This window comes from Scomber japonicus, chromosome 11 (assembly GCF_027409825.1).
Source record: "Scomber japonicus isolate fScoJap1 chromosome 11, fScoJap1.pri, whole genome shotgun sequence".
Lineage (NCBI taxonomy): Eukaryota > Metazoa > Chordata > Actinopteri > Scombriformes > Scombridae > Scomber > Scomber japonicus.
The window spans coordinates 26,702,277-26,774,365 of NC_070588.1; the positions used below are offsets into that span (position 1 = coordinate 26,702,277).

Consider the following 72,089-nt stretch of genomic DNA (forward strand, 5'->3'; position numbering starts at 1 on the left):
TTCCAACAACTTTTTTTTAATAGGACAAAATCAGAGCCTTTAATTAAAAAACAAACTGAACAATAAAACACATTTACAGAGGAAAATCATTTTAATCAGTGTGTAAAAAAACAAGAATTCAAGAAATCCAACAGTGACATCACTGGTGTTTACACTTCCTGTACTTAGACTGTAAATCTTATGCACAACCAACTTCAATTCACCAATTTGAAATAATAAAAAAGTTAATATACATTTCAAAGAAGTCAAAATTTGGCTCATTGTTTATATACATTCTGACATGATCACAGTTGTGACAGTTAAGTGTATGCTAATGATTTCACTGATCTGAAGCTGCTCTTCTGGTTTCTTCTTCATAAATAGCTGAAGGGAGAACAGTAAGTGGCATTTCATAGCAATAATTATGACATTTTAAACAACTCTGTTATGTGTCTATCTTCAAATCCTTTTCTAAAAGCAGGTTGAGAAATTTGGTCAGTTAAATTGGGAAAACTCTCGTTTCATTCATGCAATTTTGCTTTGAGTTATCTCACCCCACTACATGTTTTTCTTCCATTTGTTTTTTAGAAAAAAAGATATAAAGACATTAGAAGTTGATTACAGGGGTCAACATCTATTTGACTGCATTTTACTTACAGGGTGATTGATTGTTTATTGATTTAAAATGTACAGGAGTACAGCAATCTCTAGAGAAGTCTTTAAGTAACGACACAGCACATTTCTCCTTTTGATTATACAAACTCCAACAACATGTATGCCTCAGGTTTCTATTTGAATTCTGTATGATAGTGTCACGTGACTTGTCTGACCAGGACAGGATTTTTTAATCACTGATACAGTATCTATTCTGAGTGAGCACTTGAAATTATTTAAAGATGTCAAGTTTCCTGACGGTGTGTGGAAGCCCAGCCAATTGGAGAAGACATGGTCAAGACAGAAGAACACGCAGGTGAAATTTCTTCCAACGGTGATGGATTTGAGCTAAACAGAATCTACTTTTACTTTGATAGTGTTACTTCTCTGTGTACCAGACAGATGGAGTTTGCTACATCATAACTGCTTCGAAAGTGTGGACAATTACAGGAATGTTTTCAAAGTTTAGTTCAGTACATTTGATTTAGATAAGGTAAACCCCCCAGTCTGGATGTCCAAGTTAAATTAAACTACTTGTGCATTTTGAAAACACCAAATGAAATGGAGCCAACTGTGCAAATAAAAAGCAAAATTAGTGACTGAGGAACAAAATGCTCATTTTAACAAACAGGCACAAAAAAAGTTAAACTCTTTTGGCAAGGGCAAAAGAAAAGTCAGCTAAATGTACTTTTCTTCCTCATGTGAGGATGCCAACTGCTGTAAGGAAGTGATTTTCATCCTTTTTTTGGCATTTGAACTGTTCAAGCAAAGAAAAAACAGAGGAAGCAACGCAGCTGAAGTTTCACAAGACATAAATTACAATTGTGGATGCAATTACACGATAATAAGTTAGTGCGGAAAGAGAATGTTGCTTATAGCCTCCTTCATCACGACCGGACCTCCTGGTTGAGAACTGTTGGCTTAAAGCTATAAAATGCATCCTGCAGACAGCAAGGACCTAAAGGCTGATAAGCAGGTTGTATTTTACAAAGGCTAGCCTTGCTCAAGCAGGCAGTACCATTGAAGAAGAGAACTTCATGTCTGACCTTACCAGTAGGGCCACAACCTACAGTTATATTCATAATCAACTATTGTATTCATTTTTAAATTGAATAAACTACAGTGAAAAACGGCCAGCAGAAGTTCCTGTGACGTACAGTCCAAAACCCAAAAAGTATTCTGTCTACAATATTGTAATACAGAAAAAATTGAAAATTCTCACGTGAGAAACTGTGATTTGGTATTTTTGCCTTTTAAATAACTTCAACCATTAACTGATTCTTGAAAATGCAGCTGAATTTGTATTGATGAAATTATTTAGTATTAGTAGTTATTTAGTATTTCAGTGCTGGTATCCTTGATTAGGTTCACCAGCCTAGCAAAAACATATCCGCTGTGTTCCAGATGAGTGCGAAATTACAAACTTCGTGCAATGGAAAAATCCTGTGAAGACAGGACTCCAAGAAAGATGCAGATATCTGACATCAACTCTTAAAAAACATTTTCAGTGTGCCACCTTCCACACATACGCTTTGTGTGAATTTAAAGATACACACATGTTTCAGATGTACAGTTAATGCTCTATTCTACCTAGGTAGCTAACATAGAGTAACATGTTAGATGTCGCACAAGGACCATTGTTTTTGTCTATCAAAGACAACCTCCCAGATATCCTCTTTTCTGCCCTGGGCTTTTCAGAGTGTGACTGCATGAAACTAGTTATTTTTACAACCGACCAGGTGGGAATTTCCAACTTTCAACAGAGTGCAATGCAGCATTAGTATTTTCTTGATCCAGAGTTTCTGCAGTGCAGCGCAGTACAATATAGACAGAAATGTTGTGAAAATCCAGACAGACGTCATCTTCCCAAGTCTTACTGCGGCGTTTGAAAAAGTCTTGCAGTGTTGTGAGACATGGGGAAGGACGTCTGATATGACCGCACAATGGAAACGGCTTTGAGCAACTGTCAGGCTTGACATTACACTTCATATTTAAGGGTTGTTTAAGGAAACTGCTGAATAAGAACTCTAGGTGTAAGGCATAATCCAGAAACCATATGAGATCCACAAATAGCTTGTGGTGAGTGAGATACAACCGCCTGCCACGTAACATGCTTCTAAATGTGGGCTGTGTCTGTTAATTTTGTCCTTTTGGAAGAATCCCCACTATGGATCAGATCCTGTAGAAGATGTAAGCAGTTCAGACCACACTGGCAACATAATGTCCATGAATGGCTTCCATTTGACAGGCTGCCACCACCTTGATACCCCGACAGAGATGTTTGATCGGTCTCCTGTCACAGACTGGAAGACTGGGAGTGATGGTACGGTCCATTCACCTGTGGTAGAGAAGAAGATAAAAATCACAAGAGGCAAAATTGCCTGGATTGGATATAATCCACAGGGCATACGCCTGTATGCCAGCACTTTTTATGTGAAACAAAAGTGTTGAGTTTCATTGACGGTAACTTAACCATGCTAAAAAAACAGCTAAATGAAAGCAGTTGGATTCATTTAGTGAATAAAAACAGTATTTCTGTTAACAAAAATAAACTCAAAGCATGGTGAGTGTTACATGACTCTGTAGTTGTAGGGATGGAATTAGTGCTGCTAAAATGACATTATGCTGAATTGATCAAGATAGCACAGAAGTGTTGAGTTTGCAGGAACAGCAAACAGCATTAACAGCAAATTTACGATGGAAAAGATCAGGAAACAGGGAGTCTTACTAAAATATAATATACAATATAATAAAAGAAAAAATAAAATAAAACAAGGTACATTACAAATCAAGGCTTGTCTCTTAAAAAGTACAGAGGTCTAGTTCTCTCTGCAGTCGAGGCATACAAAGACCCTGTTCAATATTTGAGTCTTTTAGCAAATTGAGTAAACTGTTGAAGAATTTGTTGTCTCACTGACAAGGACTCAGCCACCTTCAGGCCAATCAGTGGCAAAAATGTCACAGCAGTGACATCATTTGTCTCCCACAGGTTGACTTATTGGTGGTGGTCGACCCTGAGGGCAGAGGGGCCGCAAATAGTGCTGAGCATCAAGAGTGGACATCCAATTCAAAACAAAGGACTGCCCATGAATGCATCATTCTGGCAGACTTACTGTACAACTGCTATATTACAATTGTGGCACTGTGCCATCGACTGTAACCATGACAACCAAATTGACAGGAGGCAAAAGGATTACGAAAGAAACTAAATATTTAACAAACAAAAAGAAAAGGTGGGCATGGGTAGCTTTTACTTTTCTTCTGTTTGATGAAACATCATCTCTCTTGGTGGTTTGTGCCTTTGAATGGGAGGCCTTCAGGAAGCTGATTGTGCTCTTTATCTCTTCAATACACTTTCCAGGAAAGCTACAATTATCCGAACTCAGTGGAAATTCAAGCTGTCCTGTCATTCTCTCACGCTGCTTATCAGGGTTACAGGTGTCACTATATCACAGTGAAATAGCATGGGACTCTGTGTGTGTGTGTGTGTGTGTGTGTGTGTGTGTGTGTGTGTGTGTGTGTGTGTTATAGAGGACTGTTATATGCAGCAGCTTTTCCTTTAAGAAGCTTTAAGGTTGTTAAAATCATTGTATTACACTATCTGGCAGTATCATATATAGTCTAAACCTTATGTAAGATATGGTGTGTGTTCTGGGAGACTGCAGACCAAGAGGCTGGTCGATGACTGTGGTACACTATTTTTTCTCCAATATGGATACATTGCAATAGACTATGTAGGCTAACTTTCCTAAATGGAGTATGTGGTTCCAGTAGTATAGATTTCACTGCTTTTGAACTGTTGTCATTATCGAATGAAGTCCCTGACATTGAGTCGTCAAGTCGACCAAATGCCTGACAATCTGCATCCAACAAAAAGTACATATCACCGCAAAGTCAAAATACGGAGTCAGATACCAGCCAATCACAGAGTACATGAGAAATCCAAATGTGGAGACGTGGGCATGGAAAGCAGACTTTCTGATGTCCTTATTTGACATATTTCTTTTGAAACAGCTGGCTTGAATTCAGAACAGTCACAGCTCTACGCCCTGTGGTCTAAATATTTCTTCAATCCTCCTTCTTCTCACAGGTCAGTGCACAAGAATAAAGCTGCTGTAAGAACTGCAGCTCTGTTGGAATATCTTAACATGATTTACAGTTTAAAAAAACAAACAATTCCTCCTTACTTAAACTCATACTGACCCTTAATGCAGCCCATCAGTTCAGCCTCTGTCTGAAACAAGCTGTTTTAGCTCCTGCCTCTTTAAAAAGGTCCCCATCCTGATGAGACCACTCTATTCTGATTGGTTACCTTCCAAAATAAGTTTTCCACAAATCAACTGAATATTAAATACGATCAATATATTGAGCTTAACTGTATGCATCACCACCAAATGTAAGAAAAAAAGCATTGAGCAGAACCCTGAAAATGCTTCCCCTCGTCTCAGTGACCTACAGAAAGCAGTATGTGTCTTTTGCAGCTTTCAACAGAACTTCAAGCACTGTTTACAGATAGACAGTCAGGGGTCAAAGGTCTGGTCTGAACCAGACTTATCTGGTCTAGTTGATTTAGTAAAACACACACTGTCAAGAAAATACAGGTGGTTCATCTTAAGCTCTTCCCAAACTGGAACAGCACTACAGAAAAACATCAACTGCTTATAAAAAAAGTGAATCGTATCATAATTTATAGTGTTTCTGTTTACAAGGGATTTGAAAGGATCAAGCCCTGACAATTAGCAGATACAGCTTTAACTTCCATCTGGCATAAACACATCTGAAAATGATTAAATCTTAAAGGTGAGGGACTGAATCAAGATGAGGAAATGCTGAGAGTTGAATTAGAGGAGAATTAAACCTCCGTCCTTGTAATGTTCATTTCAGATCAGTAACTTTCTGCTTCGAAATGACAACTTTTAGGATTTTTGAATTGAATTGATAGATTTGAAAGAAAAACACAGATAAGCATTGAAAGCTTGATACAAAGTAAAACATGAAAAAAGAAGTGTTACAATTACACGTCTGTGTGTTATGGATCTATGTGTGTGTGTGTTTTGCTGCTTACCCGTGCGTCGTACTCCAAGACGAACGGAGGGATGTCGATCTGCTCAGGTTTGATCCAGGTGAAGAGCTGCGGCAGGTTGTCCAGGTAGCGGACCTTGTCCTTCATCCCTGACACACTGAAGGTGGTGAAGAACCATGTCGAGACCTAGTATGTTTCAGAAAAAAGAAGAAGAAAGAAAGCGTGAGCAAATAAGAAAGGAACCCTTCACTGGCTATGGATGGTGTATAAATGATATCAAGATATCAACAAAAGAAGGATTAAACGTCCTTTTCTGAGAAAACAACAGAGCTAGATGAGGTCTAATGAAATTTTAATGATCACAGAGGGATTTGGCCGCAGAAAAAGTAAGTGCTGAAATTCCAGTAAACAACAATACAAAAAGACATAAACCAGAACACACTGTGAGAGCTCACTCCTCCACCAAGACTGTACAGTCCTCTGGATTTGTTACTTTAACAACGGAAAAATATTTAGAAGTTGCATCTAAATACACACAGTGTTGGGACATCACATAATGCAGATTTTCAGTGGAACATTCCTTTAAATGGTTTAGACTTGCTGTTGAACTCTTACATCAGTGTCACTACCGGACCATCACATCTTTCGTGTCTGAGTTTTTGGAACTCAAATGTATTATCATTTAACTCACTCTTACTAGACCTTTGATATGTGGAAATGTGGGTTGTCTACATCCAAGACTTGTATTTAAGTACTCTTGACATAAAGCCATAAATGAAGCAAAAATGTATGAATGAAAATGTGCAATCATCTACTACCACTACTACTTCTTCTTATTGCCTGAATATACAGTAAGCAAATATATGTTTCTATATATATATATACACATACATACATAGGTCAGAATCTTACCTTTGAGCGAAATGTTGGATGTACAAAGTAGAAGGCCTTCAGATTCTTTTTAAACCTGTAATACATAAAACAGAAGACCTGAGGAAGAATACTTTAAAGCTATTATGACAATGACTCACCAATTTGATAGTACACAGGCAAAAAGCTGAAGAGTGAGGAATTTTGCGAAACTGACGATGGGACTAAGATGAAGAGAAAATGATGAATTTTCTGAAATAAAAGACAACTGTGAGGTCACTGTAGTTGAGTCCAATGGTGTGAAGTGTTCTCCCAAAAAAAACAATACTTCAGCATGGAAACATTTACAACACACACACACACACACACACACACACACACACACACACACACACACACACACACACACACACACACACACACACACACACACAAGCAAACATTATCCTTTCCTTCAACTTCTCACGCAGCACACCAACCTGTAGTGAGTGCCACCTGCTTGAGGCCAATGTACTTGGCAAGAACATATGCAAAGACAGATGTAAATGCTTTATCAGGTTGACTTTTAGTATGTGTATTCACGTTTTCTCTTGTCCATTCAACACTGATGATCACTATTCATTAATATTAACTATCAACGTCTTATCTTTGTTCAAAACTAAACAGAAGTGCAAAAACATACTAATTTGCATTCAAAAGATACCGAAGTTTAAAAAAAAGTTTGAGAACTCCAATGAACTGTATACAAGTTGAATCATTACTGCGTAACATGACTCATTGCTTAAGATATTCATTTATATTAAAATGTCACTGAATACTATTTAAGGATTTGTAAACTGCAAAAACTTAGAACTCAAAAACGGTTCCAAACAATACATAGGTGGCAAATTAGTGAGACCAGCCGGTTGTCTCCCGGTTGGAGTCCAGGATCACTTAACAATGTTTTCTACTTCTGCATAAATGTGACCTAAAATGTGATTTGATGAAATCTAACAAATATAGCTGCCACGTCAGTTTGTCTGCATGTAAAGTGAAGTTTAATTTTTCAACAGCACAGCTTCTGAGGCTGTACATGTACAGATGTCATCACATTTACACCACATTTTTCCATTTTAAGACCACCTGTCACATCTGCATTTGATCAAACTATTCTATTCTGGGGCTTTAATGCAACATGTCAGTGGATCTAGCAATCAGCTAACAGTGCCATTAATCATCTCCCTAAAGAAGAGTCAATCTGTCTGTAGGTTCGTCCAGAATTACAAAATTCTGGCAACTATTGGTTGTCCCGTTAATCGGTAAAGACATTCATGGTCCCCACAGAATCATTTGAGGTATTGAGGTTACCCTTTAACCCTTCAGCATCACCATGACATCACAATTACCAACATTTGTCCAACATTTATTTCTTGATGCTATTGAAAGAAATAAGATGGATGACCTCCTGGCTTTTCCTCCAGCACCATTCCCAGATCAGATAGTCCAGATTAGTAAAAAAGGTACCCAGGAATATAAGATTATACAATTCATATAATGTTGATCCCCAGATTTTTTGGGCTGTCAATCCATGCATGAACACACCTGTTGCTTAGTTTACCTCCTCTTGTACCAATGCCCCAAGCTAGCATCCAACCACTGGAAGATGTGGCTTACTCACAGGCTCTCGATAATACATTAATTGAACTGAAGAGTTTGTTTACCTCCAGTCTAAGAAGAAATCAATAAATCACTTGTCTCCATGATCTCATACCCAGAGGTGAGGATTAGCATAGACTGGTAAATTGAGAGCCTCACCTTCACATCAAGCTTTTTTCTTTTTTTTTTCCACAACAGACTGGTTCAAATGAGGCCAAAACTACAGATGGTACCACAATCCGCCTGTCAATCTCGTAAATCTCACTGATGAAAAGGACCCGAAGACACTTGAACTTCTTCACTTGGGGCAGTAACTCAGTCGCAACCAGCAGAGAGCAATCCAAGGTTTTCTGGCGAAGTCAGACAACCTCAGAGTTATAGGTGCTGACCCTCATCCCAACCACTTTACCCTTGGTTGCAAACCACCCCAGTGTGTGCTGAAGGCCCAATGAAGCAACAAAACCACACCACTGGCAAAAAACACAGATGCAATCCTGAGGTCACCAAACCAGTATGAACCAGTTAAGCAGATGATTCCCTAATAATTGGAGTCACCCGTTCAGCCTCCCTGTTTTAAAGCTGGGAGGCACCGACCTGAACTCAACTATGGCAGCGTCAGAATATCCAGAGCTTCAGGGTGAATCTTATCCACTCCTGACGCCAATGAACCTGAAGTAACCTAAACTGTTATTACAAACCGATCACAACACAAATATCAGCAGTTATTTTTAAATATCAGTAACTGGCAAGCTTTTATAAACAGGTCATAATTCCCTCAGCACTGGCAGTGCAGACTTGGCTGTCCATATCATGGCAGTACATTGTGTTGACAATAATCCGCCACATTTACAACAATTTGCGTTGTCATGCCACACACACATAGTGGTGGTCTGGCTAGGGCAGGATGCATCTGTTCATATAATACAAAATGTCAGCCAAGAGTGAAGACTATCTTTTAGTGGGCAAACTAACTCAGGGGGAGGGGGATCAGGAGTACTAAGGCATGACGTACGGCTGCTCGTTTGGTCCAACGCCGGTCCCTATGGGGCCAAAAATATTAATCAATCTCACAAGCTCGTCTGTCTCCTGGACAAAGTAATCAAAGTTTCTCAACACAGCCAGACAGAACTGGAAACTTTTTGTTTTTATGTTTGGCTCCAGTCTGCTGGTTAAGTCGTCTGGAGCCAAGATGCATCTGTAGCAAATCAATAGCTTGATGGGTTGAACATGCTGGACATGCCAGGCCAGGGTTAGTGGTTCCAGTGCCTGTGTAGATCAACACTGCCTGGCTAAAAGTGACTACTTCAGAGGGCAAAGTGAGAAAAATTGCTTCAGAATTTCTCACACTTCCTGACAAATGAGTTGGGGTAACGTATAAAACTGTAAGCCTTTAATAACATTACCGATGGAAGATGTATTTCTATGAAATGTGAACATGAACTAAAACAGACATTTGCGTAGTTTGCCCTGTTGGACAGAATAAGCTCAACAATTACCAGAGGAAATGGTTTGTTTCCTACTGGAGCTGCCTGTGGCCCCATAATACTGTATGGAGTCTTATATACTTTATATAACCATCCACTAAAGTTGTGTTAAAAATGAATCATGGAATAAAGAAGCAGACTGCTCACCAAAACATGGAGCACTACCAAGTCTAGGTCTTTTTTCTCTCTACATTTTCAAATGGATGCAGAAAAAAGGTATTAAAAAAATCTTTAAAAAGTTTTACAAATAAACAAAAACATTTAATTTGGTTGGTTGCTGTGTTTCAAACCAGTCCAAACTGCAGTCTTACCAGTCCATCTTCTCATTAGTAAGGTTTTATATGCCAAGTCTCAAAGTTTGCAGAGAGTTTGTGGAACTTTAAATAACCTTGACATTTTAAAAGTAGTTGGCATTATGCCCTGAGCTACAACTTTCTGTTGTGAATCAGCAAAATGCTCTTAAACAGTCATAGTTATCGTTCATGACTGAATGGGGTTTCATGTTCCGATGAAAAGGGAAAATGAATGAAGCTGTCCTCATTCATTTTCAACATTGATTGTATGAATGGGGATTTTTTGTGTTTTTACCACACACACACACACACACACACACACACACACACACACACACACACACACACACACACACACACACACACACACACACACACACACACACACACACACACACACACACACACACACACACACACACACACACACACACGATTTTGGCAACCTTTGGATGACATTTTCTTCTAAAATAAACAGGAAACATTGTGAAAATGTGCCTACATTTCTAAGTTTAAGTGTACCACTATTGAATACTAATTTAACGCTTGACTGGACTTTCCAGATAGAAAAGGGTTAAGTGAGGTGTGGCAAGACCAACTGAATGAGCAGTCTCAGAAAGTGATGAATAAAGGAACATGAGGGTTGAAAGCATAGAGGTTGAAAGGTGCAAAATGACTTCATGGAGTTCCCCACGAACACAGGAAGCTTGTTTGGTTGTGGTTACTAAAAAGAAATGCTTATTAAGACCTTGAGCTCTGGAGTTTCTCTGTAAGTTCCCCCTTGAATATCTTCCAAGTCAGACAAATACAAAATAATTCTGATTTTGAATCTGTTGTCATGCTTTTCAGTAAACTTATCTTGCTTTAAAAAGTATATTTGGCTCACAGTGAATTATATATTAAAAAGGTCATTCTGATATTTTTCAACTCGGGTGAAACTTTCCTCACTTTGGCAAAAATTACAATGGGTTATGAATGTTTATAGGTTATTGAAGATATCAACAAGTAATTGCTGAGATCTGGGAACATGTAAGCGCGACAGGGGACCAAAACAGGTGGTTAGACAACTGGAAAGGTTGTAAAAAAAAAAAAAAAAAAAAAAAAAAAGGCCACAGTTTACCAACAGTTTGTCGAAGATGATCTAAAATACTTTATTTTGGAGATAAAACTGAGAGAGCGCCAATGAAAAGTTGGTAATGGCTCTTTGTTGCACTTAGTGGGTGAGTGCAACAGTTTGGGTAACAACTGCAGCATTAGCCTTTGAGTTCTCTTCCAAATTTGTCTGGCAAACCTGAGAGTTTGTTTAAAACCTTTGTGATCATTTCACTGCTTGTGACTCATTTGGTATCTTTGGTAAATTCACTCTTAGACTATGATTAAGAAAATAAATACTCAGCGACTTTGAACAATACTTAGCTGCACACCATGAGTAATAGTCCAGTGGGTCTGTGGGGAGTGAAAAGCATAATTATCACTCAAGATAAAACAGAACTGTGAGGTGTAACTCGGACATTTTATTTGGAAGACGTGGCTCCTATTAAGTTTGATGAAAACTCTCACCCTTGTGAGATGAACCTCACAGCTGATTGCAGGCAGAGATGCACGCAATGTTAGGCTTGATCGTGGTTACAACATCTGACTCCATGTGTGTAAGTATTTGTTGTGATAATGTTGCTGTAGGCACTACGATAACAACCTCTGGTGTAGTTTATGATTTTCCAAGTTTCTCGATGGACTCTGATTCAGATTCAGGTCTAGGAGAAATTCTGGACTGCATCTGTTGGGCGTTTGAACAGCAATGGTCTGTCATGAAAGACATGGTACTGACCTCATACTGTATTTATCAAGAATAATAAATAAATAAATAAATAAATAAATAATAAAGTGAGTAAATCTAGTGTGCGAGCAAGCTAATGCTTCTGAAGTCTCCATTTTCTTCAGCACTTATTCATGTGATGAGATGAAACATCTACAACTTAAATGCTTTCACAATCCAACATAATGACTATAATGACTAACAATTACTCTTTTAGGTATGAAAGACCTGTCCAGAGCTGCATGAGAAAAAACTATCTGCTTTCAAACTTAAGACCACCGGATTAAAAAGGAAACAATGGGATTTTTCAACCCTGAACACTATTTTCCCAATAATTTTAAATCCAAGTGACTAATGGGGACAACAGTTTTTGAAATTGATCCAGTACCGTGTACGAGCTCTGGAAAAAGGCTGTAATATAATCGCATGGGGCAATTGCGCACCGTCAATGTACGTTCACTAAAAGCTTGTTTTTGCCACCAACAGGCTAAAATTGTTCTTGCAAGTGCCTGACAACAAAAGTAGATTAAACACAAGAACTGGCCGCCTGTAGCAGCATTATGGCTAACTGCAAAGGGTGAGGCAGAGGCTGTGGATGGACCAGTGACTGATCTTGCTAGAGAAGTAACATTAATCATGCAGTTACGTGTTGAAATCCCATTTCTCTTACCGTGTGTAGCTGAGCATTCGCCAGCCTCGCTTTTTTCATCCAGTTGATTTTGTGGAGGTGAAAGTCTCCAGGATGACAATGTTGATAAACGATTTAAATCCATTTGTAGTAGTTACACAGCTGGGATTACTCTGTAAACACTTCCAGATTTTCTGAGTCTGGCAGCAACAGGTCCCTCTCTACAGAAACTATTTTCCTTCTTCACTCGTCAGGAGAGCAGTGACTGCAGGAAACCCAGGATTTTTTCTGAGGTAACTGCCACTGTTCACTGTCTTTCATGACAGTCCTGTTGTCTTTCTGCCTCCATTCTTTGGTTTTCCTCTTTCATTTCCATGAGAGAATTTGTCATTGTGCTTAGTTTTTTTTAAGAAAACTGTAATCTCTAATTGTAATTGTGACTAATGGTACAGTATGAACAAGCATGAACAGACCATCTACAGCTTTGTATGTACACAAACCAATGTGTCAGGCACTTACAGTAACAATCTGAGCCGGTCAGTGGCAAAAACAAGCACTTTTAGTGGACGTACATTGATGGAGCACACTCGCCCCATATGATTACACTGCAGCCCGTTTCATGGATGCCAGCTGAAGCACTCTCGCTCAATACTCAATACCATAATCAAAAACTGTTGTCCACATTAGTCACTTACACCTAAAATGATGGGAAAATAGTGTTAAAGTTGAGAAATCCTGAAGTTTTCCTTTAAGACTGAGTCACAGCCAATACTTGACAGGGAAAAAACACTCCAAGTTTGGGTTTCCTGTTCCAAAGATGGCCGCCAGATTTCCAAAAGCCACGACGAAGCAAAAGCTTTTCACAGCTCGTTTTGCTTTACCCAAAGTCTAAACACTGTAGCCTTGGTGGTGTCATACTGTAGCATGAGCAATGTATTTGAACTTCAATCTGCAGCAGTCAGCTTAGTCAGAGGAGAATCAAGGCTATAGCCAAATGAAGGCCAAAAAAGGCTCAACATGAGAGCCAAGCCTCAAAGAAGATGCTGAGCTCTGTTAACATTATCAGATCCAGCAGCAGACACCGAGGAGGCATGAGAGCATTCTCCTACTGCACTTTTACGTTTTATTAAGATGTTGCACCAGGCTAGACTTGATGTCTTATAACTACAAACAGAGAAGCAAGGAAAACACCAGGGAAATGTTGAATCGTGTCAAGACCTTTGATCCATCTGGAGCATGTTTCTAAGAAATTGTGTATCTGTAGTAAAAAGAAAAAAACCTTCACGCTTTATGTTCGACATGCAGTTCTGGCTGTTAAACACTGGAGACATGGGTGGCCAGTGGGATTAGCCAAATGACGTTAATTCTAGTGCAAACCCAGAAAATAGAGCACAGAACACTAAAATCATTGCCCTTGGGTGGGTGAGAGGTTAAAGCAATAACAGCTTCAGAGTCTTCTTATTGGAGTCCAGTGATATAGAATCACTGGTGCAAAATCTTGCACATCCCAGTATGCATTTGGGTGTAAGGTTTAGAAGTTTGGCTCTGACCTGACTATATACCCCCCCCCCCCCCAGAGCAGGTAATTAATTATATCAGTTACTGGCTGAGTTCATTTAGGAGTGTAAAATGTGACACTGACTTGGCGTCGACGATGTCGTAGAGGTTCTTGAGGAAGTCAGAGTTCAAGTGGTTGTGCTCGCCGGTCAGTGTGTGAAAGTACACCACCACATACTCCTTCACTGTGATGTGATCCATCACATGGATGAAATACAGCAGGGCCTGCAGACAGACACACATACAAAAAAATAGACAAAACAAGCTCTTTTTTAAATTTTCATAGGAATTTAATCTGGTATCAGCAGAGTCTTTGGGGCTGTTTCTAAACCACACTCTTTGGGGATAAGGAATAGTCAGCCAGTGCAGCTATGTGGCTCACTAACGTGTTCTCAGTAGTTTCTGAAGAACAATGGAGGTTCACAGCACAGAGGAAGATACATCAAACTCTGGATGCACACAATACTAAGTGGGATGAGTTCATTGTTGGTTTGGCTCTGCAAATAAGAAAAACATAGAAAATAGCCAGCCTTATCTTTGAAATCATTTTTGGTAAAGGTCTTGCTTAATTTCTAGACAAACATGTTCATAACCCTCAAAGTAGGTTGAGAATTAGAGAGAGAATAGAAATAATACTTTTGGTAACATTATCATTATCAAAACTCAGACCAGTACCTGGAAATGTAAATCTACAGCACCAGATATCAGTGTAGTAGGTTTGATCTCTTTCATGTTTTTTTAGGTTTAGTTTTAGTTTTGGTTCAAGTTTGAGTGTTTGGTGGGGTTGAGTATAAAAACCTCTGCATATTCTGTATTTGTCTGAAATAGGTTACAAACAATACATTTATTTACCTTAATTTCTTTGCCATAATCAGTGTTCAACATAATCGTTGTTTTTTACTCTGAATACAATGTGTTAAATAAGCAGTGTTTCCCCTATATTCATTCTACTGTGACACACTGCCACTGCAAAAATGTGAGCACAGCTGCTAAACTTACACATAATCATTAATATTAATGATAATAAACATGATAACATCCTATGTTACCATAGAATAGTTTTGAGTCATCATCCCTCTCTTCATTCTTCAAAGCACATCTATGTGAAAGATACTGTTGTGAGAGTAGTAGAGTTGCTTTCAAAGAATAGGGCAGTGTGTAATGTGTGTACGTAGTGAGTGTGCGGTTGAACGAGCTGAGCGAGCAGCAGAAAAGTGACGATGAATGTGAGTGGACAGGAAAAGGTTAGCAGTATAGTACAGGCTTCAGTGTGTCAGTTAATAAATGCTGCAGCTTCTCAAGAGCAAAAAAAGTCTTTGTTGTTTCCCCAACCGCTGCAAAAGTGATGGGAAGGAAACATGTACATAAATAATTCATCTAAGACTAATATTAAGATGGACAGAAATACACAGATGAGATCAAATCTAACATTTAAGTCTTTTTCTTTAAAAAAAAAAGGATATAATTCAATCTATCAGTGAGTGCAGTGCGTTACCTTTTCAACGTCAATAAGGGTCACTGGGATGTTTCGTCCAACCACGACCATCACTGTTCTGCCACACATATCCACACCTAGAGACACACATAGACACACATGGTAAAAAGGTCAAGCACAGCACACAGTGAATCAGACTCCTCACACACAGAAACACTGACAAATGAACTGACTGTGTTGATTGCAGAGTTGAGCAACCAAAAACTGGTAACTGGAGAGCTTTTTGAAAAGCACTCAATGCCGCAGTGTTTCTTTTAATCAAGCAGTAAGGGATTATTTTGGTTGTCACTGCACATGATTATGCTCTGTTTATTTTTCACAATTTAGCTTTTTCTCAATAATTACAATAATCAGTCAAGCATTTAAGTAATTTATCAAGGTGAAATTGACTAACAAGTCTTTTATTCTTTTAAGATTTGTACTTAAGTACATTTGCACTCTTTCCTGGACCGTCTAATTGGGGTATAATCTGCTCCAATCCTCTGAATCTATCTCTCCAACTCTCCTGGGTCTCGAAAACTGTGCCTCTCAGTCTCCCCACCCACCTGGCCTCTCCACCTGGCCTTGCCACCACATCTCCTCCTCCCCCTTCCCCATCTTCACTTAAGCACTGGCCTGCTACACACACACACACACACGCACACACGCACACACACACACACACACACACACACACACACACACACACACACACACACACACACACACAGACACACAGACAGACAGAATAGAAACAGTGGCGTTTCTTGTCACTGTGCGTTGTCTGTGTGGGACTTAGAAGCAAGTGATTATTCTCGGGTGAGTAGATCTGGCTTAAAATACTGACTCTGTGTTCAATTAGAGATCACCATCTGATTTAATGTATGAAATGCCTTGTTGATTGTTCTGATATGACTTATATCTGGTAGCGTGCAGCCTAACACTAACCCTGAGCTGCAGTATATTGATTCCGTCTGTTTTTAAATCAATCTAGTCTAAATATTGTTCATCTCAATGCGTGCAGCTTGTTATCCAAAATGGATATGATTAGAGTATGGATCAAATCAACAGATGCAGAGATTGTTGTAATGTCTGAAATTTGGTTGAGAAAATCAGTTAGTGATAAAGATATTGACATGGCTGGATAGAAGAACGGTGGTGGTGTAGCTATTTAAGAAAAAAAAATTACATTTCTGTCAATCTGTCTACATTAATCTGGCACTGAAAGTGGACATTTCTGAGGGCCTCTGTGTAACTGTGGGGTGTCATAGGCCTCTATCTGCCTTAAATGATGCATTGCAGCATTTGATTAATCTTTCACCCAGATTAAATAACAGCAAATTTGTTTTAGCTGGTGATTTTAAGTGGGATTGACTTAAACCAGTGTCTGACCATTTTACATCTTATTTGATTCCATCAATCTCACCTAGTTGATTAACTGACCCACTCATTCAAATCTTAAATACCCTGGGAAGCCCACTTTAATTGACTTGATTCTGACTAATGTTCCTCATAAATGTTCAGCTGTTGGTGTTTTTATTTTCCAGTGTCCTAAGTGATCATTTTGTGGTTGATGCTAACAGGAACACTAAGGTCCCTAAATTGAAACCATATGTCAGAAGGAATTTTGAACATCTTAATGAACTGGGGTTTTATTATGTCTTGTCTCATTTTAATTTGAGTAGAATAGAGCTGATCCCTGATGTTGAGACAGCCCCTTTTAATGAGGGGTTTAAGCAAATCAGATACTATTGTTGAACAGGTAGGGACAACAGGTCAGATTGGCTTAATTTTAGACAACTAAGAAACAAATGCTACTTTTTAAATCAAGAAAGCCAAATCTGAATATTATTTGTCTGTTTTCAATGAAAATCTAAATCACCCTAGCAGGTTTTGGAGAACCATAATTTTTTTTGTGAGCAATAACACTCAGGCTGCACCTTCCTTTGTTATGAAGGATTCTGTTGTTGTTCATGACACAATGGATATATTGAATTGTTTCAATAAGCATTTAAATCTTCTGGCTGTCAATCTTTTGACACTGCTTGTTCTCTGGCTGGCAGAACCTCTATTGATTCTTCTTTCTTAAAGCTCTTGTGAGTAATCAACTTAAGGATTTTTTTTTCAACAATATGGTATCAACATCTCAGTTAGCCTTAAAGAAAATAACCAATCACATCTGCAGTGGAGGTAGTAAACAACGTTAAAGTACCTTAGTAAGAGGTCTCATTACATCTGTTGATCAATGTTCTGATATTGTATCTGTCAACAAGGGTGTTCCACAGGGTTCTGTATCAAGTCCACTTTTATTCACTATTTCTATAAATAATCTGGGTCCAAATGTGGCAGATGCTAATTATATACTGCTGTGTGTCAACTCTTGTACAGGCCATTCAATACATGCAAAATGCTCTTATTGTTGTCCAAAGTACACCACTTAAGATGAAACTTCATCTTAAACCAGATCAGACCAAACCTATGTTGTTCACCAACTCTAGGAATAGACCACAAAATCCCTTTGGTGGCTACCCTTGAGGGAAGTGAAACAGAGGTTGTTAACTCTTATGAATACCTTGGGTTTTTTTTGGCTAATGACTCCCTCACATTTAAGCCACATGTGCAGTGCCTGGTGAAAAAGCTAAAACTAGGGGCTTTATTTCTAATGTAAAAGGGAACTTGTTGATGCCACTTTTTGTACCTGTTTTGGACTATGGCGATCTTGTATGAATGAATACCTCTGCTCAGTGTCTTGATATGTTTGACACACATGCTTGCCATGCTCCCTTTAGGTTCACTCACCACTGTGAGTTATACTCTTAAGTTAGAATGACCTGCTCTGACCACCCGCATAGGCTTTTACGTTGGTACTTTTATATATAAAGGCAATTATTGATCGTCCCCTATCTAACCTATGTTTATTTTTTAATAATGCAGAAAAGTCCCGGAGAGTTTGCATTGTTCAGGGCTTCTGTATGCTTTCTGTCCCAAATGTCTGTATAGAAACTGGAAAAAGGCATGGAATAGAGTGCCTAGTTCCCTAGTATGTTAATGTTTTTAATTTACCTGGTGACCCAACTGAAATGTTAGTTTCCTTATGCTTGTTTTTTCTTTTCTTTTTTTACATTTGTCTCTTTTTGTGTTTTTCCAGTTCTACCTTAAAAAAGACATTCTTCATTTCATTGCGACTCTCCTGATTAAATAAAGGTTAAATAAATAAAAGAACATTAAGACATACGTCCGATAGAAAAAGTGGGGTCAGTAGGTTCAGAAAGGTTTAAATATATCCATTTTGGCTGCTAGCCAGTGTGACAAAGCAGGTTATACAATGCAGCAGGAGTTTTCTAATATTACTTCAAACCTATGACGATGACCAAATGAGACAACAATGTATCACAACACTGCCTCTCACTGGAGATGACAGTGAACTGCATGTAGAGAGAAAGAAGATGGAGATGCTGCATTTCATTTAATGGCCTTATTTTTTTAAATCCTGCAAACCAATAATGAGAAAATGGGTGACTTTATCCTGCCAGTGATGTGTTTAATGAGGTAAAAGAAATAAAACTCTTTCAGGATGACCCAACACACGCAAGCAGCCTCGCACACAACACACACTTCTATAATTGTGCTCCTGTTCTTGCATTGTTTTGTTTTACATTTAATCTACAGAAGTAAGATTCATATAACATTCACACTCTTTATATGAGCCTCTCACTCTCTGTCTGACACACACACATTAACACATACCTGTTTGATATAAGGCTTTCAGTGCAGCGATGTCTGACAGATCTTCTGCTCTCGCTCGACACAGCCAGCGGTTGTAACTGCAGGAGGGAAACAAACAGTAATGGTTATAATTTGTGGTTACATGGCTGCAGCAAACAGAATCGATTACACACTGGACATGCAACTGCTCCTTTTGAAGAAACGTCACTACAAAACAGTCAAGTCAATCTGGTTATATTTTAAATCGCTAGGCTTCCTGTGGGTTAGCAATGAGTCTTTGAGCTGTAAATGATCTCTGCTATGAGAAATGCATGTTATTCATGCAGTAACACTGTGCATTAAAATCACTGTCAAGCAGTTATAATTAATCATTTGAACTAATTATTATGATTGGCATTCCCCTCGCTCTCTCTCTAGGTTCCTGCCTAGGTCAGCTTTTAAATAAAAGGCAAAAATGTCAAAGCTAGTGTTGGTACAGGAAAGCCAATGCTAATGTTGGTAATGCTAGTAATCATCAGATAAGACTCTGTGTGAAACTTTGATAGGACACTTGCTTCCTCTGGTGCTGCTTCTGCATGGCTGCCTCTGACATTTGGCCCTGCAGGATCAGTTTGCGCTGTTTGTCCACGTCACCTTCCATCCGGGCGAAAGCATGATTCCCCACCTGGCCCAGATCTGACTCCAAACTCTCCTCTTCAGAATCATCTACAAAAAATGTACAGATATCTACTTATAATTTACTTTAATGGTTTCATAAGTGTTAAACTCAGAGGACAGAATTCAGACCAAAGTTCAAGTTCTCGGCTTGTTTCCCCACAACCACATGTATTGCAGTATGCACGTCCATGCGTTTTATCTACATCCAAATAGGCATGTTTGTCTGTCAGTGTGTATACATCAGCTTGCTGTTATTGGGTTTCACTTGCTGACAGCATGCTTGCTTTGGATCAACACCCCGAAACCACATCTTGCTTCCTTGAAGTGTCACGACAGCAGACGTCAGCTTGGAGGTCAATGGAGGAAACACGCTCAACATAGAAACCACAAACACACGCTAACATATGGGTGGTGTTACTCTCACAATCCTTTTCATCAAAAACTTCACATTTAGACGAAGTGCAAGTAAAAGCATAAGTTGGCAAACTAGAGACATCATGTAAAATACAGTATATGAGGGTTTAAGGCCTGAAAGGGAGTTTGATATGAACTTTAGTTGTCATAATGTCCCTGTTTTCTGGTTCAGCAATTTTTAATAATCATTTGCATTTATCATTAGCATCAAAAATCCTTCCAGTATTAATTTGAATGTAAACTGCCTCCCAATGGAGCAATAGTCTGTTCATAGTTGGATTCCTTCCACTGTCCTTGACCAGGCCAAAATTCATAATGTATAATGTTCTATAATTCTGGCCAATTCAAGCTAAAAAGGATTTAAAAAAAGGCAGAGCACATTTTTCATCTTGTCAGGAAGGACAAACCCTTACAATTCTCAAAAAGCAGCTTTCATTGCACATTTTACACACTAACAACTGTCACATTAGCTACAATGATGCTGACAGCCCAACATCTGGAGTAAGAGGATAGCATTTAAAGTCTCAAAACTATACTGAAGCTCATGTCAATTCAGTGTATACATTACTTTTAAATACAATCTGTAACACTTATTGATGAAGAAAAACAGATTGTAAAACAAAACGTGAAATCAGAACAACACCATGAAAAAAAAACAACCAAAAAACACCACCTGCTCTCCATTAGTCAGACTGGAACTCGATGATAAGCAGATGATACTCTGAGGATCATATGAGGTCCTTCAGGAGGACAGGGCTCGCTAACAGGGTCTGTGTATGTGTGTGTGAAGGTACTAATGTGGGCTAAGGAACCACGCAGCCAGATGTTTCAATGACACAGTTAGGAAATATTCTGTTACACTCTTCCTCCATGTCCTCTGACCGACTTGGTGAATCACTGAGCTCTAACACATTGTCCTCATCAGAATTGCATACTTATCCTGGCCTCCATTGTTCTATGTTTATTGTTTTGGCTAACATGTTAACTTGCTCAGTGGTTGACTAATTGACAGTTTGGCTGACTGAGAGTGTGGTTTGTTGACTGAATTACTGGTTGATTGACAGGCTTACTGACTGGTAGATCTTGCAACAATTTGAAGTACCTCAAATAAAATGAAAAGCATAGACCCATCTTCTGAATCTGAATCTTTAGCTTCAGGCCAAAATTAAACTGACGGAAATAATAGTTCCCTTTTGTCTCTGTGAGATGAGTGAGGACAGATACGGAGAGAAAAATATATATATTAAGCTGCACCTGTGTGTGTTTATTTTTCTAACTCTGCTTTTACATCTAGACAGGCACATCAACTGACCTTCATCTATCTACTATTAACTCAAGAAGAGTCAGATTCCAAGATTAAAATAGATGCCCACTCTTATAAATAGACCGCTGACATGAAAGTGATTGATACTGACTGTTCTTTCTACATTTTTATCTCATCATGCATAAACATATTTGGATTGAACTTGTGTACCTTCCAGGGTCCCTGGTTTCTCTGCGATGCGGATCTGTCTCTCAGGGACGACGGGTTCGCCCTCAGAGTTGCCGATGTCAGCTGGGATGAGAGGCAGGCAGACCTTCTCCTCTTCCTCGGAACGAGGGTAGTACAGAGGCAGTAACTTTTTGTACACCGGCTGGAGGAACACATACACAGACAGACACACACACGCAGTATTCATTTTAGTTTAATTCTACCCTCAGTATATTCTAAACAGGACATCCACTTAAAAACAATGACATGTAAAATAAAGAGGACATATTTAATATTGTGCACTGTTTCTAGGTCAGCAGTTAACTACTTTGTACAAAAGGTTAAATTTCCTGGAGTTGTTCAGATGACATTCAGGTGGATTTGATCTACTCATCAGAGGCTGGTTAAAAATAGCAGATCTTTGTTAAGTAGCTTTGTGAAAGTAGGAAACATTGCATCAGAACTAAGTGAAAGTGTCACAAGTCAAATTGTTATTCTAAGCAAAGAGCGGCTCTCTCAGCGTGAAATCACGGCTATAGTAAAGGTTTCTAAAGGAGGCAGTGCATGGAACTCAAACACTTTGCATAAACTGGATCAGTTGTGTCCAAAGCACGATCAGGCAGACTATAAGTGACCACACCATCAGAAGATCAAAGAAAACAGGACTCCAATCAGCAAAAGCGCTGTCGAAAGAAGGCTGGGTTAGTGGACTCAGATACAGAGAAAGTTTCTAAACCACTTCTAAGGAGGGGAAACGCTTTGGGTGGGCTAAGAAAAAACTAGCATTTCACAGTGGATGACCAGAAAAAAAGTCCTATTTACTGCTAAATCCACGGTTGAGATTAATAGCAGTGACAGAAGAGTGTTGTAAGGAGATGAGGGTGGGGGGTTGACCTGGAGTAGGACCCCTGCATTGTACTGACTATACCCATATCCATTCTTCAGAGACATGTTGTACCGTCTAATTTGTGGAGAAGGATTCATACAGCAGCAGGACAATGACCCCAAACACACCTCAAAGCTTTACAAGAACTACTTGAAGACCAAACAAGATCAAGCAGTACTGACTGTCCTGGACTTTCCTCCACAGTCATCTGACCTCAAAGCCGCTGAACATTTATGGGGGCCCTTTAGGACTGAGAAAGCTGATCATGCTGTGACATCACAAGAAGCTCCTTGGAAGATTGTCAAATCATGCTGGGATAAAATGACTCATCAGGTTTTGTCCATGCCAGCAAAAGCAAAACGGGGACATAGCAAATACTAAGATGTTCTCAAATTCATGGACATTTTTTAAAAAAGATTCTACTTTTCATTCCACTTGTTAAGCTGATATTATCATTATGCAATGGAAAAAATTAGTATTATATTCAAAACAAAAGCAAAATAGAAGTATCTTGACTGGTGCTCTTATATAAGTAAGTGTTGAGTTTATCATTTTAATGTATGATTGTGCATTGTTTTGGCCTTGCTATTGTACTATTTGTGGAATGTGCCCATTGCTATTGTTATATAGTTTACTGCTGCTTCCTAGCATTGATCTGGACTGATTAAGTGCCAGTATAGCTGAAGGCTCCATTTTCCTGTGTCCCGGGATGTGTGACCCTTGTGTGACATGACTTTTGGGTAATAAATATGAATATATGCAAATGTATGTCTTTGTGTCTATTTGCTGTTGGCTGTAGTTATATAGGTTTACATGTTAGAACAATCATAAGTGTTCCTTTAGAGACTGTAATAGGTTAAGTTGATGTGACTTTTTGTGTATGCTGTCTTCTTATTTTACAATAATAACGGTTTAATCTTCAACCCAGCAGTGCTTTGTGTATTATTTCATCTTTGTGTTTGGCTGTTTGCAGATCATTTCCACGACAGTCTCATCCCCCTCTGTATAAAACTTAAAACTAGCACAAGACAACTTCTCACATTGCTAGCAGTTTTTTTGTTTGTTAACACTTTAAGTAACTTTGCCTCCCTTCACAGTTACTTAAACTGTAAAACAAAACTACTCTTCAGTGTTAAAGGGAGCTCGTCACAGATGGAGTCCTACAAACCTCCTCTGTATCAGACACTGCAAACACCACCGTCTCGATGCTGTTCCCATGATTCTCCAGGAATCTGCGCACTGTTCCTGTTAACACACAAACAAAACACACTCATTACCTTACAGATTAACACATGCATTACATTTAAGAATAAAAAGATTGATGTTTAAGTGCTCACACTTAGGGCTGCAATGGTTATTTTCATTATATTATTTTTTTGTTGTTGGATTAATTCATTTTACAAAAATTGTGAGAAATATACATCAAAAGTCCTAATAGTCCAAGATGATGTCCTCAAATTGCTTGCTATATGTGACCAACAGTGTAAAAGCTAATAGGATTCATTTACAATAAAACAAAAACCTAAAACAAATCTGCATACTTAAAAAATGGAACCAGGGGAGTGAATATGCATCATAATGCAGTGGTGCTCTGAATCACATGTGCTCCTTATAAGCAACATATTAATCATGAGTCCAGTCCAAGTCAGCCCACAGCTTTGTTTTAAAATCCAACCAATTCCAGTAAAGCTGACCCTGTTCTAAAGCTAGTGATGTGGCGATATCTGCCTACTGTGTCTCCAATGAACATTTTGTTAATGTGAAGAGGAGGCTGAGGTCATTGGATCTGTGAAGCGTTTGGATTCATCTGAAACACAGATGTTTTAATTGTTTCCATCATCAGATTATGATCATATCAGAAAGTCATTTGCTTATGTGAGCAGATTATTTATGTTGAATGCCAACCAGATGTAAAAGATTGTAGTGTGTGCTGTAGTGAAAGGTGCATCTGTTTGCCTGCAGAATTTGTTGATCTAATTTGGAGCGTATAAGCATGAGTTGTGTATGTGTGGGTGTACTTGAGGAACTCCAGTTAGGTGCCATGTTATTACTTTTCAAAGCAATTATCTGTGAGTATGTGGGTCTGCATGTGATTGAGAGTGTGTACTAAATACATGAGTTGATAAAGCTCTATCAATGGGCTTTTTGACATCTACATCTTTACAAGTTGTGTATTTTTGTACCTCAATAATAAAAAGTTGTGTATGTCAATGTATGTCTTCCTTAAAGATAACTCTGTGTGTGTCTGTGTGTGTGTGTGTGTGTTTGTGCGCCTTACTGAAAGCAATGTGTGTAGCGTCCTCCAGTGGGTAACCTCTTTTGGTCGTGCTCACGACACAGAAGCCAACAGATGACATCGACTGCTCTCTGTGGCCAAAAATAAAACCCCCAACACATTATCACATACTGCCCACCACATTTACACACACACCAGTGACAGTTAGACACTTTATACACACACACACGAAAACGCCCTGTTTGTCTTTGAACACAAGACAACTGCACATAATATAAGCACTTCATCATTTCATTTGTTTATGTGGAACACAATATATTCATATCAATATATTTTCTATCACTCTATATTTAAATGCAATATCTTATTTTACATGAAAAATATGTTATTAATCAACTTTTGGCTCCCTCTTCTGGCAGTGACAGTAAATACAAAAACACTGTGGACACAAGCTTATGTCATAAGCTCCTCTGAAGCTCAGTCTGTCATTGTTGTTGTAGCTGTAAAACTGTTGATAAATTGTTTTGAAAATCACATAACACAGACAAAATGGTGTGTTTCATTATCAGAATTTTATCCATTTGGTTCAATAACATTTAGAAAGTCTCGATTAAATTTTTTTATTCCCTTTGAAGTTAGCAATGAGCTAACTGGAAGTAAGTAGCTTGGCCAGCAGACTGTGAAGTGGCTGTGGTATGCTTTATCACCACTGTGTGAACTCGTTTGGCAAGAGCTTGAATGTAACTGACAAAATACATTAATATTTAAAAATTCTGCAGTGCAGGTTTAAAAATGATTAGATATGTTGTCTGTATGACTTTAAAAATTCCAGAGATTTCATAAGCCTGGTTCAAGGCTTTAAAAAGTAGCATAATCGATGGAAACCTTCATCAGTACAAGATGTGAACACAAACATGTTGGCTGAGAGGCTCTAACAGCTTCTCTGAGGTCACCTGAATGTCTATAAAAAGGTTTAAATCCCTTATTTTTCACTTCTGAATTACTGCCTTCAAACGGTTACAGCTGTAACAAAATAACATATTTCGTGAGGTTTCATACATTTCAATCAACTGCAAAGACAGATGCAGCTTTTCTCCAAACATTGTTTTTTTATGATGTTTACTCTTTCAAAATGCATTTTCTGAGGAAAGACTAAAAAGCTTTGAGCGGCTTTCATTAATTCATTGTTTATTTGCATCTGTCAGACAGATATACTGTTTCTCAAACAAAATCAGGGGAAAAGAAGGAAAAGCTGAAATGTATTGTCCTAACCGTTAAACTCTACTACTTATATAACGTGTAGCTTTGCCAGATGAACACACAATTAGGAGCAGTGAGCAGTGATGTATCTTTATATGACAGATTGAATGATGGCTGCTTCTTACATGGCCAGCTGCAAGATGTTTCTGTAGCAGCTGAACAGCGAGCTCTCCGCTGCCGTCCTGTACTTTGCTTTGTACTTTGGTCCCACCGTGTGGATGATGAACCTGGCTGCCAGATTGAAGCCTTTGGTCAGCTTCGCCTCTCCTGTCCGACATCCTGCACAGAAACACGCACACAAAGCTGATTTATTATTTAGTGCAAAGATGATCAAAGAAAAAGAAAAACACCAGAATTGACCCAATTATATATGTAAACTATGGTTATTACACCTCTTATGTTTACAAATAAAAGTGTTTTTTTCCCCAGCTGAAATTAGAATTCTCCAGCAATAATGCCAGATTGTTAAAGGGTCATTTCTCTAAAATTAGTATATCATGTACACTTCCATCGATAATTTGATTTTCTCGTCTAATTTTAAATCTTTTTAATTCAGTTCTCCACACAGCTCCACTTTGTGTATCTGAGGCGGAGCAGCTGTGGAGCCGTTCTCAAAGGGAATACGTTGTATATCAAAATACTGTTGGCATTTTACAACCCTTCTTATTCAATTGCTGCCGAGCAGCTGATCATCATGTGTTTTGGTGGTGTCTATGTAAAGCTGCCGGTGAACATGCTGATATTTGTCCCGAGCCTCCAGGTTAGAGGCTTCAGTGTCTCTGAGCTCAAACCGGAATTTTTTCTTGATGTCAAAATTGAATCCTTTTTTTTTTTTTCTCCCCAGCTCCACCTTTGAGTTTGGGCAGCTCGTCTCTCAGCTCGGGTCCTGCCAGCTGATGGATGTGGTCAGACACCGGGTTCTTGTCGTTCAGCGACTCGTTGCTTGTGTTGGTGATGGCGGTGCAGTTCAGCAGGGCGACGTCACCGGTGCTGTTAAGCAAAGACAAGCAAATACTCACTATAGTGTAATTACATTTCAGATGGCATATTGGCTGTAAAATATACTTTCAGATGTCAGATGTTTGTTTTTGTCACAGCATTTTATTTCATATTTATCTAGCATGCATCTCTATTTGCTGTAAGCCATATAAAATACTTTATTTCTACTTCTCCAAATTTCATCACAGGAGTCATTCAACATTTATCATGCCTCCAAACAACAAACACTGCTTATTTGTTGTGTACTGGGTGATGACATACATGTACCCATAAGTGTGCACGCATTTATCCACACAAGCCTGAAGATACACACTTAAGTAAAATGCTTTTTTAATTGCTTCAGTTAGGTCATTTCTGCACGCGGAGGCCCTGCAGGGTTTGTTTGGAAAGAACAATGAGGAACTAAGTCGAGCATGTGTTGAAAGCATTTGGTCACAAGACAAGTTCAGCCTCCAGGACTGAGAGAAAAGGGATTTTTTTTAAAACATCGTGCTTCTTAGGTTAATAAAAGATGAGTTGCGAACCAGAGAGTGAGAAAATAACAGAGGCAGTCACTACTGCTCAGATCCTGTTTTACTGAGTCTGATCTTCATCTGTAGAAAAGCTCCTTTAGTCAATAACACACTTTGTGAAGCACAAAGGCATTAAGTACTGTATGTAAATTGTCCTGGCACTTAATACACACTAGGATACTGAACATCAACCAGAATATTTCAGTTTTCCTGCTCATCCTCATGTTCTCTAATGTCATTTATCATGGGAACAAGTCTTCACACATAGTTTCTGACCATTATCATCAATTTCTCTAGAGGGTTTGTACATAATAAACTGTCTGCCCTTTTCCACAGAGAAATCAACACATGTATGAATCATGTTTTTTTAAAAAGAAATCTGACTCACTCAACTGTTAAATAAGCTACATGCAGGGTGTGAAAGATTGCATGAGAAAAAGGAAAGGAAAGACAGAAATTAAGGGTGCGACCTTACTTACAGAACCTAGTATTATATGCCTATCATATTTTCATATACCGGTATACATTATTTCACAATCTGTGATAATGATGTACTGGCAGCACTGGTCACCTTTAAAATTATAGTGTCATACACTTTACATCATCCTCTAGGTAAATGGTATCCAAGCTGCAGGTTAGGAAACCGTAATGGGGTCACAAAATAAACTGGATTGGCTACATAATGACTAACAGACTCTAACACAGGTCTGTTACCAAAAATGATTGATTTTTTCTCAATTTATTTTCTTTTTTTTCTACTACTACTAGATAGGTGGATGGTGGAGCTATGAATTCATCAGTGCATGGGACCAGTAGACACTGCTTCCTGTTAAAGGGTCACATGGTAAACAGGTACATGTTCAAGGGTCCGTTCTTCATGGGGCTGTGATCATGTTAGAGTATAAGGAATGTGAACGCTGCTACAACAACAAGGCTCTTACATAGAAGCTTCGGCCAAGCCAGACTCTAGGCGGTCATGTGTTCCTCCACAAAGAGGATTTATGGAGGTGATCTGGATTCTGGTCTGGACTCAATGAGTACATGGAGACATGCAGGTGGCAGCGTTCACACTGCAAACGCCTGCTTATAGCTGATCAGTCTGAACTACTGCTCCACTGTTTTGATAATTGATTGATCATTTTGAGTCATTTTGAGTCATTTTTTAAGAAGAAAACTGAACTGAATATCTTTGAGGGACAAAAAAAAGACATTTGCGTGTCTCTTTGGGCTGTAGGAAACAGTTATCACCATGTTTCACCATTTTATAGGCCAAACAACAAATTCATTAATCGAGAAAATAATTGACAGATTAATTGATAGTGAGAATAATCATTAGTTGTAGCTTGATCCCAACCGATATTTTGGTTAACTGATATTATCGGTCAACATTGGCCCATCACAGATATATCAGTATCAATGTTAATGCTGTCTGATATGTGCTGGTATTTTTAAAAGATATATAGGCCGCATTGTATGTATATTAAATCCTTTTTCCTAATAAAAGTTTAATACATACATATTAAATTACTGCAATTTCTGAATTATTTTACTCCCTAACGTCACTATCAGCATCTGTCCCAAGCAAATCAATTCAGTCCCGCTCAAAACAGAATCCATTTCCTTGAATGTGTTGGATTTAGTATCACCAATAAATCCTTAATTCAAAAGCCAAGATTTAAAAAAAGCCCTGCTAACATATTTTAGGCAGAAGATCTAAAGTCGAAATATTTTCCTCACGTTATAAAATGAAAATAAGTGTATATTTTAATGAGCTATGACACCAACGTGAAGTTAATTATGTAAATACTGCTTTAAAAAAACAAGCCCAGCTGCTTTTGACTCACTGTTACTTTATTTTCTTCACTTGTGGAAAATCTAATTCTTTACTCGATATATAAAAAAAGAGGATTTATGGTTTCATCAGAGGCGTGCTTAGTTCAAGAAAGAAAATTGAGCTTGGCTAATTTCTTCAAATTTAATTAGTGATTTTTAAATAAAGGTCAGCAGATGTGAAGAGGAGATTTTTCTTAAATTAACTTCTGCCAAATGAAAACAATGCTCACTGTTCACAGTGATTGGCCACTTCACACCCAGAAGAAGTGTGATCCAATCTAATTTTCCAGTGATTAGGCTGTGTGAAAAAGAGTACTGTGTGTTCTGCTTAAGAGTGTGAGCTGCATGCTTTAATTGTGATGAGGAGAGAGTGGAAACACACGCAGTTGATGCTTTTTTCCCTGAAGTTTGCTGAGGAGGATAAAAAAAAAGAGCCAAGGACAAACATACAGACACAAATACAACAAAACTATAAAATAAATAATAAAGTGATAAAAAGATATAAAATAGAAAATATGAATGAATTGTACATGAATTTGCATACATTTTGGCAAATTCATGAAAAATCCATATTCATATTTTTACATTATTTGCATTAAATTTGGATTCAAATAAAATGATAGAAGATAAAAAGAAAGCAAGCTAAATAATAAGGAGTGGTCATTATTCAATATCTACATACACATAAAATGAATCAAAGAAGGTCTCTGTTGTTCAAAGTTTTTGGCCACTAGTGAAGCTATGGGTCAATGTTTGTAGGGGCGGGTCCCTTTTTGTTGGTTTTTTCATAGCTGTGTGGAGGGAAGAACTTTATCATGCAATTCATTACACAATGATGATTCAATATTTTTAGCAACATTACCGTAAACCAATGTTCTATCTTCATTGAAACTACAACATGATCCTACTGTAGACTACACCTGTCACGATCACTGCTTTTGTTGGAAGATTTATTGCCTCAGAAATAATTGCGATAAACTATTTTATTGTCATTTGAAGATCATTTTATACCACTGATATAATGATAATATAGTAATGGGGGGGTTACAGAGGGCATGCTACACTTGTGTAAAAACACAGACTGTCATTATGGTTGGGGACAGAGTTATTTACCTTTAATTCTTCTACAGTCTCCACTCAGGACGTACACAGTGAGGAATGGAGGATACTACTAGCTTAGCCAATGTGACATGAATAGTCTCTTAGCTTCTAATGTGAAGTGAGGCAATACTGAGGTCAAAAAATGATCAAGGTCATGTCCATGTTTCATACGATAAGTCCATATATAGACATGATAATGTTGATAATTACGTTATTGTACAATAAGTGTATAACGTCATTATTGTGACAGACCTAATGACTGTGACGAAAAGTGTTTAACACACAAAACTCTGGACAAAAAAGAAGAATTGTGTGAAACATTTGGATTTTGAATGAATATTAGTTATGTTTAAAGATACCCAGTGAGGTTTTTGACCACTAGTGAAGCTATGGGTCCATGTTTTTATGTGTGGGTCCCCTTTTTGTTGGTTTTTTTTCCATAGCTGTGTTCAGGGAAGAACTTTATCATGCAATTCATTACACAATAATGATTCAATATTTTTAGCAACATTTCTGTGAAACCGGTAACAAGGAAACAAGTTTTCTTATCTTCACTGAAACGATGACATGATCCTCAACGGGAGAACTAAATGCTACTACTACTTCACTGACATTCTGATCTCCTGAAAATTTAACAGCTTAAAAAAATGAGTTTTTTTTTTTTTTACACAACAGCAGTGAGTGTGAAGACATATATACGAGTGACTCACAAGAGGATGATTTTGCGGTTGATGTCTTGTCTGAAGGGGAAGGGCGAGGGGAAGGCCTGGTTAAGCAGGCTGTTATTCTGGTCCTGCAGAGTCTCTTTGCGGTCATCGCCAAGCTGCTGCTGCCATGTGGGGAGAGTCTGGATGTCCACAAACTGGGAGCGAGCACCCAGAGGATCCATCCCCCTTTTGTTTGGCACCGCAGGCTCACGCCCGATCTTCAAGCTGCTGCGCTGTAATCACCAAAGCGAGAGAAAGAACGATTAGATGAGTCAGTGTGGAGCACCTCAGCTATCAACCTGAACTCAGCATGACAGCGAATGGGGAAAGTGGGACTAGTTTTTTGTCTTTTTGAGCAAAACGGTACAAATACATAAGAAAGCTGCATTCTCATCTATTTTCTGCTGACTCTTGGAGCATGACAGCAGCTCTAAAAATAAGTCCTTACTCTCATCCAAACCTGATATCTGCCACTTATGTACACAGGAGTCTTTGACTAGTAGGAGAAGCACATGCGTCACCTGCTCATAACATTAACAGTGGCTCTGTTCTATTCAAGCACAAACATTTCTATTAAAGTCACCTGAACCTGAAAATATGTATTATCCATCTTACCATTCACCAGTCAGTCTCACCACAGCCACAACAACTAGACTGAACTGAACCGAAACTTACCGAAACGCTGCATGTAATTACTTTATGAGTAGATTGGAGAAGTTGACTTTATGTGTGCGTGCGTTATTAAATACATTCGTGACAGCAGTCTCTCTGCTCAGGGATGTGCTGGAGGCTCAAAGTTAGTCACATTTGCAGGAAACAGAAAGGAACTCTGTAACTCAGCAGAGCTTGTGAATGAAAGTCATCAGATGTCTGGCTGACGTGATTAGTTGATTGATCAATCTGTCATTGGCCAAAATCTTATTAAGAATAATTCTCAAACGCTTGTTGATTCCAGCTTCTCATACTTGAAAATGTTCTGCTTTCTCTTTTATAATGTCATTATAAAAAATAACATCTTTCACAAAATATTTACACAATGAGATTTTTGATAAATACCCATAATAATGTGGTTGAGTGGGTAAAATAAAATAACATAACAGCTAAAACAATCTGGATAGTTCCGATAATCCCAAAATCTAAGATGATATCTAGCCTCATACTATATGATAATCCAGCCCTCGTTTAGATAAATGATTCATCGGTTATGTCAATCATCAAACTAAATGTTTACTTATCAAAGATGCTCAAATTTCAAGAGTCGCTCTCTGTCTTTGCTTTTTTTGAAAGTAAAGTTAGCATAATATTTAAGTTCTGGACTGTTTGTTGGACACAACAAACATTTTCATCACCTTTACTTTAAAAGACTGATATGGTCACATTTTTAAAGGGAACAAATGTCATATTACATTAATAAACGATAAAGTTAATGGTTAGTTCTCTTTTTAGCTGAGGTCAGCATGATGCCTGAGAGTTTTGCTTTAGTTATACATGACAGCATGATTTCGCCATTATATCGCGGCTACATTATAGGAAACACTGCATATTATTTAATTGGAATTAACTGAAACATGGGATGATTTGAAGAAGGTAGGAGGTAGAACCATATATGCTCTTATAAGACAGTCGTGCTATTGTCCAAAAGTTGACCTCCTCTGTTGCCTATACCTACTCAGCAGACTGCCCAATAGGACAAATACATGTATACATTGTTTATGTATTCCTGGACAGCCATGAAACCACCAATTTACCCACCTAACTGTTAACGTTAGCCAGCTGTATTTCCCGCAGGCAGAGGTGATGTCCACGGCAAAAAAAGGCAAATAAATGTTGTCACGACAATTTATACACTCAACAGTTATTATCCTTCCTCGGGGTTTTCATATTAGCGAGAAAGCTAACAAGAGAACTGCTCAAAAATGAAGTTAAAAAGTGCAAATTGAAGCAGGTTGACACATTTAGCCACCATGCTAACTGCTTATTGGTGCAATGTCACGCTAGCTGCAGTGATCAAGCAACATCCTGTTTAAAATTTCAAAATAAAATTTCACTTCCCAAATTAATTACATTAAATATTGTACAGAGAAGCTTGTATACAAAAATAACATCATGTAATGATGCTGTTTTAGACGTACAAGCACATTATTTCTTCACTATTCATGGTTCCTACTATGTTTCCTACACAAATAGAGTAGACATGCATGGGGACGGGGCACTCATTCATTTTGAAGGCTTTGTGAGAAAGAAACGTGCATGTGATAAAAGCTGCATTTTGTATTAAAGCAAAGTATGTTTGTTTTACACAATATGCAAATTAACTGTAACTGTCCTAAAATAATAATAATAATTATCTGTGTTTTTGTTTGTTTGTTTGTTTGTTTTTACAAATTACATTACATAACTAATCATGTTTAACTAAAAATTTAACATTTTGTTCAAATAGTTGTTTATTACAGTAGTAAAAAGTAGTAGGACCCCAGTTGGCAATCATTGTATATTAAATATGTTGGTAAGATGAAAGTTAATGTGGTTTTTGCGCTGTGATGTTTGTGATGTCCTGTACTCATCTCAGAATCACACACATTTTTACTTGTAATAAGTTTCCGGTGTTGTCTTTGCTATTTCTGTTGCACTTGACGAATCTCTTTTGCTCCTAATCAGCTGACTAATAGTAGTAAGTGAAAAACACTTCCGCTGTGTCTGTTTAGGGGCCTGTGAAAAGTCACTGCATTGTTCTGAAGCGCAGAATCACTGACGTTGAACTGACCTCTAACAAGCATTAAAATAAATAATATATATAATATAATAAGATGTGTTATCTATAGCAAAATATGAGGAGTATTTTGGACTATTTCTTTAATTTTGTAATAAAGTTTCTGAGTGTGTTTGTGCTTCTTCTGGCTCGCAGACAAAAGCAATAGAATGAAAGCGGATGAGCTGGACAAACAGGGCAAAACTGTCAGTTTCATACACTTGTGTCCATAAACTGCAGCTGAATATAGTTGAAACGATACTTTTGTGTCATATTCGTGCACACACAATAGCAGTGCACAGTGACAACAAGAATCTATCCTTTCTTTTACGATCGTATACATCTGTGCTCGATGTGTTGGGCCTGAAACACTTTCAACTCTACACAACACAAGACGACACAACCAGCAGAGAGCCGCATTTCAGAGGTAGGAGACAAACTAATTTAATATAAAATGAGCTGCAACTAACACAGAAAAGCCAACACTTTATTAAACACATACAGACGCATATTTATACAACATAAATGATTTTATGAGCTACATTGGCTCAGAAACGTCACCACGTGGGTTCAGGAAAAACGCGTATACTCGATTTGTCGTAAAGTGGGAGCTGGGCGGGCGGGGTTAGTAGCGTGCTGAGTTGTGTACGACGAGACGACATGAACCGCCCACCGCTCGGGCCAGTCAGTGTATTAAAACAATCGCTTATCTGACAAACGTTGACTAGCTTACTGTAACTAGCTAAAATATGCCGAAAAGAAGTTTGTGGTTGGATTATATTGTATTTTATAGCAAGTCATAAGCATATACGATACAAAAAAGGATTATAATAATGTCATGTACCTCTACGAATATTACTGTGAGACCACAGACGATAAAACTATAAAGTCAATATGTTTATCCAAGACACGCAGTAAAGTATTAATTTATCATGAGACTGTCAGTCACTATTTACTCACCTTTACACGTTTTATTTCTCTAACCAGGACAAGTCAAACAACAGAAGAATTTACAATGAAAATGCAGATTAAATTACATAATCATAATCATAACATATTAATAAATATACATTAGTATTCGTTGACAGGTATCAATATTTGGGGCAATATAAGTCAATCAAAACATCTGTAACCAGATATGTCAGCCACCAAGTCATGTACAGTGACTTTAAATCATTTAGCCAGAGCCGGTTCCCAGGATTCAGCTGATTTAGATTCCAAACAGAGGGAGAATCTTAAAGGCTGGTTTCCCAGTTCAGTACAGGCTTTAGGGATAGATAGTAACAATAAATCCCGTCAGTGAAGACAGTAACTTCCCATACCATCATTTTTGAAGGATATACATGTGCAGGTGAGATGGAAGCAGACCAAGAATAGCCTCATAATAACACTTTGCCAGTGGTTACGTCTAGAGAAGTGTTGAGTAAGGACTTTGAGATTTGTAATAAACCTCAGTGTTCCATGGTGAACACTATTGCAATGATGTGTGCATGTATATAACACAATGAGGACAATAACAAGAATGTTTTGGCCTCAAAGAAAAAGCAAGACTTATTTCTAAAATAAAAACCCAGTTTCAACTTCAGTTTTTTCAACAGCTGCTGAAAATGAGGATTAAAAGAGAGATAATCTTTCTATTATGATTCCTGGATACTTGTACAATAGTTTGATAAAGGCTAACAGTGACCCCCGATCATCCTAACCAGTCTCTTCAATGTTCTCATGTATCAGGGATCAGAGTCACCTTGAGGCCGCCGGTCATGGGTTTGACCAAGCAGTACCTGCGCTATGTGGCCAGTGCCGTGTTTGGAGTCATCGGCAGTCAAAAAGCTAACATCTCTTACGTGACCCTCCGTGGGGGGGAGAGGGGGCGCTACGTTGCTGTGGCTGCGTGCGAACAAGTCTTCATCTGGGATACCCGCAAAGCAGAGAAGGTGAGCAGAATATGTGATTGTGACGGCGGTGAAATGAAAGATGAGTAGCGTATGTTGGGATATAAACCTCAGTCTTCCCTCGTCTCTTTGTCTAGGTCCTGATCCTGCAGGGACAGAAACACGAGGTGACCTTTCTATGCCCCTCACCCGATGGCGTCAATATCGCCGTGGGCTACGAGGACGGTGCCGTGCGGATTTTCAGCCTGTTGAACGGCGAGAGCAACGTCTCCTTCAACGGCCACAAGTCCGCCGTCACCGTCATACACTATGACGCGCTGGGAGCACGACTCGTCACCGGCTCCAAGGTAAATCAGGAGGGTTTGGACTCAGTAATTAGTGTGTGGATAACCTTTGAGATCAAGATGAGAATGTAGTTACACATACGCAGCTTTACCCGAGGAGTGTAGATAATAGAATCACTACAAGCTAGATTGGTTTTCAAATAGTTCCATTTAATTTGTCATAGCATATGTTAATCATGATATTTACCTTTTCCTCCTCCTTCAGGACACAGATGTGATCGTGTGGGACATTATCAATGAGTGTGGTCTGTACAGGCTGAAAGGTCATAAAGACATCATCACACAGGCCTTGTTCATCAAAGGCAAGAACCTCCTGGTCACCAGGTAACAAGCAGCACATCATTACTGTCACTTAGTATCAGTGTGGACAAAGAACAGTCAAATGTGTCACATAGGCCTTATCAATTTTATCTATTATCAATTTATCATACAATAACATAATTATCAACATCATCATGTCTTTATATGGACTTATCGTATGATACATGGATTGCATTATCATTATATCAGTGGTTTAAAATGATGACGCAAATGACGATAATATCGTTTATCGTGATTATTTCTGAGACAATATATCGTCCAGCAAAAGTAGTTCTTGTGACAGTTCTAATGTCACACTGGGGATGTGTCACTCTGAAAATCCTGTACTGTTAAATGATTTCCACTCGTTATTATAGTTTTAAGAGACCTCTTCACACACTTTTCGCACATGTGTGGTCAGTATGTTGAAGAAGAGGAAATCTTATTCTCAAGCCAAAAAGCAAATGGCAAATTAATTCTAACCTGCTGCCAGATGTTGATATTACAGCTTCTTGGTCACTGACCGAAGTCCAGAAAACAAAATTGACGGCACGTAAACGAATGTCAAGTATTATTTTCCCGGATTCAAACAGATAGAAATCTTGCTTTTTGTGTCACTTTCACAGCAGCTGTTCATTCTGTATTAAAGACAGATGGACGTGAGTGCTTTAGGGCTCTTATCAGTAGAGTTAGTGTGGTGATTTCTACACCATCTGTCTGTTTGACCTCATTTGGATTTGGACAAACGAGCACATTGCTGCTGAGGCCTCCATTTGAATTTGATGCTAATTTGGGATTATGACATTTCTCAGATGTTGCCACTCAAATATCTGCTTTGTATGCATGTATGTGGTAGGTGTGAGGTCGTGAACTTGCGATTGGATTCAATTTGAGCTTTCAGGTGTTACATTTCAAACATCATCGTCTTTAAGTAGATAACTTTTTAATTGAATTTAATTGAATATAAATAAAAAACACTTCAAAGTTTAATACTGTTCAATTGAAGACGTGCAGTATAACTAACACAGTCTGTCCCTCTGTGCAGCTCCAAGGACAGCTTTGTGAAGTGGTGGGACCTGGACACACAGCATTGCTTCAAGACTATGGTGGGCCACCGCAGTGAGGTGAGTGTCTCCTTACTTTATAGTCATTAACATAAACACGGGGGTGCTTTCTGTGAGGAAGGCTCAGAGGGATATTTACTCAGAAAAGCCTGTCTTGAATGAGCCTAAAAAACGGAGGCGGTCTGACTTCATTTGACCGAACACATTGTAAACACAAGCAGTGTCATCAGAGGAGTTCTCAAGATTTTTAAATTCTAAAACGGAGCTAACATAGTTTCAGTTCTGTCTCAAAAAAGGTAATTTGATTACATTATATATACTGTTGACATTAAGCAGAGGAGACAGGATGGAATGGATGAGGAGTTCACTCTGACTGAGACACAGTGTCGTCAGCAGGAATGCACCTCTTGAAATTTAAGAGGAAATGCTAAGAACACTCACACATTTCTATGCATCTTTGTGTGTGTGTGTGTGTGTGTGTGTGTTAGGTATGGGGCATGGCGCTGTTGAACCAGGAGAACAGGCTGCTAACAGGCTCAGCAGACAGTGAACTTCGAGCCTGGGACATCAGCTACCTGCAGGAGGTGAGGAAGATCTCAGTTCTTGTTATAACTGATTGATATTTGGTTTATTCTGTTTAGAATTTATTAGGAATAAAAAAGAATCGCTGCCACCTATGGAAACTTGAATTGAATCACAAAGAAATAGTTTATGTGCTTGTTGATTCTTCTGTATTAGATTTGTATCATTTATTAGCTGCTGTATTTGACAGTAGTTGTTGCATTGCATCATTGACTACATTGAATACAGTGAATGCTCATCACTAAAAAACAAGCAAAACTAAAATTAAAAAAGTCTGATCAAACAGATAAATGTGAGGTTTAAAAGCTAAAAAATCTGACCATCAAGTGAATTGATTATTGATTGAAACCCTAATTATTAACCCTGCAACAAGACATGGCACTCCCATAGCTCACATTATAAGACTGTAGCTACATCACAGGCAGCAGGCTCTGTGCAGTATAGTATGTTATTATTGAACTCTGTCCGGTCCTGCTCAGGAAAAAGCTGATGGTGAGCCCAAGGTGAAGAAAGGGAAATCACTGCTGGATGATGATGATGATGATGATGAAGAGAACAAGGAAGAGCTGGATGAGAGTCCTGAAGAGGTTTGAGAAATGTCATTCATGTAATAACGTGCAGTGTTTTGTGTGAATAACAGGAGTAGGAGAACTGAGACAGATCTACTTTTTCCTCTTCTTGGCTTTAAACTTTTTCTTCTCTCTCTCTTTCTTCGTCTCCTCAGCGGATCTTGAGTTGTAAGAAAGCGGGCTCCATCCTCAGAGACGCCCGAGATCGAGTGGTGTCGATGACAACAGACAGCAAGGCCCGAGTCATCGCCTGCCACGTGAGTGCTGAAACATCTTCGAATAGCCTCAGACAAACACACAATATACAAACAACGTCAGCATTCCCTCAAGAACTGTAAAACTCAGAAACTTCCAGCAGACCACAGACTGACAGCAGCAGAGCAAAGAAACGCTTCACAGACCCATCTGCAAAATTTCTATCCCATTATTTGTTTGTGTTCCGACCACATGAGACAGAGAAGGGACCGTTTGATGAGCATCGCGAATCCTTTGGCTCCACTGTCTCTCCTTAGTGTTGTTTGGATTAGAAAAACATTGAACTGACAAGTTATTTCCACTCATGCAGGCACAGACTCAGTCAACATGTTTGACGGTGTTCAGCTGGCTGTCAGCTGGAGTCACTGTAATGTGTTCAAATGTGACCCTTAAAGGAAAAGGCCGCTGATTTTGTTTATTTTTCTTACAGTTACGGAAAATTTCACATGCGGAGCCAAACCAAGGTCTGATTAATCATATTTCTCTGTCCAAAAAAAAAAGATTAAAAACATGTCAGTGAGTCACTATCACACTGTGACATGTTCCTGAAGAGAGTGGTACTCTTTGGATAGGTTTTTTGGATACAGGATGAAGGAGCGTGTGACCCCCTTGCAGGGAGTTGCGTGGCTCATTGATGTGTTTTTAATGTCTTTTGAGCAACAACAGAGCTCTATGACACAGAGGAAGGAAATAAATCAAACTTTTGGATACACACACAATACTTATAAAGTAGGATGAGTTCATCGTCGGTTTGGCTCCGCTCATGAAATTTGTTGATAATGAGAAAAAAAAAACATAAAATCGACAGCCAAGTCATTTATCAGAACAGTTCGACACTTCAAAAGGCATTATTGATATTTAATATCAACAGGCAATGAATGCTTTACGTCAAACTTTAAAACATTTGTCGCCCCCGATCGTCAGGGCAACGACTCAGTCCTGGAGCTCTTCACCGTGCTGTCAGAGGACGAAGTGCAGAAGAAGATGACGAAGAAGCTGAAGAAAGCTAAAAAGAAGGCGGCCAAGTAAGAAAAAGCTCTTTATTCCTGTTAAGTTTCATGTCTTTTATTACTATTGCTACTGCTACAAGTCACACTACTGATTACAGTCCACATTACTTTGAATACTTCTGCTTCCCATCTGTCTGTATCACCTCTGCTGTTATGTCTTCTACTGCTAATTTCAGTCCTTAATCAACTAAAACACTTAGTAGTCATATTTGTCTTAGAGTGCACACTGTATGTAGGAGCTTCCTAGTTGTTGAGCATGTTGTGTGCCTCCTGCTGCAGAGCTCAGGATGATGCAGAGGAGGAGACAGCAGAGCCAGTTGTGGAGAGGATGCTGAAGGATGAGATCATCAGACTGGTTAACATCAAGGCCTCTGCCAAGATCAGGTTGGTAACGTTTTAAAAGCTTTTAAAGTAAGCTAAACTAGATCCAAAAAGACGGATGAATAGAATAGAATAGAATAGAAAGCCTTTATTGTCATCGTACAAGATTATACAACGAGGTAAGGAGCGCTACATCTGAATTAAGTGCTGAATATCAATACAAACTATAAAAATGAACCAATAAGACAGACTACATAAACAATCATACAATGGGGAAAAAGAGAGTGTAAGAAAATGGTGTAACCTTAATTAAATCTTTATTTTCACTCAATAGACTGAATATTGTACCTAAGACTGAGTTGTATCACTCTCTGCAGAGCTTTACTGTCAGCAGAAATGATGTACTCACACATACGCATACACACGTTCTCTGTCCTCTCAGGTGGGTGGAGTGTCTGTCGTGCGCCGGCGGCGAGCTGAAGGTGGCGCTGCTGCTGCAGAACAACACCATCGAGACCTACAGCCTCAAGACTTCAGACAAGACCCCCGCAGCCAATAAGACGGCGCGCCTCACGCTGGGCGGCCACCGCACCGACGTCCGCACGCTGGCCTTCAGCTCAGACAACCTGGCCGTCCTCTCCGCCTCCGGAGACACGGCCAAAGTGTGGAACAGGTAAAAAAAACAAAACAGCTTCCAACCGGTTATTAGTCGGGTTTTGTCACAGACTTTTCGCTGTCATTGATTGGCCGTCTTAACAGGATGACCCACCCTGTCTCTACAGGTCGACTCTGCAGGTGGTTCGCACCATGGCGTGTGAGTACGCCCTCTGCTCCCTCTTCGTGCCCGGAGACAGACAGGTCATCCTGGGAACTAAGGTATTCACACACACACTAACTCACTCAGAAGTACCAGCTTATTGTTGGATTTTTGAGCCTTGACATATATAGAGATATTCTTTGTAGAAAAAGTTTATTGATCCATATTTTCTATGATCTGCTGCTATTTAGAAGCCTGTTGTTGTGGAATTAAAGGACAGTGTTGCTATGTTTGTTTAGCTTATAAGAGACATTTTTCTGGGTTGATTTCTTGTGTTCACTGAATCCTGTTTCCTTGTCAGAGCGGTAAACTTCAGATTTTTGAGTTGGCGTCAGGAAGCCTCCTAGAGACCGTAGATGCCCACGACGGAGCAGTGTGGTCCATCTGCTTGGCCCCAGACCAGGTACACCTGACTGCACACAGCCCTCGTCCTCAACATGTTCTACCTTTGCATCATTCACATTAGAGAAAGCATCTTTTAACTGTATCCACTGGCTTCCCTGTGTGTGTGTGTGTGTGTGTGTGTGTGTGTGTAGAGGGGGATCGTGACAGGAAGCGCAGACAAGACCGTGAAGTTCTGGGAGTTTGAGCTGATCAAGGACCAGGGGACTAGCCAGAAGTAAGTCCATGTGGTTAATTAAGCGTAATCTCATGTGGTTCAGTTTAAAAGAACACAGGCTCAGTAACAACAGAGATGTTTCCAGATTTACTTTATTAAATTGTTTTTATTTCATGGTAAAATGAGTCTTTAGAACATTCATTATAAACATAATTAGTTGGGACACCCCTAACATGTCCTACAAACAAATACTAGATTTAACACACCACACCACATGTCTACATTAAAGCTTTAGTTTAGATTTCCTATTTATTCACAGCAGGTAGAAAATGATCCTGCCAGCCAATCAGAATGCAGTATTCCTAGTGTACCAGGTATAATACTGTGTGTGATAATAGTGTGTGTTTGTGTGATACAGGAGGCTGACAGTGAAACACACACGCACCCTGCAGTTGGAGGAAGACGTCCTGTGTGTGAAGTTTTCTCCTGACCACAGACTGCTGGCCGTCTCTCTGTTAGACTGCACTGTTAAAGTCTTCTATACAGACACACTGAAGGTAAAAACACACACACACACACACACACACACACTGCACACAGCATGTTATAATAATGTCATAGATTCTGTTTATGTTGTATGAAACCTTTCTGTCTCTTGCTCTTTCAGTTCTTCTTGTCTCTGTATGGACACAAGCTGCCTGTACTCTGTCTGGATATCTCACATGTGAGTAACCTGCAGAAACTGATAACTGTCAGCTGCTCTTAGACATTAGTAATAAAGGTGTTAATATACTTTATTTTACATATGATCACTGTTAATAGTTGTGCATCTGCAGGTCTTGAGAAGTCTTTAAAAGCACTGAATTCAATTCTCTAAAAATGTCTCAGAAGGTATTAAAATGTCTTAAATTCCACTTCCTCAGGTGTGGAATATTTGATCTGGACTGCTATAGATGGTAACAGTAGTTCTAACTGTTCTCTGGATGTGGATTCAGGCTGTTAAACAATGTTAAACATCTCTAAACTGCAAGTGAGATGGGCGCAGCAGTGGATTGTGCAACAGGAAGTTTAATGCTTTTTTTTTGGTGGAGTTTCATTCAGCGCAATCAGACCTGTAGCAAACACTGTTTAGAAAGCTGCGGCATATTATAAAGAGCAGCACAAAGAGTGTTAATTTTAGCAAAACCAAGAAATGAATTGGCAATCAGTGAATACATTCATCATTTTTCTGACACTTACTTGGTTCATAGTCATTGATGTAATTACACAGCTGGGAATTACTGATAATTATTATTTGAAGTTTGAAAGGACTGTATTGGATGACAGCAACAAAAAGAAACATTTCCAACAAGTATGGCGTCTCATCTGTGAATCTTTATAGAGTGAGTGGAGTCACAGAATCACAAATCATCATCATCATCAAAAAAATCATTTTTTTTTGTCTTATTTTAGCACCGTAGTATCTTTATGTGAGGGTTTAGGGGTATGTATAAAGTGCGTGTATACACTTGGGTGGGTGAGGATAAAATAATAACTGTGATGTCAACTGAATGTGATTGTATGGAGGTTAGTGCTTGAGCAATTTACAATGCCTTTAAAAAGCATTCAGCCCCCTTCTTTCTATAGCTCATTTCATACACAGGGGCAACTCAATGTGCTTTACATAAAAATTGGAAACATTAAAACATACAATTAAAAACAAGAAAACCCAATTATAATAAAAAGAGAGCAAGAAAGCATAAAGCTAGACTAAAATAGAGCCTATATATGAGAGTGCAGCATAAAGTAATGATTTGCATTCAACTTGTATTGAAGTCACAAGTCAGAGCAGCAGAAAGCATTTTAATTGTTGAGCACTTATTTCATATTTCCACTGTAAAACAATGAGGCAGGATTTGCCCATGGCTCTAAACCTTATTGATCACCTTTGAATTGAACCCCGTTATAAATAGAGAGTATAGTAATGTAAATCATTTCCTGCCCCCCTGACTCTGACCCTGTGTTTTCATTCAAATCCAGGATAACACAATTATCGCCACCGGCTCCGCTGACAGAAACTTGAAGATCTGGGGTTTGGACTTCGGCGACTGTCACCGTTCCATGTTTGCTCACGACGACAGGTAACGCCCCAACAACGCACACTCCGACCCAAAAACAGCCACGGGGGTGTTTGGAACAATTTTTCCGATCAAATATATACTACGATGAAATCATTTTTCCACGCTGTCGGGCTTCCAGCTCTGACTTCATCTGCTGTGGTCAGGGACTCTGATCCGTGTCCGGTTAACTCGGCCATGCCCTGTGATCTCACACCAGCTGCTCTTTCATCTCACCGCTCATCTGTGTTCTCACAGATCCTCTCACCTTCTGTCCTCACTGCTTTTTTTTTCTTGCTTAATTTTCAGCCTCTCTGTATTCATTTTTCTTTGATTGCCTTATATGCCTAATTTTTTATCATGTTTTATCCTTAAACTCTCTTTTTTTTTTTGTTCTCCGCAGCGTCATGTTCCTCCAGTTTGTTCCCAAGACTCACCTGTTCTTCACCGCGGGGAAGGACAGGAAGATCAAACAGTGGGACGCCGACAAGTTTGAGCTTATCCAGACGCTCGAGGTGATTTTCGCCTTATCCTTCATGTTGGGAGTCATTGGCCTTGAGTGTTGCTCCACATCTCAAATGCTGTAATGTAAAAAAAAAAAATAAAAAAAAAGTCTGCACCTCACTCGTCAGCTGTAAAGCAGACTTTGTCGTAAAGAGATCCAATCTAATTTATTAGATCGGGTACATTTTAAACGCACGCAGGCAAAGCGGTGGTCTGTACGTGCGGTCGGGGTGAAAATGCTTTCCAGGTGATTGTTAGGTTGAACTAGTAGCAGAGTAGCAGAGTGGTGTTAATTGAGTGGTTTTGTGTTTGATTGAGGATTAAAAAGTTAGGATGTGATGCTCAATGCACACCAGGAAGAAACAGATGGATGAAAACTCTCTAGCCGGGGTTAAAAAAATGTAGCTTTTTTGGTCTGAAGGCAGCACCAGCAGAAACATGTAGATAAAAAGAGTCTTCTCTGTTTTTAAAGGGCCACCACCGTGAGGTTTGGTGTCTGGCCATCAGCCCCAACGGAGACCACATCGTGTCAGCATCCCACGACAAGTCCCTGCGCCTGTGGGAGAGGACCAGGGAGCCAATCATCCTGGAGGAGGAACGAGAAATGGTGAAGAACCGATTTGACAATTATTGAGATGAATAGACTCAACGACATTCAGGTCTCTAAATCACCCTGTTGTTTTGTTTTTTTGCTTTCACAGGAGCGAGAAGCAGAGTTCGAGGAGAGCTTGGCCAAAGGAGATATGCCAGTGGTGAGCACTCAGTTTCTAACTTTAAGCGTTTTATTACATCTTTAAATACATTATATAATATAAAAACCAACACCTGGTTAGATTACTGCAATGCTCTTTTTACTCCCAAAAAACATCTATACAGAAATGATAACTCATACAGAACCTCTGCAGCAAGACTTTTAACCCAAAGCAAAAAGAGAGAGCACATCACTCCCATTTGACATGCACTGGCTTCCTCAACTTAAAACATACCTTTACCACTAAGCTTTTTAGTTAATCTCATGTTTTACACTTGATTTTATTTAGTTTCATCTTTTAAATCTATTTAATTTTTATTTCTTACTTGTTTTTTTTAACCTATGATGGTGATTTTAACTTGCTGTGCTCATGTTTTATTGCTTCAAATGTAAAACACTTTGTTAGATTGAACTAGCTGCATTTTATGTATGCAAGGTGCTATATAAATAAAGTTATTATTAATAAAGTTATTACCTGTATTTTAAATAATTAAGCTTCAGACTGACTGCCCTGATTTTGGTGGTGCTGGTGGGTCAAAATTAGACTTGGCACAAGCATTACTTTTTTGAACTCAGATGTCAACATTCATTAACACAAAAAAACAGCTGTCAGGCTTTTTCATGTCTGCTTAATAACAGTTTGACTTGGCATCATTCTCACCTGGTAAAACCATTAAAAAAAAAGAAAGAAAATGATAAGATTAATGAAAAGCTGTAGCTGTGTTGTATAACAGTGAGACATTTACTTCATTTAAATTTCTGTTGGTTGTTTCTACAGGTGCCTGGAGAGACTCAAGGGGAAGCAGCACCCGCTGCAAAGAAGACAGTTGAAACAGTCAAAGCTGTGAGTTCACTTCACCTCTTTAAAGTCACAAAAGATGCTGTAGTCCATTGCTCTGTCTCTGATTGGCTCATTCTAGTGTCATTCTTTACTGTCTCCAACCACAACCTTCTCCAGTCTTCATAGATTACTTACAAACCTCTGTGTCCTTTGCTGATGTCTTTGCTTTTTGTGTGATCTGTCTACAGGCAGAGCGAATCATGGAGGCTCTGGAGCTCTACAAAGCAGAAGAAAGGAAGATGGAAGAGTATAAATACGCTTGCAGGAGAGAAGGCAAAGAGGTACACACACATTATCCACTTTACCCTACTTTTGACAACCTCTGCGTGACACCGCTGCTCCTCATCCTAGAGGCAAAACATCTTGTCTCAATAATGTCGAGCAGATGCTGAGTGAGAGGACTCAGCTGCAACCGCACTGATAAAACACCACACACCGACCAATGAGAAACAAAAAGAGAATATCAGCTGTGATGTTGCAACTTGTACTCCCAAAAGATATGAATAATTAAAGTTTCAGCTTTGGATTGATTTCTTTTGTTTATGGATGTGAGATCTAAAACTTTCCTTCTGGTGTATTTTATTTTACGATTAAAGGATGTTTTATGAAATAAATGTGACAAACAGCTGATGTGGTTTTTTGCAGCTACCTCTACCAAAACCTAACCCTATTCTCGTGGCCTTCGGAAATGTTTCAGTAAGTGATGCAGCGATGTAGAATACAATCAAAAAGTGAACATATTAGATTGTTTTCAGCTGGAGGTGACTCTGTTTCTGTTCTTCTTGCAGCCGTCTCGCTATGTTTTAGACGTCATAAAGAAAGTCAGATCCAGGTAAGGTGCATCACTTCTTCTCTCTGACTTCATTTGCAGGGCATTTTTGTATATAAATACACTCATTTGGGTTTATTTTTCTTTCTGTGTGTGTGTGTTGCGATGATCAGCGAGCTGGAGGTGTCTCTGTTGGTGCTGCCGTTCCCTTACGTCCCCCAGCTGCTGACGATGTTTAACAGCTACATCCATCAGGGCCTGGAGGTGGAGCTGGTCTGCCGCTGCCTGTTCTTCCTGCTCAAGTAAGTGCTCAACCTGGGAGTGTAAGAGAAAAGAGAGTTTGTGCAGAACACTGGTAAAAATGGGGGGGGGGGGGAGTTGATCTGGGAGTGTTTTAAGAAGTTTTTTCACATTAAGATGCCAGCTAAAAGCCTGTATGTTTTGATTGGTTAAGTGCTGTCAGTGTTAGTAACTGTTGCAGAGGATGTAAAGCTATCAGCTCCTCAATGACAATGATTAAAAGCTTTAGCATTAAAAACCCACAGAGCTTCAGCTGATTCATTTCTAGTTATAACATTTCATACACAGTCAACAGTGAATAAAAGAGACTGAAAAAAATACAAGTATCTTATTTTGAAAACCTACTTCAATGACAAAAAAACAAAACAAAAATAAAATCCCATTCCACAGTTAGGGTTATTTCAGAATATTAAAATATATAAACAATATTTTGGTTGAAATTCTATTCCTTTTATGGACCTTTTTGACGTCCATAAAAAGAAAAAGATGGACTAAAGATTCAGCTGCTTGAACAGTGCTTACAACATTTATCTTCATAGCGCAGGGATTTTGTCATTTAGTGCTTAAGAACAGAAATATTGATAAATAAATCTTGTCCACTGCTTTTGTAGAGCAAATATTTTTATAAACCTGCACAAGTTGCCATGGAAACATCTGCTGTATAAAGGATTAGACCCAGCTGACATCATTGTCTCTTTTCTTTCTAGGATCCATTTTGGCCAGATCTCCAGTAACCAGATGATGCTGTCAGTCATAGACGAGCTACGGACCAATACTCTGTCAAAAGTGCAAGAGATCAGAGTGAGTAACATAAAACATAAAAACATAAAAACCAAAACATTCTTCTACTTGACTGGATCAGAGTTTTCATCACACACTTTTACCTTTTCTTTACATTTTAGGACTTGATGGGCTTCAACAGCGCCGCCATGCAGTTCCTCCAGAGGGAGATCGAGAGCAAAGAGGACGTGATGTTCTTCGCCGACGCCACGGGGCAGCTGCAGGAGAAGAAGAAGAAGAGGAGGAAGAGAGAGCGAGCCCTTCTCACTATCGCTTGAATCAAAAATGGACATTTTTTGACTGTCTGTGCATAAAAACATGCGATCCCCATCTCCTCCCAGATGTATCCCAAGAGTCTGTTTTTTACACTCTATGTTTTTTGGAATGTTATGTGATCCTGATAGGATGTAACATATTCAATAACACGCTTCATTTCACAAACTGTGTCTGAGTTTTTCTCACAGTAAGTCAGCTTTTATAGCAAAGCTTTTAAAAAAACACACAGCTCCCTCTGCAGCTTTTATGTAAAACACATCCATGTAAAGTTAAGCCTCACATAGATACATGTCAGGTTTCCTAGTATTAATACTCCCTCCATGATCACAATGCATGGAGGACAGGTACGATTTAAGGTGGCTTGTGTCCTACAGGCCTAAAGGGAGCCATTCAGGCCTGGAGCCAAGAAAAGTTAAGATTGTCAGGACGTAGCGGGGGGGGGGGGGGGGGGGTTTGGAACCTGTCAGGGACCACCTGAGCTCTCTAGACCACCAGGTTGCGACCGCACTGTCCCACAGAGCAAAAAAGCTCCCCTGTTCCCCCGCTGGCCTCGCTGCAGCCAGCCACCACTGAAATCAGGGAGATGTGGCTTGACTTTACAGCTCTTGTAACATAGCCTGAATTTATAGGCTCAAGACCTAGTAGATGTGGTTAAAAAAAAAAAAAAAAATTCATAGCAGGGGAGAAAATGTTGCTTCTCAGTTTTCAACTCTTTTACTTTTCGCCCCCAAATGTGAACAGCATACGTTATGGAGTGTCTAGCCCTCTAATCCTATGACCTTTTAAAAAATGAAAAAAAAAGTTTCACACCCACATCAGACACTTCATTTTCCACAAGTGTGTTTATTTCCTGACCGTGGGGCACTATGGAATAATGAAATGAACTCTTTAAAACACCTCGTGCTCACTGTTCAATGTTTTAATCTCACGGTGGACAAAAAACAAATTAACTCTGTATTTACAGGGCTGTAAAAAAAAAAGGGGGCAGCAGCTCTTTATGGGGCTGGATTTCAGTCTTGAGGCTGTAAATGTCACACCTACCAAAATTAAAAATTCTTCAGTAAAATGCCAGACTGCACTCTCACACCCACCCTTGCATAACACTGGTCAGCGTATTAGCACCGACAGCAGTTTAAATGAATGATAAACTGTAACTGAAACAAGGAAAATACGAAGGCCTATGGTTCACCCTAATTCTTGCTAATAACTGACATTTCAGTTAACTAACGGTGACGTATAGATCAGTAGTTTAATGGCTCATTCAGTATCTCAATATGAAATCCCACAGCAGTATTTTCTGGGTGTTAGGGGCCCATTAACGGAGCCTGATGCAGAGTTAATGAAACACTGACAGCATTTCTCCCACTTGACTCCTCTGTGCTGACTTTTTATTGTTCATCTAAGCTTTTTCTTTCTTCTTTTTCACAGCTTTCTGTCAGAAGGTTAGTGTACCTGCGAGCAAGTTATTACATGGCTTCACTTTGATCATCAGCATGTCTGTTAATTGCACCGGCTTTCAGTCTCATAAGCTTTAACTCTACCTCAAAATTGGTTTAAAGCAAGTGTACATGGGTCAATGACGTAATGCAACCCGGTGTCCCATAGGTGTGACCGGTAGTTTTTCATTAACATCTGATTATATACAGGAAAATAAATGTAAACTAAAATGTGGATTAGATATAATCCACTTTTGCAATGCAACACTGTTTTTTTAACAAATATGACATAATTTGTCAAAATGTATTTAGAAAAAAATGGTTGTTAGGATATGTCCTGCTCAATATGGACAAAATGCTTTAAAATTTAAATGTAAAAATACTCATTTGATGTTTTTTAAATGATGTAATTATTTGTAAAGTACACTACAGTACACTGTAGGTGATAAAATATTAAATATTTATCATTATTTTGTGGTTACACCATTTGACATTTTCAGGAGCAAAACATTTTAAAAAAATGGTGCAAATGTCATTTCAAATGACATAAAACCAAAATACCAAATGTACATTCTAACAAACCTGATGCTACTTTTAAGACCATTTTTAACGTGCCCAAGGGCCCTCTGTGATGAGAGAAAAAAAATATGCCACAGGACTTAACCAAATCCCTTGATGTTGATAATTATTGTCACTGTTGGAAGCCTAGAATGTCCAAAATTAAATATGAAGTTAAGAGGTTTCCACCAAACTGCAGCCTTATCCAATCAGAATAAAATAAAAGTTGTCTCCAAGAAGCTTCAGTGCCCGATGGCCCCTGGAGGTACTAATCCAGCCTTATAACGTAAACTGTACATTTACACTATATAGGAGCTATATCAAGACAATATAGGTCAATACACACATTTAAATGAGGCCTGTATGATCATCATGTATGCTGCAGGTTTTATTTATTTATTCAAACACGTTAAATTAACAAATAAAATATATAGGTAGTGAAATATAACAAAACATTTTAAAAATTGATCTTTAAACTTTAGTACTTTTAATTTGAAGAGTACAAGATCAGTACATGAACACTATAAAATAATTAAAATAAGTGAGGTTGGAGTAAATGTATCAAGAAAAGGTTAGTAGAAAGTCACAATCTCATAATACAACCACATGGGTTCATGTTTTCCTTAGTCTGCAGTCTTCGATTCCTTGACTCTCAATGTTGTCTCCTTTAAGCCAAAGTGATTATTTAAAGTAATAAGTAAAAGGTAATGAAAGCAGTACACGCTACCACCACACACCTACTCCTTACTGAAAACTGAACATTTCAACCTATTTCACATGAATTGTTTAATTTCTCTACAAACAGAACCTTGCTCCCCTGTGCTGTTCATAATCATTTAGAAGATGTTATAAAATGCTCTGCCAGTATGAACACTTGCAAACACAAAGCCTTTTAAAGATAATTACTTGGCAGGTTTTTTTTTTGTGGCTGTAAAATCAGCCCTTCTCTAAACCTGACTTTTATTTCTTCCCGTTTTTCTGTACGTGAGGTGAAGGAGACACTCACATTTCTATGGTTGTCTGTCAGCAGTGTGATCATTTAGCGACCTGTCCGTGGGGCTCCCCTCCAAACTTAATGCAGGCATTGACTTTGAACTGGAATCACTAAGAACAGGAAACAGATGAGTGAATCTTTGATGATTTGATCAGGATTGTTCTGGATTTGATGTTTTGCACTGTTCCTTTTTGTAAGAGTTTGCACATTTACTCCATGTTTGCAGATTCTGTGGTAAAACTTTCATTCCTTTACATTCTGACTCATTCTTCCAAAGGTTCAAATACATTTAAATGCCTCATTTTCAGTAGATGTTGAAAGTGTGCTGCTCTTCACATAAGAACGATCAGTCCAATCATACAGATCTGTTTGTATTGTTGTGTTTAAATCATTGCTATGAACCTGGCTACAGGTTCTTACTCCAACCAATCAAGAACACACATGATTCGACCAATCAACCTGAAAACTGAGATCAGTTGCTGAAATGAGTCAAGCCTGGAGGGCTCCTGATTGGTTGGCCACATGAACCGTTTATGGAATAGTTTGGACATGCCTGCTTTAAAGGTTGTTTCATTTCTGCTCTTATTTCAGTGGTGAAAAGACAATAAATGAGTTGAAATGAACAATCTCTCTTTCAGTCACTAGATGGCAGTCTTGACTTTTCCTAAAACCGTTGCCTGATGGTCTCCTCTGGTATCTGGGCTCATATCCTGCTCCATGTTTGGAGCTTACAGGCCTCCTGCCACCTGCTGCAGCACTCAGCCTATAATGGTTGCGAGTCGGACAGAGTCCAGCACTGGCCGTCGTCCACAAGTCAGAGATACTCGGGCCAGAGTTAGTCATCTCTGCACTAATATCCACACATGGCATCACTGGCACTTTTAGTGCTGATCAGCGCTGAGCCACGAGCCACGCTTCTCTACAGCAGCCATGTTTGTTAGTTAAAGGAGCACTACTACAAGAAATTCTCGCTTTTGAGTGTCAAATACTCACAACCTGTAAGTGGCTCTAAAGGCTAATAGCTACTTTGCTTAGAGAGGGTTAGTTTTAGATACTGAAAAGTGGAATATTCCTTTAAAGGAAGGCTCTGGATCTTCCTCCAAGCAATACACATTAAGAATAAACACAGATCTTCTTTATTTTTGTTGACCATCTCTCATTGCAGTATACACTTTTTCTGATAACCTGCCAGTCAAACAGTGCCATCTTATATTTTCTCTCATTTTTCTAACTGGTTTACTATCTAGTTCATTCTCTATATTCCAAACAGACTGATAGAGAACGTGACTTCCTGTGTGACAGATTATTTACTTGCAGGAGCTACCAGGCAGCAACTGTTAGCGTCTAGAATGTGCAACGCCTCAGTGCCGTCTAGTGTAATGTGTTATTTTACAGCCAGTATTTGCATTACACTTTGATGGACAGGAGATAGTGTTACTTTATGTGGTCAACACTGCTATAGTCTGTCATCATATGGTCGGCATGACATTATATACTGCGGGATATGATCAGCTCCTAGCTGCTGACTTGATTTGGTGGTGTCTATAGCTGGTGAATGTGATAGGAGCTATAAATGTGTATGACCCATACTTGAGATAGATATTGTTGGCAGTGGCTGGCCTCCTGTTACAGCTGCACTGTTCTTCTGTTGAGCACTTTGCACTCAGAGCGCAACTGTGGAACTAAAGTGAACAACACAGAAGAGAGTGCAACTTTGATTATATGTGTCAATACTATATTTGTACATACAATTTTAATTATTTGTGCTTTTAATATGAAAAATGTCCACTATCTAATTGTGTGTTTTTAGTTTTAACTACATTTAGTGCATTTCCATTTGTGCCATGTTAGAATACAGAGAGTAAATCAATGAATATTACATATCAATTAAAAAACTAAATAAAACATATAGCAGTAAAATTTGATTACAGAACAATAGGATCATGTTATTTATTTACTGTTCTAAAGAGGTATGATTAATGTTCATAAAAAAGTTTGCTGTTGGTTTAAATGTCATGTTTTATTACTTCACTCAGAATTACTTAACGTCTACATTTTTTTAAGTAATTCATACAAATCAAACAGACAAGTAATGCTTAAAGAAAAATGCTGATGATATTTTCCCTTTTTTCTCATGTCAACAGCAAACCTCATAAAAAACAAATGTCTTTTTTTCACCTGGTTGGCAGTAGTTTGAGTTTCACATTTTTAAGCGTTTCATCAGATAAGGTGGTTGCTTTGATTGATAAGCTAGTAGATCTTATAATATATATATATATATATATACATATATATATATATATATATATATATATATATTATATGATGATGTGATAGCCTTTGCACAGTTTGTAGACTGTCTTGAGCACCAGATGTGTATTAACCTGCTGCTGAAATTGGTTCCCAAAATAAAATACACCACTCCCTCCTGTCTGAGTAGAGCTTGTTAAAAACGACAGCTGTTTAAAGAAATTACTAAGTATTTAAAAAATGTAAACTATGTATTTTTGATCCATTTAACCAGATTTGAAGTGTTTAGCAGGGCTGAGTGGCACAGACAGAGTAGGAAAGTCAGACAGACATATTGTCTTCTCAGGGTTTTTTCTCCTTTAAAAGGTTTAAACCAAAGCTCCAAACCTTACATTTACAATTCTAGACATTTAAAAGTAGTCATAAATCATTCCATAAAATTCTAAATGTTTTTGCAGCTTTTATGAGCAAAGGCAGTTTGATGTCAATGTGAAATTATCTAAAACGTCCAGTAAATATTTGACCTTCCTCAGTCAGTGAAGACTTTGTGTCTGACCTCTTAAACTTATGAACTTTCCTTTGTTCCCTAAAAATGTTGAATGTATATATTTTTTTGTTGGAAATATACAAAATCTATTATCACTGTTACCAACCTATTCCCAGGACATATTTTCTTGTAATTTATACAAGTTCAATTTTCAACTCTATCTGTAAAGTTAAACTGGCGTTTTACTGTAGCTGTGAGAAAACCTCATAACTCCAAATGATTGGTTTCATGTTTTAATTTTATCTCAAGCAATACATCTTCCTACAGTACGTGGCTGCAACAAATATATTCCTTCTAACCCTCAAAATATATTTCACTGAACTGGCCAAGTAGTTCATCAAAATAGCTTCCTGTGCACAGGAATATTTCCCAGCAGCACATTATGGTTTGCCTGTCTGCGATGACCTCAGCACCGTCAAAACGGCGTCCAGTCAGACAGCAGAATAGCTTCAACCGACAGACAGGCCGTCCATCAGTCTGCCAGGCCACCAGTCATCCCACCGACGGGCCTCGTGTTAAATCTGTGTCCAGCACTCATGAATGAGCCCATACCTGAGCTGAGATATGAGGTGGTGGCTCATTCTGATGAGATGCAGTTGTAATGTGGCTGCTGCAGCAGCAGCAGCACCAGGGGCGGGAGGGGAGGGGGGCGGGGTGGTTGTGGGGCGGCGGCTGCTGGGCGTCCAGGCAGGCCGGTGAGTGATGAGGTGATGGTGCATGTAGAGCCGGCCAACAGAACTGACTGGCCACTAACTGAACTGAGCTGAACTGCACAGCCGCACACATACAGCTATGAATGTTTCCTTTCTTAGTGTTTTCTCTCCTTTTTTTTCCACCCCTCAGCTGTCCTCAAAGACTTTTCACACTCCATTCCTTGATGTTTGTTGGTGTGATCGCTCTTCTCTTGTCTGTTTGCAGAGCTGAAATTGCTTAAATTGATTATTTTACAGGTGTGAAAATAAATAAATCTGTGATTTTCCGAAGTATTCTGCAGCGAGCGCTACAGGATTAGACCTAGGTTTCCAGAAGTGTAAAGTAAATTAGTTTCCAGAGGTGCAATGAATACCACAATAAATCTATCAAATTAAATAATAAAACTAATCTCATCGACTCCTGTGTAACCGTTCTTTTCCATGTCAAGGTTTTTAAAAGCACCCTTGGCTGAAAAAGTCGTCGGTGCACGTGTTGAGGGGGTCAGCAGCTCACCTCCTCTCATCTCAGCGGAAGAGGGAAACATGTTTTAATAACCAGAGTCTGTAGAGATCAGGGGAGAGGAAACCATTTTTTTCCTCCCGCCCTGCACCGAGGTCAGCCCTCTGTGGGCTGTTATGAAGCCACACACACACACATACACACATGTACACATATGTACAACACACGCAGGCTCGTAACATTGCAGCACACACACACACACATACACACACAGGCATGAAGTTAGGACCAGGCAACATTTTTTAGAAAAGCGTAAAATAGACCAAAAATATTCGCTTAGGCACGAGACAGCCTTAAAAGCCGCAAACACATTAGACATATTAAGCCTGCACACACGCACACACACACACACACACATACACACACACACAGCCACCGATACCCCTTTTAAGAGCTCTCCCCAGAAATCCACATAGCTGATGTAATTAGTGATTTTAGAGCTCTGCACTTCATATTACAAGTCATAAACAGACATTCAATACTGGGCTTTGAGAGAGCTGTTTATTCTGGAGTTTTATAGTCCACGCAGGACCCTTCTGTGTTTATTCTCCGAGAACAATAATGCCACTATGCTTCTGGGCTGGAATGCTATTCATTTGTCCAATTAAACACAGAAAATAAATACAAAATCGAGCCGACTTGTTCTGCCCCGATTTTTGCTCCTAAAACGCTTGAACAACGGCACTGTGCTGGATATTTACAGGGTGGTGTTGGCTGGACGGTGGAACGACATGGAGCTGAATGTTTGCCGAAGGCTTAATCTCGGTTATTATCTTAATACACTGTGGTATAAATGTGGATTACCGAAGCAAAACACAGATTGCCTGCTAAACTGAAAAGCCTAGAGGAATTGTAGTCTGTTATTCAGCTTTAAATTAAGGTTTAACAAAAATACTTTTTGGAAAATGGGACGTTAAGGCCAAAACACGCTTGTGCATTAAGAGTCCAACAAGAATCTAAAGTGTCCAGGTTGTAGGAGATCATTAAAAGGGAAGAGGGAGTAAATTTGCAGAAGTGAAGTGAAGTCAGCTTTGGGTAATGTAGATGTAACTGGAAATGAGTTCAGGGACTTTTTAAATCAAATGTGGCACAATTTGCTGAAAAATCACAGTTTGTATAACAACAAATTGAAGGGAGCAGAGCGATTTTTATGTAACATAAAGTTACTCCGTGGTCACCGTTAGAGCCGTGATTTATGAGCAGGACTCTGACCCACAATTCTCCTGACAGACATGCAATTTCCTGTGTGAGAAAACACTAACTTAATCCATACAGCAAAGAAAGCCACGGACAGAAACTATTTGTACATGAATAATAGTCAAACCGCTGGCGGAGAGCGCCAGACGAGACAGTTGGACTGTCATTGCTTAAGAGTTTTAAGTCATATTTTCCTATAAAAACCTCCGACTATTTACTTTTATGGTATTTCCTGTTAAAATCCATAAACACCGACGGCACAATTGGCCTGCAAAGTTTACTTATTTCATGTAATTCCACAAATCTGGAGGCACACATCATAAATATTCGACACTCACATCAAAACACACACGACCACTTTTGCGCCTGAGTCAAAAGTTTCATCCAAGTACTGACATTATCATAAATCTTCCACTAAATTATGTTTTTATATTTTTTTTGCGTTTTTGAGCGGTGCGGTTTTTAAAACGATGTTGGTTTGGATCATTAGTATTTCACATGGTTACAATGGTGCTTTATGTGAGAACAAATATGGGCAGTGTCTTCAAAAGGACACATCAGCAATAAAATCCATCTTTTTAAAAATCTCTTAAGTCATTATTAACACAAATACACATGAGCTTCTCTTATAACTGGTTTATCTGTACATTTTAGAGCAATTCACTGGATGCAAATCATTTGTTCCACATTCAGTGTATGAATGAGGTGATGCAAACCATGTATACCTGAAACAAAGCCAGTTGTATGTTATATTTATCACAGCTGGTGCCAAAAAGATGAACATATGTTTGTTAAAAATGGAATGTTAATTACTCTAGGCAAAAAAATTAAGAGGAACTTTATGGCAGGTAGGAAAAAGTACCATTCAACATTGCTGCCTTTCTTTCAAAAAAATATGTTAAACATGTAGTAAATGATAATAAACTTTATTTCTATAGCACCTTTCCAAACTGAGGTTACAAGCTGCTTCACATAATAGAATATACAGCATTTAAGCAACATAAAATGAACAAAATATCATACACAAAGCAATAAAAACAGTGGTAAAGCAGAGATAGATGGACCAAATAAAACCCAGTGTTTATATAAATAGAAATGCCCAATTGTTTGTTTAAAGGCACTTAAAACTTGGTCTGAAATTGTTCAAATATATATTTTATTTATGTTATAATTTTGTGGGAAATAATATTCATTTGATAAAAGTTTGATTCAGATGTTGCTAAAAGCTGATTTGTGCAAACTTGTGACATCACTTTTTTCCCAACGTAGCCCCGCCCATTTCAAACAAGTGGGAAAAACACAAATACAAAAAAACTCTCATGTGTAATAAACAAACTTTGGTATAAAATGTAGTGTTCATGCAGTTTCTCATCGTTTTTAGCAAGAAGCTGATTCAGGGAATTTAAGTTCACATGTTTTGTAAAAACCCACCTGCCAACCAAAATCACATACTCTTCACTCTCTGTTTCAAAGACTACACCAAGTGTTGTACTTCCTTGCTTTTTTAAACAGAAACCACAACACTCAGCCAATTACCTCTTTCAGTGGGGAGGTCCGATGGAACTGGTGACCCAAACATCCTCCAGGGCATTAAGACAGACATGCTCAGTAGTCCATCCCTGCAGCCATGTCCTGGCTCTTGTGTTTGGTCTAGCATTGGATCAAGGTGTCAAAACTACTGTGGACTCAGTCAGAGGAAACGAGGAATAATCAGACAAAATGAGAAACAAGCTGAAGAATGTCTGTGAAGTCTGGCTGGCGGTAAAGACGTACATCTGGATGAGTTATGACACTCGAGGTAAAAGGTCAATGACTGTTTTAAGCCTATAGCGAGTCTACGGTTGTCAAACCTGGAGCAGGATACAAGTTTGTGGCAGGACGGTTGCCAGTATGGAAAGTTCAACTCTCTCCTGCCTCAGAAACTGCACCCGAGGATGTTCATACAGCCTGGTTTTACCATCCCTGGAATTGAATACAAGCTTACCTAAATAGGCTAGCTGACTTTCCAACATCATGAATGTCATGGACATTCATGACAGACTCACTGGTATTTAGCTTTTTATTACAGTTTGAGCGAAGTGTTTGTTTTCCATTCTTTTTCGTCAGTTAACCAACTATTATTTTGGCTCCAATACGATTATTTCTGCCTCTCTGCTTTAAAAGAAATCCAGGACTTTATACTCCTCACCCTCACTCACCCATGCACTATTCCACATAATGAACACTCAATGGTTCAGCCTTTAGTGAGGACTACCAGGTGAAATGTCATAAATTGGAGAAGAGATGAGGCTTAGAGTCCATTAGTGCAGGATAGTCAAAACAATTCAACCATTCAATTCACTGGAGTCTCTAGTGTTGTTTAATATTACACCCATCTGGCTTGGTATCATGATTCCATTTCCCATTTAATGTGTGTCCCCTGATTGTACTGTTGTAGTATTAAAAATGAAGGTGAACACTTTAAATAGGTCATAGCCCAATTTTGCTGTAGGTCACAAACTGACCTACTGAAACAAGTGTTTTATAGGCAGAACCACAGGAAGGAGTGTGAGAACACTGAGGCCACTCAGAGCATCAAGCTTGCTAAGCAAAACTGTCTTTTTGTGTGACTGCATGATCACTGTGATCAATAACAAATACATTTTCCGATGTTTTTTTCTCAATAAAATGTATCTCATTAACCACCAAAACTGAGACAGGCAAATAATCTAACATATGACATGCATTAGTCCAACAGATAGACAATGTGTGCCGAATCATTCCTTATCTTACTTACATTCTTTTTAGTTGAGTGTACAAATTTAATGCGAATAATGTAAAATATGAATGGATTTTGGATGCACAACTCGTCATATTTTCTATTTTTCTATTTTTTCTCAATTTTGGTGTCCAAACAAAAAAAAATCCAACAAAACCATATCTGAAAACATATTTAATACTGATAGTGTTGATTATGTACTCAATATTGCTATATGACAATATTGCTTAGCCCCTAGACAGCCGTACCATTCACACACCTTTACAGTTTATGATCTACAGCAAGATCAGGCTATGACCTGTTTAACTGCATCTTTGAACTGAGGGGACTAAAGTCAAATATAGGATGAAACCATGATACCCAGCCAGATGGGTGTAATATTAAACAATATTAGAGCCTCGGGTGAGTTGAACAGATTCATTGTTTTAGATATTCTTCACTGGCAGACTCACAGCCTCTCTCATCTCTTCTCAGGAACCATGGTTCCTCGTCTGTGACTCCAGAGTGAACCATGTTAAAACTTGTCATAATATCCCAAGTAGGGAAAGGGTCTGAAATTTTTAAAGAGGGCAGAGCGTCTCTTAAAGGGAGGTGCCTTCGAATCGGTGTCGAACATGTCACATTCGCCTTTGACGTTGAGAAACTGACTCTCGACATGGGTTATGTGGCTTTTCCCTTTAAAGTTTTTTTTTGTGGGGAGGGAAAGCGAAGGATGAAAAATAGCTGAAAGGGTAACATAGAGCCTGTCAACCCCACTGCCCCCCTCCACACCCAAGACCACTACCACCAGCACCCAGAGACCACCCAGAAAGAATAGTGAGCTGTCAATCATTTCATGCAGGGGATAAACATTGCAGTGTTTTGTTTCTTTGGGAGGTATTTCTCCTTACTTGCTTACTTTATTTCTCTTTAACTCACATAAGGAATACTGATACTGTATATTGATGTGGTGAACACAGATTTTGTCTGTCTGTGAGTGCAAGGGTTCACGTTTTGTGGTTGTTAACTTTTTTCTAAAGATCTTTTAATAGGAACAGTACATGTAATATGGTTTTCAATCCATTCTACCGAAATTCAGAACGACAACTTGAATCCCACAAGCTTTCCTATAGCCTTCCTTGTGTTGAGATTTAATTTCAGTTACTTTAGATAGCAATTTGTCTAGTATTTCTCAGGATTCGTTTTCAATCATTTCAGTCATACAGATGTCTTTCTGTGCCTTATTTGAAGTTGAAAAACCTCCTCCTTCCTTGCTTGTCCGTATGATGAATTATGCCTCTCCTTTGTTCTGTTGCGTGAGTGCTGCAGATTTATAGGCGATGTCATTGAATTACGGAGGTATTCTCTAGATAAACTTGATAAGGACTTTGCTGGAGTGCTGCCCAGCCATCGCTGTGATAAACACATCCACACCAGGGTCAGGCGAGGGTGTAGAAGGAGTGTGTCTCCAGAGTTTGTGTTGACTCTCAGGGGCAAGTTGTCTGTCAGCACAGAGGCTTGAACTCCGGGCTCGCCGTAATCCCTCTGTCAATGACTGGCCCTCCTGCCAGTAACACACACACGGAGACACACCAACCACTGACAAACCAATCAACTGACCAACCCACCCTTTTAACATCAGTCCAAACATAACCTGCTGCCTCAGTTCAGCCTTACTCCAGACCACCATACAGCCTTCTGGCATCTGGCTAATCTAGGGAGATTTAAGAGTAGTGGATGTAAACGGCGTTCCTTTCATGTAATGACAGACAAAGTGATATACGATTACATATCACAAAACACTGAGGGCCACTCATGATTGAGATATGAGACAGGCTCTCTGTAAACCTGAGAGGAGCTTTTGTCAAAGTGGCAGCGGATGCTGAAGCTCCAACATGATGCCTCTACGCTTCAGGGTTTTCTGATTAGTTTCAACACGTGGATCAACTGTTCAGTAACAGACAGATAAGTAACACAGAGAGAGTCTACAGAAAACCACAAATAGTCCGATTAACATGTCAGAGCAGTGAGATGGGATATCCAGTGACGCTACCTCTTGCCCCATCTAGAGCTAAATACAACCAATGTAACATCTATCAATTTAAAGTAGCATACTAGTGGTTTGTACTTGTTAGCTCATTAACTATGAATTATATATACTTTAAATTAAAGATTGATATAAATACTGTACTCCTGACAAGAAATAAAACCAGTGGCTGCTTGAAAAGAAGGAAAAAGACATTTATCAGTCTGCAAACTGGTCAGCGGTGAAGTCTGCATGGTTTGAAGTTAATGAGGTAAAACAGTCAGAACCTGAGGGATGGTTTCTTTTTAGAGATGTTAGCAAATCAAGCTTTCAGGTACCCATGACCTTATGAATCTATCCTGTCTTCAAAAGAAAAACAACAGTATTGATCAAAAATGTAGTTGCCAAAAACAACCTATAGTCATGCTGGAGTGATAAATGCCATCTAGTGGCCATAGCAATTGTGATGCAGTTCAGATGACGTCTATTTAGGATGACGTATTTCTATATTTGAAGGAGACAAGCTTTCAGCTAGCCATGACCTTATACATCTAGCCTGTCCCCAATGGAAAAACAACAGTATAGGTCACAAATTCAGTTGCCAAAACGACCTATAGTTCCGTTGGAGTAACAGACACCATCTAGTGGCCATACCAATTATGACACAGTTCATATGTTGTCTATATAAGGTGACATATATCTATAGTTGGAGGAGACAAGTTGGACGGATGGCTAGATGGATATATGGCAAAAAGTGGACTTAGCTGTAGGAGACTGCTGTTCACGTCCCGCTTCCAACCGCGAGTGTCATGTGTCATGGTGTTTACTGTTGCTATGACGAAGGTTACCTAACTTCACCAAAGTAGTAACTGCAACCCACACCATATTTCAAGTGACCACATCGTTGTCACACTATAAAACATCATTATTTTTTAACAGTGATTTAAAACGGTTTGGGAAAGCACCGATAAAGGAGGCATATTAGAAAATGCTCTAATAGGTCATTCTGTACATGACACAACTATGTGGTTGTTTAATTATGATGATATGTTGTATAAATCAACTTCTAGCGGTTAAAATAGTCTAACTATATACTACTGATGAAAGATCGCTGAAATTCTGCAATTTGATACTGAAAAATGCACAAGAATGTGAAAACAGAGTTAAAATGTACCATGGGTGCAATAATACTACAATATGTGTCTGGAATGTAGAGGTGTACTCAGCAGGGTAGACTATTGTAAAGCAAACAGTAGGTTAAAGAAAATACATATTTCAAAACACAAAGGATCACAGTAATAGATGGCCTGTAAAACTCTTTATGTTTATATTTATTAATCAGATGCATGATTTAGTTCATACCTTTAGAGATTTAAATGTAGGCAATAACTGTGTATAATACATCCCATAGTTTCTGAGCACTAGGCTATTTGGCAAAAATGATGATATGTGAACATTATTGTATTTGTGATTAATGAACATTTGATTCCAAAACCAAGAGCATGAATTTGCTGCCATAAAAGCTTCCAAACTTCTCAGAAGGCTTTCCACAAAAGTTTGGATTCTGGCTGCAGGGATTTGCTCCCATTCAGCCACAAGAACATTTCTGAGGTTGGCCACTGATGTTGGGTGATAAGGCCTGGCTCGCAGTCAGAGTTCCAGTTCATCCCAAAGGTGTTGGACAGGGTTGAATTCAGGGCTTAGAACTGTCAAGTTCCTCCACAGTAAAATGGATCTTTATGGATCTGATTTTGTGCATGTAGGAACATTGCCACACAATTGGAGGGACACTTTTGCCTAAAACTTTATAGCTCTAGGATTATAGGGAATTTTTTCCGATTTTACAAATCAAAGTCAAAGGGGAGTACTGCTGCATATATGTCAAAAATTGGATAAAGCCTTTTTTGGCTCCAGAGGGAACTGCACCGAGCCTGATAAGTTGGGTTGCGAATGAAGACTTGAAAGATTGAAATGCAAAATAAAATCTGGGGGTGACCTCTGTAGCCTGCTCCTCAGCTCAACTTGAGGTAGACAGAAGAAGAAGAATGTGTGCAATAAAAAAAGAGATATCTCAATGTTGATGCTTTTTGCAATCTGTCCATCGCCAGTCCTGCTATGTTATGAAGCACAAAGTGAAATAACTTTTTCAAAAAATTCCCAAATTGTTCCACAGTCAAAAACACATTAAAAAAAAGAAAGTTTTTTCCCCTCATAAAATAAGTTCCTTTGAATTGAGAACTCCACACACACACACACACACACACACATACACACAACCTTGTGGCCTCTGACTAATCCTATCAGACTAATGCTATCAAAACACACGCTGCAAACACAAACACACACACACACGCGCACACACTCCTACACACACACACACACACACACACACACACACACACACACACACACACACACACTAATCTTTCTATCCTCATCTAATAACACCTCTGACTCGGGCAGTATTGGAGACTCCGGGGGGGTCCAAGCTCACAAATATCTCTGTCAAAGACTCTACCTCCAGCCAGACCCACACACAATTCACACACACATAAAAGCCCCCTAGAAGAAGAAGAGAGGCACTGACTGCTTCGTATTAGCATTTAATTAAGTTAAAAGACCTCTCTCCACCTCTCTCGCTCCACAGTCCAATAACTCAATTGAAGTCGTCTATTCTTTCATGGCTTTGAGCTGGCGTTCCTACAGCCTGGGATCACAGGCCATAAAAAGCAGATCGTGGCACTACTGCTGCGGCCCTGTCAGCCGCCTCTGGCCATAGCCGATGTCTCACTCATGTGATTAACTCAATAAAACTATTACGCAGACCTCCCTCTGTCCACAAACCTTTCTCTCACATTGTCTTTGGTGTCCCCTCTTCTTGTTTTCTTTTCATAATACCTGCTCTCTCATCTCTAATCAGCCCTCTGACAGCATCAAATCTTTACTCTCTGCGGTTCAGGTTTTAGCCTCTGGCCAAAAGTTCAGGCACTCTACTGCCAAGACAAGCAGGTAGAGCTCTTTTTATCTCTACCGCCTTCCTAAATGTTGAAACAGGAAGCAGGCAGCCAGAAAATCTGATTTGAGAAGCAAATCTGATCTTTTTAGGGCTGACTGTCCAACTTGTAATACACAGAACAATATACAGTGGAACATCTAGCGGTTATTTTATATGCCATAGCTATCCGCACCTTTTCAGCAGATGACATCAAGTGTATAATGACACAATTAGGTTATCTGGACATTTTTTCAAGATAGTTAAGATACTGTTCACACATCTGAGGCTTAAAATCTGTAGAGTGTGTTCATCACTTAAAACAATGGGTGGCAGAAGCTGATATTTGCCATGTTGTCTGTCATCACGATCTACATCCTTAATACAATCTGTAGTGTAAACCAGTTATTTTTTCATTTCTGGGTCACTTTAGTAGTCCACCTTACTAAAAAATGTGTGTGTGATGTATGTGCTTAGTTTGACACTAGAAGGCTGTTTTCATATATATCTGCTGAAGAAGGAAAGTGTCTCCATTGACTGAAAATCTGAGCAGGATTTCTGATATTATAACTAGTTTGGAGCCAATCCTGGTCCAGTATACAACTTACACAAGTGTGATGTGAAAACTTGAAGCATCCAGTGCAGTGCATCGAGTATGGAGTTTTTGGTAAAGTAGGAGACGTCTTGTGTCCAGCAGTTAAGAAAGAGAATTTGAAAACATATCAGACAGAAATTATTATTCAAGTCTGCACTTTAATTACAACTGTTTCCCAGTTTCAATAAGGAAAAGAAAGGAAATACATACATGTGAACATATGAACCTAGTCTTACATACAGAAACTTTAAATCGTGTATATTTACATTCAAGTAAACACAGAAAAAATCATCCTGTAACTTAAGCATTTTATCCCTGCTACTCTCCTTCTACTTAGCGACAGTTATAGATATTGTAGTACTTTTTTTCAAATGATGGACATAACATGATTTCCCATGAACAATGTGAAAATAATTCCACCAGTCTAAAATCATTGAAGAAATTCTCTTCTTTCTGGATCTTAATGCAGCATTATAACCGTTCTCACTATTGTATTCTATGCGTCGGTAAATTGTCACCTTTCTTGTTACACTTGTGTTTTTGTTTAGCTTTTGTATGTATTTATCTGTATTCCTTTACTCTTAAGTTTTTATATTGTATGTCTCACCATAGCAGGGCCACATGACAAGCCCTCATGGGTTTTATTGGCTCCTTCGGCACATTTCTCTTTTGTTATTGTTTTCTTAATCTCAAAAAAATCTGCATGTGTTACTTTTTCATATTATGTATTTTTTTCTTTATGTGTAATATTTAAACAAATAATGGAAACTGGTGGTTATAAAATATGATTGTTACATTATCCAGGAGAGTTACAAGTTTTTTATATGAAGCAACAATGGGGATATTATTAGATTCCATTTTGAAGTAGAAGTCAAGTGATGAACCATCTGCATCATAAATGAGCAAACTGCTGATGATGACAGAAGCTTTTTTTTGGTCAATGCAACCCTGATCCTGCATGTCATAGGGGAGAGTGGGGTCAATTGAGCCTTAAAAAAAAAAAAGCATGTTGTCATCAAGGCAAGGAAAAATGATACAGAAGTGAAATGAAAACCTCTACCATGATTTCAGAATGTCAATGGAAATGATAAGAATGCATCTATAGGCAATGAATGATTATGTTACAGTATATTATGGCTCAATTTGCCCCACTCTCCCCTATCAGTATTTTAAGAGTCTCCCATTGAGTGATCCTATTTCATTCACTTTTTAAACTATTTCAAGTCAGAATCAGTTCCTCCTTTAACTCCTCTCCTCGCCTCCATGTTTCCCCCCCACCCCCTCTTCATCTTTTTCACCACTTCTCTGCTACCTTTTCTACACCATCACTCTCTCCCTCTTTCTCCCCGCTCACCAAATCTTCCATCCTCATCCTCCTCCACAATGACAGATCTCTGTTTAGCACCTTTGTAAATTGCTGATAACCTTTTTTTTTAGCGCCGAATAAACACAGCCCGGGTCTCGGTCTCCAAGGGGTTGCCGCTAAGGTTCTGATTGGGTGTCAGGGAGTGGAAGAAAAGAAAGAAAACAGATGAAATCTCTTTGGAAACCCCCACCCCCCTAAAAAACACTCTCTCTCTTCCATACTTGTTTCATCAGCTCCAGAAGAAGAAAGGCGAGGGCTTTTCAGCAGCTGCAGAGATAAGATAAGCAGCATGTGTGAAAGATCATTAGATATGAAGGGCAAGGGATTCCTTCTCTTTACCTCCCTTCTTTTCCCCACATCCTTTCTTGGGTCATTTTATCCCTCTCTATCTGTCAACATCTCTTTTTGTCTTGACTGTCCCTCTATCTGACTCCAAGCTGCTCTCATTCCTGTGTTCAAACACCTACAGTACAGCAAGGGGTTTTTTAACTTTTCTCAAGTAACATTTTATCTGGCTAACATGCTGCTGTATGGGTTATAAATCTTCCCCCGTGCTCACAGCGACTCCCACGATTCGATTACACCGTTTTGGCAGCACATTTTATTTCATACTCCCAAATTACCGTGTCAAGAAGTCCAGTGAAAGTCCATGTTGATTCAAGCCCTCTGTATTTCATCGCAGGGCCTTAGCTGAAAAAGCAAAAATGAACCGACAATATAACTGCTGCGCTGAGGGGTTTATGTTTAGCCTCAGATAAATCAAAGGGCCTGGAAATGAAGCGATTTGAGATGAGGCTGCTCCTGAATTCTGGCAGCATGGGGTGTTGAGAGGGTTAAGGACCACTATCCGCTGGTGGTAGAGGTGGTGGGGGTCTCCCGGGCAGAGTGCCATCGCACGGCGGGGGGACCTCGTACCGAAGCTACTTTATTCCTCCGCTTGAATAGAATATAAATTTACACCCGCGGAGATTAACCACCCATATCGCATGAAAGCGTCGTGTGTCCGAATTGTAAAAATAAAGTGCGTGTGACACCGCTGCTGCTTCCACTTCCTCTCGCTACACACTTGTGGCACATTTTTGTTAGGTTGGGTAAGAGTATCTTGTTCAGCAGCTCCAGAGATACTGGCAACGGATACATCCACTGGTTGCACAAATGGGACGGGGAAGGGGGGGAGGGGGGAGGACAGAGAGAGAGAGAGAGAAAGAGAGAAAGGCAGAAGGTGTGAGTCGGGATGTCCAGTCCTAACGAGAGGCAGTAACTCATGTCAGGGTGAAAGAGAGTTGTGAGTTATGACCTTTTAAGCTACGGTGGGGTTAAGTGTTTTCATTCCCAAACCAGCTGACACTCGACCTAAGGAGTGCGTAGACAGCTTGATGTGTCTCCAGCACAATTTATGGTCGTGATCATTGTCTTTGTTATTTTTGCCCTCTGAACTCCTCGTTAGCACCACACACTTTCCTCCCAACCTCATCTCCAAACTTTGCATTTCTACACCGGTAGTTCAATAGTCTCTGATCTTTTCCGTGACGCAGGGTTTTTTTGCGTCAGGCTAGAAGTCAAGGCGGCACAAGGAAAGAAAGAAGACGGGGCGGGAATGCCTGGGTGCTTGGGTGGGGACCGACCGGAGTGACCCAAGGCCCTTTGGCTGACATTTGGGATATTAATTAGAATAAGAGTGACCGTTTGACACTCGAACCCTCATTGATAGGAATGTTTTTCGCTTTGACGCAGTGAACCCAAAGCAGTTGGGTCGTTTTCAATCTGATAACATGCTCATGTGTTGCTTGTGGAGCTCTTTTTTCAGTTCCGTCATGCATCCCTCGGCACAAAATACAGTCAGTCGCGCGCCCCTGGCTGAGCTTCAGCTATTTGCTTGCGCGACACTGTGTTTCCATGAGCTGTCAATGTGGCTCGACACTCAGTCAGGACATCCAAATTTCCACCAGGCTCTCCTACAAAATATTGATCTCATCACTAAGTAAATAAACTTGGTGATGGATGGTAGAGGTCATTTTTTTCTGTTGCTTGGACCCTCTACTTACTCTCTACTACTGTGCAATCCATCTCTCTTTGAACACATTATGCGGCGAGGATCTGACAGACTTGGGCAAAACACGACTTCGAACCTTTCAAATATGTAGGAAAAACATAAAGCTCGAATGATTTGCGCTTATGTGGAAAGCGGTGTTTCCATGAAATGGTGTCTGAGTGGCTGCAATGTATTAGAGGGTAACGAAGTTTACTGACCTTTTTATTAGTGGAATTCAATTTAGACGGCGTCCAGACAGTCAGGAATGGGATAATTCATATAAATAACAAAAACAGATATAAAGTATATTAAGCTAATTGGAAAATGTAAGTCAAATACAATAATTATTTTTTAAGTATATTTGCCTCTTTTAATGGTGATCCATGAAGAAATTCCTCTATAAAGCACTTTACAAAACTGCAGCACACAAATTCACTCATTATTTTTTACCAAACTGCAGATTCTCCCCATGGACGACTAGTTCAGCTATTATGCCAACATGCACTGCCTGCAAGAAAGGAAAAGTCAAGTCAGTTTGATTTCTATAGCCTAATAGCACAAATTGGATATGCAACTTCCTCTTAGACCCTTCCTGTTACAACCCCAAGAACCCTAACCCTAACTGAAGTTAAAGTACAAAATCAAGGATTTATTAACTCAAGCACAATTAATACCAAACAGACTTTGCCAAGCTGATTTGAAAAATCTGAAATTAAAAAACAACACTATTATTAAACAGGGGCACTAGCTCAAAAATGAGCTGAAAGACACAGCTATAGCCACAGTCACAACAAAAGGTTAACAAGACATTCAAAATCCTTTGAGTTTCTATTGACCCAAATTATGCACACAAAGTCAAATGTGTACAGTCCATTAAGTGCTATTTCACAATAAATAAAATGAAGTCAGTTGGGAAACCGACAAGCAGAGTTTCACTGGTCACTCAGCTCTATCTTGCACCTTGATTGGCTGTTCTATTATTCCCATACTTACTTTTTGTAGCTCACACCTTCCCAAATGAGCGCACACCTCTCAAAGCACAGAAAGCTCCAAAATAGAGCCCTAAAAATGAGCTTTTTTAACCAACTTATGAGAATCACCATCAAGAATTCCATTGATTTATATACTGTAGGAAATAAATGGTCCACGCTTCACCCTCTTCATTTTTACCTCTCAAACTCTGACACTCCTCTCTCATCTATATTTTATTGTACATTTCAATCAGATTATCACTCGCTACAGCTCTCTTCACCAGTTACCCCTTTCCCTACATCTCCATCCCTCTGCCTGCCCTCACTCCATTCCTCCTCTCTTTCCACGAGTGTTTCTCCGAAATCTCTCCACATCTCAGAGATGCTGAGTGCTGAGCTCATAAATTTAGCGTGGTGTGAAACAGAAGATGGCTTCCCAGGACGGCTGGGAGGTTTTTCATCACTGGAGTCCACTGCCACCACCAACATGTCACCAAACCCATGATAGGCTACGTGTTTATGTGTGTGTATTTGGGACTTGGCGGTCATTATGCAAGCAGTGACAAAGACAGAAGGGAATAGAACAGGAGAAAAATGCCAGAAAGGAAGGATGGGATGATGAGGATAAAGGTATGGATAAGTTCATAGATTGGTTAAGAGGCTCAGGTGGTAGTTTGGATAAGAACAACAGCTTAAACAACAACTCACGAGGTAATTCACTGACAAGATTAACATGCAGTTGATGGGAAGGTTTTCACGACGGGGTGCCAACAAATAAACACAATTCAGAGATGACACCTCCGCAGTAGGGCAGGCAAGGCGGAGGGACAGCGCCATTCCCTAAATTCCACAGGGGTGATCTGGTGTCAGATGGTCCCAGCCTTTCTGTCTTGGCCCCCACGGGACGGAAAGGGTATCCCGTTCTGGGAGAAACACGAATATAGAGGTACGATAAGGTTCTCTCTGGGACAGCTGTGGCCTAATCTCAAATCCACAGCAGCCGTAACACAGCACTGGCAGATCACAGTCAGACATCTGATAGCAGTGTGAAAATTAGACAATTCGTTTTAAGATACATACAAATCGATTTACTTGTGCGACCGGTGCCTGATTACATCTATCACGCTCAGCAATCTGATTTGAACAAAAGAAAGAACCTGAGGATGGAAATGAATCACCAACCACTAATCAACCAGAAAATTAAATGTCTTATGTAATGTTTTTGACAGAAATTCTTGAAATTCATTGTATAAAGATATAAGCAAAATATGTTTTTTCTCAAGTATGTTGAGTCTTTTGTGATCTAAGACATAATATTACATTTAAGATAAGAAATTAGAAGCTCTGGACTGTCTCATACTTCTATCTGGATACTACCTGCTCATAGAGATCCATTTAAATCCAGTTTTACTAACACTACAACCAACAGCTTGGACCACACTACAGGTCCGATCCTATTGGTGCCAATGACTAGTTCCAATCTCATGAGGACATGCTCTATTGTAGTAGAGGGTGTTATATGTGTTATATTCTCTACTACTAAATTATATTAAATATTACTGGTACATAACACATATCCTAATGTTTGCCACTGTTCTTTTACTAGCTTCAAAGCAGTGTCTTCAATAATTGGATATAATATATAATAATTAGTGTGTTTCTCTGTGTGTATTTATTTATGTACTTATTTTTAGTAAGTGTACTTACTATACTTCGTGTCAAGGTTGGGAAAGTTACTTTTGAAATGTAATATGTTACACATTACTAGTCACTTTATTTATAATGTAATAAGTAATGTTACTATTTCAATTACTTAATCAAAGTATTTGTTTCCATTTCAATTACTTTTCTAATTTTCTAAGGAATATTTTCAGCTGTTAGGGTAAATGTTCCCATTAAGCCCACAGAAATCTAGATTGAGGTGTTTTTCATGGATACTGACATGATTTATAAAGGAGATCATTTCTTATAAAGCAAGATTTATCTCTCATTTGAAAATGTATTCATTAGTTCATTAGTGGAATATAATATTAATATATTTTATGGAAAAAGTAAAAAGTCTGTCATGTGCTTAATTGATACTGTGACGGCATTTAAGCCCATGTGTGTTCCAAATAAGCCCATGTGTGTTCCAAATAAGCCCATGTCATGATTTATTTACAAAATATTTTAAAAAAAATATTAATTTCAAAGAATAAAAAAAACTGCAATATATGTATTCAGTAACATGTTAAATATTAAAAAATTAGGCAAAAAGCCTCCTGAGCATCTTAAAGATGTGACTTCAGATGTAACCTCCTTTATAATCATCAACATTTTCATCAGTAACTTTCATTTAATTGAATTATTTTTCTCCGTATCAGATTACAGCTACATTTATTTTGTAATTAAATAACATTGCGCCGTTACATGCAACGAGTTACTCCCCAACACTGCCTAGTGCATATGATTTAATAGAGCTTTAGCCAACTTTGAGAAGTCTTAGAAATCTCAAGCTGCCATCAGATATGGTTAAAAACATGTACAAAAAAATCTGAAATTCATTATTGACCCTGAAAATAGTAGTTTTCAGGGTCAATAATAAACTTTCACCATAAAACAAAGTTATTTTACCAAAGTAAATGTAACCTTTATATTTTTGCATTGAACATATGAACATATGGCGTATCCATTTCCTCATCCTGTGGTCTCTTGTGGTAATCTTCACATTTCATTCCACCAAATCTGCGTTTCAAAATCGCGCTTAACTCCACTCACACATACTGCGTGTTACTTTTACACGTACGGCATACGAGATATATTTAAAGCGTGGCCTCCGAAAGCAACTGGAGGCACTAATTTGAGAAACAAGAGGAAGCAGAACTTGATGCAGGCGAAGCTATGATCCTTCCCCAGGGATACAAAGTGTCCCGCTTCATCAGCTTGTCCCGTCCTGCGCCAAGCTAAATCTTTACCCTCTCTCCTCTCGTCTGTTACCATCTCAGCATGCTCTAGGCTTACTTGGAAACTGTGATCAAAATAACGCGCAAGAACAGATGGCGTTAGTACCAGACACATGCCAAAGACCGCACAACAAATGCTTAAGAACCAACTAAGCAAATGTTGAAATCTCGGCCTGTGTTGCTTTTCTCATGAATGAACTTGGAGAGTGGCAGGCAGGCGTGTGATTCAGCCATTAGGGC

General features: G+C 39.0%; 2 protein-coding genes across 2 annotated transcripts; one reads left to right on the forward strand and one right to left on the reverse strand.

The window, feature by feature from the left end:
* Nucleotides 1–601: 601 nt before the first annotated feature.
* On the reverse strand, nucleotides 602–33,169 carry gdap2 (ganglioside induced differentiation associated protein 2). Its single transcript, XM_053328517.1, has 14 exons — nucleotides 32,968–33,169; nucleotides 31,219–31,448; nucleotides 26,914–27,053; nucleotides 26,189–26,342; nucleotides 24,846–24,934; nucleotides 23,736–23,812; nucleotides 21,685–21,844; nucleotides 19,694–19,844; nucleotides 19,161–19,237; nucleotides 15,435–15,511; nucleotides 14,025–14,164; nucleotides 6,569–6,623; nucleotides 5,699–5,842; nucleotides 602–2,971 (listed from the first exon to the last, which is right to left on the reverse strand). The coding sequence occupies exons 2-14, from the start codon at nucleotides 31,395–31,397 to the stop codon at nucleotides 2,930–2,932; spliced, it is 1,485 nt and encodes a 494-aa protein (XP_053184492.1). The 5' UTR covers nucleotides 31,398–31,448; nucleotides 32,968–33,169; the 3' UTR covers nucleotides 602–2,929.
* A 1,192-nt stretch (nucleotides 33,170–34,361) lies between these two features.
* Nucleotides 34,362–48,159, forward strand: wdr3 (WD repeat domain 3). Its single transcript, XM_053328516.1, has 27 exons — nucleotides 34,362–34,391; nucleotides 35,696–35,898; nucleotides 35,994–36,203; nucleotides 36,406–36,524; nucleotides 37,546–37,624; nucleotides 38,053–38,148; nucleotides 38,626–38,733; nucleotides 38,871–38,972; nucleotides 39,895–39,995; nucleotides 40,260–40,364; nucleotides 40,744–40,974; nucleotides 41,084–41,177; nucleotides 41,420–41,521; nucleotides 41,655–41,737; nucleotides 42,096–42,234; nucleotides 42,345–42,401; nucleotides 43,697–43,797; nucleotides 44,177–44,288; nucleotides 44,750–44,884; nucleotides 44,979–45,029; nucleotides 45,807–45,872; nucleotides 46,058–46,150; nucleotides 46,515–46,565; nucleotides 46,658–46,701; nucleotides 46,812–46,940; nucleotides 47,646–47,739; nucleotides 47,841–48,159. Exons 2-27 carry the CDS (start codon nucleotides 35,725–35,727, stop codon nucleotides 47,994–47,996), a joined length of 2,832 nt encoding a protein of 943 aa, XP_053184491.1. The 5' UTR covers nucleotides 34,362–34,391; nucleotides 35,696–35,724; the 3' UTR covers nucleotides 47,997–48,159.
* The last annotated feature ends 23,930 nt before the right edge of the window (nucleotides 48,160–72,089 follow it).

Coding starts and splice junctions, on each gene's coding strand:
- gdap2 (XM_053328517.1), bottom strand. CDS start 31,397: ATGGATCCTCTGGGTGCTCGCTCCCAGTTTGTGGACATCCAGACTCTC. Junction 19,845..21,684: donor GAAACCAGGGACCCTGGAAG/GTACACAAGTTC, acceptor CATTTTTTGTAG/ATGATTCTGAAGAGGAGAGT. Junction 6,624..14,024: donor TACGACATCGTCGACGCCAA/GTCAGTGTCACA, acceptor TATGTATTACAG/GTTTAAAAAGAATCTGAAGG.
- wdr3 (XM_053328516.1), top strand. CDS start 35,725: ATGGGTTTGACCAAGCAGTACCTGCGCTATGTGGCCAGTGCCGTGTTT. Junction 35,899..35,993: donor ATACCCGCAAAGCAGAGAAG/GTGAGCAGAATA, acceptor CTCTTTGTCTAG/GTCCTGATCCTGCAGGGACA. Junction 46,941..47,645: donor TGCCTGTTCTTCCTGCTCAA/GTAAGTGCTCAA, acceptor TTTTCTTTCTAG/GATCCATTTTGGCCAGATCT.